Genomic DNA, 72,089 nt, shown 5'->3' on the forward strand with positions numbered 1-72,089 from the left:
TAATTAACCTTAAAAATGGAAAAATAAATTTAAAATGCAATGCATGGTATTTTTGGCAATTTCATAATTTTTAAAAAGTAAAATAAAAATAAACATGCACAGAAATGCAAACAATTAGCACAAATTTCCAGTAAATCCTATAAAATTGTAAAAAATGGAAAATATTTTTTTTCTTGTATTTTATGGGAGTAATTCCTATAGGACAAAAATCACGTGCTCACAGCTGCCCCTCTTTGCTTGGAAACACGAAGAGTTTTCGTGCAAAGATAAAGTGAGTGGATACGAGTAATTTTTGCCCGTTTGAATACTCCGTGGGAAGCATTTTTGAAAGATTTGTCTGCACCTTGCTTCCGAGGTTGCCTATATATCCTTGGCTATAAAGGAATCAGGTCAGTGTAGTTCGGGAAGTTTTGGTAGCTGGGACTACCGGGAAGTTATGATTTCATTGTTGCTACTACTACTGCTCGCTGAACTCCTTATTACACCAAGACAAAATAAAAGAAGCTAGCCTAAACTATAATCTATGAATTACAAGAATCCTATCTACACATCTTCAAACTTGATCCTGCAGTTTCTGCTGCTCTGCTGACTTGTGCTCTCCAGGTGAGCTTCCTTTGTTGCTGACTTGAATTGCATTCTGAAGTGAATTCCCTTATTCTCCAGGTGGCACCTGATTGCCAACATTTGAATTGTATTCCCTTGTTCTCCAGGCGGGCGCCTGATTACCAAAACTTGGATTATATTCCCTTTGTTACCTTAAACTGTTTTCTCTTGAAACCTGTGCTGTCTTCCTTTAAAACTTGAACTGCTTTCCTTGTTCTCCAGGTGGACGCCTGATTGCCAAAATTTTAATTGCTATTCCCTTGCTCTTCAGGTGGGTGCCTGATTGTCAAAACTTTAACTGCATTCCCTTGCTCTCCAGGTGGGCGCCTGATTGCCAAAACTTTAACTGCATTCCCTTGCTCTCCAGGTGGGCGCCTGATTGCCAAAACTTTAACTGCATTCCCTTGCTCTCCAGGCGGGCGCCTGATTGCCAAAACTTTAACTGCATTCCCTTGCTCTCCAGGCGGGCGCCTGATTGCCAAAACTTTAACTGCATTCCCTTGCTCTCCAGGCGGGCGTCTGATTGCCAAAACTTTAACTATATTCCCTTGAAACTTGACTTGTTTTCCCTTGTTCTCCAGGTGGGCTCTTGATTGCTGAACTTGAACCGTCTTCCTTTGAACATTACTGCTTTCCCTTTGTTCTCCAGGTGGGTGCCTGATTATCAACATTTGAATTGTATTCCTTTCCTCTGAAACTTGAATTGTCTTTCCTTGTTTTCCAGGCGAGCGCCTGATTGCTGAACTTGAACCATCTTCTCTTGCTACTTGGAACTGTTTTCCCTCGAAACTTGCACCATTTTCCCTTGCTTTCCAGGTGGGCGCCTGATTGCTGAACTTGCACTGTTTTTCTTTGAAACTTAAGTTGCTTTCCCTTGTTCTCCAGGTGGGCGCCTGATTGCTGAACTTGAACTGTCCTCTTCTTGAAACTGCTTTCCTTTTGAACTTGTGTCGTCTTCCTTTGTTCTTCAGGTGGGCACCTTATTTCAACAAAACAGACAAAATAAAAGATATTTTTCTGCCCCAGTTTGATATTGGGAACATCTGTGAGTGTTAACCGATTCTTGTTATCCAAATGAATTCTAAACTAAATTCCTTTATCCTGAAAATTTCAGACCAAGCCTCATCCCAAAAGTGAAAAACTTAAATGCCAAATTATACTTTCCAAAATAGACCCCTCGCCATACTTTGTCATTTGCGAAGGTCTCAAAACTTACTAAATTCTCTTATCCAAGAGGATACTAGAGCTTACTGCCGAGCATGTCTGGCACTTGCTTTCCTCACGGAGGGTTTCTCCGAAACAAACGAAATTTCTTGCTCCTATTTCAATCAAAGAAAAATCTTGTCAGTTTTAAGATGCGGTGGTTAGTTTGCGGCATTCTTGCTGAGGGTAGCCTTCCCACTGCCATGCTTTGTTCTACTCAGTTGTATTTGACTAGCAAAGAGTTATTTCACCTTCTGATTGAACCTTAACCACGAAACCTTGAATGACCCGAGTGCCCTATAACCAGCCTGCTATTTTAACATGTCTGTCTCTCTCATCTGAAACTCTGTATTTCTCCTCATAATTCCACAAAACCACTTGATCACTTGAACCTCGGCTAACACCTTATTTTCCCATTTTGCATCATGCTATTTTTGGCATGTTGTGGCTGCACTTTGCTTTGTGCAATTTGGAAGTTGGTAGTAAACTTTGCAATCCTTTCTTTTGCTTATCAAGTCTAACATTGAAAAAGTTTAGAGGAAAGACCCAAAAGGAAATTAAATGCAATGACTTCGAGAGTTATGAATAGAGAAGAAAAATCATCAAAACAGAAGGACTATTTGAGGACGAAAAGGAAAAGTGACTTATCTGGGTGAGGCTGCTGGCATCAATGGTCATGACATGCACTTTAGATTAATCAGCCTAGTCCATTCAGTCAATCCTATTTCAATCTTCACACTTTATGCCTGAGGTTCCCATAATCTGATTCCTTTGCAAAGTCAACAACCTTATTTGTCTTGCGGTGCCCTGAAGGGTTTTCACCAGCGAGCCTCTCTCATTTACTCATCTCTCAACTCACTGTCGCCTTACGGTGCCCGTGAGGGTTTTCACCAATAAGACTCTCTCATTTTTTAATTTCTCTCGTCTTTCCATCACCTTATGGTTCCAGTGAGGGTTTTCACTAATAAGACTCTCTTATTTTTTAATTTCTCTCGGCTTTCCATCGCCTTACGGTGCCCGTGAGGGTTTTCACCAATAAGACTCTCTCATTTTGCATTTTCCTGCTCAGAACGGAGTGTTGCCTCTGATATGAATCACCTCTACTTGCTCGATTTGGCATCCCTCAAAGACTGATCGGAAGGTCTTTCTTTGGACCGTAATGAGGGCTTTTGGATAGGATTAGAAAGAAAGGATATCACAAAGGCTCAAAACAGCTTGAATGGGTTCAAAATTACAACTTTTGGAATCAGATCTTTTACAAAAACCACAACTTCTGCCCCAGTTTCTTTGTTTGGGGATTTTTGAATTTTTATTTTGATGTGACCGAACCGTGAGGCTGCCTACATATCCTTAAAAGGAATCAGATTGAATGTAGTTCATGGCATAAGAATTGCTTTGTTGTTGTTACTTTTCTCTTTTCTTTTTCTTTCTCATTTTTCCTTTTCTTTCTCTTTTTTCTTTTCCTTTTCTCCCTTTTTTTTTCTTTCTTCTCTTTTTTTCTTCTTTTTCTTCACTCTTTTCATTCTTTTCCTTTTCTTTTCTCTTATCTTTTCCTCTTTTCTTTCTTTATTTACCTTTTGTGTCCGTGTTTCCGAACTTTGCTACTGATTCCAAAAGAGGGGTATGAAAGAAAATAAATAAGGCTCAAAGGGGTAACAAAGGATAAAGTGTTTAGATAGTAGAATAAAATGCCTTCGTCATTCCAATCTTCAAAATATACCAAGTACAAACAAACACAATTTAAACCAAAGAAATCAAACATATTATCTTTTGACTGCATCAGAATTAATAGCCATATCTACACATTTGCCTTCTATATCTGTTAAATATAAAGCACCATTGGAAAACACTCTTGTTACAGTGAACGGCCCCTACCAATTTGGGGCGACCTTGTCTTTCGCTTCAGCCTGATGTGGAAGGATGTGTTTCAATACTTGCTGACCCACTTTAAATTTCCGCAGATGCACCTTCTTGTTGTATGATCTTTCCATTCTCTTTTGATACAACTGGCCATGACACACTACTGCCAATCTTTTCTCATCAATCAGACTCAATTGCTCCAGACGGGTTTTTGACTCACTCATCATCATCAATCTCGACTTCAGCAACAATTTGGAGGGATGTAATTTCAACTTCCGTGGGTATCACTGCTTTAGTGCCATATACCAAGAAATAAGGAGTTGCACTTGCTGAAGTGCGAACAGTAGTGCGATAACCCAACAACGCAAAGGGCAACTTCTCATGCCATTACCTAGAACCTTGCACCATTTTCCGAAGTATATTATTTATGTTCTTGTTGGCTGCCTCGACTTCTCCATTCGCCTTGGGGTGGTATGGGGTGGAATTTCGATGCGTAATCTTAAACTGTTGGCACACTTCTTTTATCAGATGACTGTTAAGATTAGCACCATTATCTGTGATGATCACCTTTGGGATTCCGAACCAACAAATGATATTTGAATGAACAAAACCAACCACTGCCTTCTTGGTCACAGATTTGAAAGTTTTAGCTTCAACCCACTTAGTAAAGTAATCAATGGCCACCAGAATAAACCTGTGCCCATTGGATGTTGCCGGCTCAATTGGTCCGATGACATCCATACCCCAAGCAACCAAAGGCCATGGTGCAGACATTGTGTGCAATTCAGATGGAGGAGAATGAATCAAATCTCTGTGTACTTGGCATTGATGACAATTGCGCACAAAACTGATACAATCTCTCTCCACGGTGAGCCAATAATAACCTGCTCGAAGAATTTTCTTTGTCAGAACATATCCACTCATATGCGGCCCGCAAACTCTGAAATGCACTTCGGTCATAATAGTCGTGGCTTGTCTAGCATCTATGCATCTTAACAATCCAAGATCCGGAGTTCTTTTGTACAATACTCCTCCACTAAAGAAAAATCCACTTGCCAAACGTCAAATTGTTCTCTTTTGATCCCCCGTGGCTTGTACCAGGGTTTTTCCTGACTTGATGTACTCCCTAATATCGTGGAACCAAGGTTCACCGTCAAGTTCTTCCTCCACCATATGTTACAGTAAGCATGCTGATCGTGGACCTGAATATGCAAAGGGTCAATATAAGCCTTATCCGGATGATGTAACATCGACGCCAGAGTAGCCAATGCGTCAGCAACCTCATTGTGGATCCTAGGGATATGCTTGAACTCAACTTATCTGAACCACTGACAATGATCATGTGAACATTGTCGGTACAGTATAAGTTTCAAATCTCGAGTCTCCCATTCTCCCTAAATCTGGTGCACTAAAAGATCTGAATCTCCCAAAACCAGCACTTCTTGGACTCCCATGTCCACAGCTAACCTTAAACCCAAAATGCATGCTTCGTACTTGGCCATGTTGTTGGTACAATAGAAACGAAGTTGAGCAGTGACAGGGTAGTGATGCCCTGTTTTAGAAATGAGTACAGCTCCTATTCCAACGCCTTTCATTTTAGCAGCCCCATCAAAGAAGAGTTTCCAACCGGGCTTTTTATCCTTCTCGACCTCGCCAATATGCATTAGCTCTTCATCAGGAAATTAAGTCCTCAAAGGTTCATATTCTTCATCCACCAGGTTCTCGGCCAAGTGGTCGACCAAATCTTGGGTTTTTATCGCCGCCCGAGTCACATATACAATGTCAAATTATGTGAGCAAGATCTGCCACTTTGCGAGCCTTCTTGTGGGCATGGGCTTCTGAAAGATATACTTTAAAGGATCCAGGCGAGAAATGAGGTAAGTAGTGTAGGATGACAAATAATGCTTCAACTTCTGTGCTACCCAAGTTAGGGCGCAACATGTCCTCTCAAGTTGAGTATACTTAACCTCAGAAGATGTGAACTTCTTGCTGAGATAATAGATGGCTTGCTCTTTCCTGCTAGTGATGTCATGCTGACCCAATACACATCCAAATGAATTATCCAAGATTGTCAAATAAAGAATCAAAGGTCTCTCTGGTTTCGGCGGGACCAACACAGGTGGATTCGACAAGTACTCTTTGATCTTATCAAATGCTTCCTGGCACTCATCAGCCCATTTGACCGTAGCATCCTTCTTCAGCAACTTAAAGAAGGGCTCACAAGTTGTCGTGAGCTGAGCAATAAACCTGCTGATGTAGTTCAGTCTCCCTAGCAGACTCATCACCTCGGTCTTGTTCTTTGGCGGTCGTAATTCCTGGATAGCCTTGATTTTTGACGTATCCAACTCAATGCCCCACCGACTGACTATAAACCCCAACAATTTCCCAGATGGAACACCAAATGCACACTTTGTAGGGTTGAGCTTAAGATTGTACTTGCGGAGCCTATGGAAAAACTTTCTCAAGTCTCTGACGTGGTCAGACTGCTTCCTGGACTTTATGATCACATCATCCATGTAAACATCAATCTCTTTGTGTATCATGTCATGGAATATGGTAGTCATTGCCCTCATGTAAGTTGCCCCAGCATTTTTCAAACCAAATGACATGACCCGGTAGCATTATGTTCCCCACGGCGTGATGAATGCCGTCTTTTCCGCATCTTCTTCATCCATTAAAATCTGATGATACCCCGCATAGCAGTCCACAAAAGATCCAATCTCATGATTGGCACAATTATCAATCAAAATATGGATATTTGGCAGTGGGAAATTGTCCTTTGGACTTGCTTTTTGAGGTCACGATAATCAACACACACTCTGGTCTTACCATCTTTCTTTGGTATAGGCACAACATTGACTAACCACGTGGGATACCGCGTGACTCGAATGATCTTTGCATCAAGTTTCTTTGTGACTTCTTCTTTAATCTTCACACTCATATCGGTTTTGAACTTTCTCAACTTCTGCTTGACGGGAGGGAATGCTGGATCAATTGGCAATTTGTGGACCACCAAATCAGTACTCAAGCCTGGCGTATCATCATACGACCATGCAAAAATATCCTTATATTCCAACAATGCTGTAATTATTACTTCCCTGATTTGCGGTTGAAGATGGACACTTATCTTAGTTTCTCTGACATTATCTGGATCCCCTAGATTGATTGCTTCCGTTTCATTCAGATTAGGCTTGGGTTTTTCTTCAAAATGACTTAGTTCCTTACTAATTTCTTCAAAGGCCTCATCCTCATCGTATTCTGATTCATCATCACACTCTATTTATTGGATTATTATTTCAAAATTAGATTGACTTTTAAGACTTGGCTGAAGATTTCTCATGCATGTCATGTCTTTGAAACCAGCATAAAAAGAACTGTACAAAGAAGAAAAGAAAACAAAAATAAAACTATCAGGAATGATGGAAAAGGGAAATTGCATTTCATTGAAAATAAAGGATAGCAGGGTTTGTACATCAACAAGCGAAAAATAAAAAATATGGGTCACAACCCTGGAGTGACCCAGATAGAAAGGAAAACAAAACAAACTACCAAGACTCCTTTTGAGTAGGGAGAGGAGTAGCCTTTCAATTGTTAAGCTTTACATTCGGCCCGACGAAATGCACGCCTGCTTTGCTATAACCTTCTCCAACTTCTACCATGTTCACATCATCAAACAACCTCTGGAACCTTTCAATTAACTCTTCATCAATGTCAACCAAACTTGGAATTGTTGTCACTCGGTGTTTCCTGGCACCGGTCTTGACAAAAGACCAGGAGAGACGGGGGATAGGCTTTGGAAGTGCCCACGCCTTCTATTTCAACCTTCTAGCCCTTTTCACATCTGCCGCTGTGGGTTTGAATCCAAGACCGAATGTTCCCAAGTTTTTAGGGAGGGACACTGGTTGTATGATACCCTGCGAGGATGCACCCAGACCTTTACCTGGCACAAAGCCATTTTTCAACATTTCAGAGGCCACCATGACGGATGCAGAGGCTATCTTTGGAGTTGGAATACATTTCCCTTCTGGAACCTTCTCGACCGGCGCTGTTTCAAAAACTTGATAGACCCAAGGCCCTTTGTCATCTTCAGCCTCAATGAACGGGACAAAGGCATCACTATGAGCACACAAATTATCCTCACCATGCACGACGATCTCCTGTCTATCCCATTCGAACTTGACCATCTGGTGCAAAGTGGACGGGACTGCTTTGGCAGCATGAATCCAAGGTCGACCTAACAGTAAATTGTAATAGATGGCTACGTCCCGTACCTGGAACTCCATGGTGAATTCCACCAGTCCAATTGTCAATTCAAGCACTATATCACCAACCGAGTCTTTCCCTCCACCGTCAAAACCTCGAACGCATATGATGTTCTTGTGAATCCTCTCATCATCAACTTTCAACTTGTTCAGATTAGAGAGAGGGCATATATTTGCACTGGAACCATTGTCAACTAACACCCCGGTGACCACAGAATCTTCACATTTTACTGTAAGATAGAGAGCTTTGTTATGTTCAGTACCTTCCATAGGTAACTCGTCATCAGAGAAGATGACCCTGTTCACCTCAAATATTTTTTGGCGATTTTCTCTAGATGGTTCACTGAAATTTTGTCGGGGACATGAGCTTCGTTCAGAATTTTCATCAGAGCCCGATGATGCTCATCTGAGTGGATCAACAATGATAGCAAGAAAATCTGAGCGAGCGTCTTTCTCAGCTGCTCCATGATGGAATAATCTTGTACCTTCATTTTTCTCAGAAACTCCTCCGCCTCTTCTTTAGTGACTGCTTTCTTTACTAGAACTGGATTATCTCTGGATGTTTTAGCTTTCCTTAATTCTTCCGGGGCAAAGTATCTCCCCAAATAAGTTAATCACTGGGCCTCATTGACTTCTTCTTTCACTTCCTTTCCCTTATAGGTCACTATCACCCGTTCATAGTTCCATGGGATAGCCTTGGTGTTGATTACCGACAACTGGGTTACAGGCATGATGATGACAGGATCCATACGGGCACCCTCTACAATTATGATAGGCTTATTTGCCAACCCTGGCACGACCACTTTTGACCTATCCTACTTTGCTACAACATCACTTGGGGGGTCTTTTCTCAACTACCACAGATAGCTTGCCGTTTGTCATGCCCAACTTGCTCACTGATCTTGGGCTCCCCTCCTTGTATACTATCTCGATCATGTTTGTTTCCTCATGGGTTGGCAATGAGTTTTGATTGATGTTGGGTGCCTCTGGAGTTTGGACTTCAATCCAGTTTGTGTCGATGCGCTCCTGGATGGCATTTTTCAAGCACCAACACTTCTCCGTATCATGCCCCGGAGTACCAGAACAAAATTCACAGCTCAAGGAGTAATCGAGATTCTTTGGAGGAGGGTTTGGCAATTTCGACTCAATTGGCCTCAACATATCCAACTGCCTCAATCTATGGAATAAACTGGTATAAGATTCCCCCAACGGGGTGAAAGTTTTCTTCCGCTACAACCTCTTATTTTTGAATGCTGGATTGGGTTGAAAACCTTGGCCGGCAGGATTTCGGTAGGCTTGTGGGGGTTTGTAAGCATTTTGTGGAGTTGGGTAGGTGTTTTGTGGGGCTGGGGCATGCCATTATGAGTAGGCAGGAGGTTGAGTATATGTCTGGGCATAGTGGACAAAAATCTGAGGGTCTGGTGATGGGAAGTAGTGTTGGGGTGGATTATTTGGGGTTTGGGTGTAAGTTCAGTGATGGGATCGAGGCTGGGTATAATGGTGTGATGGGCCCCTCGGTCCAAACCATGATCCTGAATCAACTATCGCCATATCTTCTTTCTTTTTCTTTTCGATCACTCCTCCAGTACCATTCTGAATGGCTTGGGTAGTTGCTTTGATAGCCGAGTAACTCATGATTTTGCTTGATTTAAGCCCTTCTTCCACCATGCTACCCATCTTCACTACCTCGTTGAAATACTTTCCTATGGCCGATATCAGATGGCCAAAGTAAGTAGGCTCCAGAGCCTGCAGAAAGTACTCCACCATTTCGCTCTCCTCCATCGAGGGGTTAACTTTTGCCGCTTGTTCTCTCCAGCGAAAACCATATTCTCTGAAGCTTTCACTAGGCTTCTTCTCAATCTTAGTCAAAGACAAATGATCTAGAAAAATCTCAATGTTGTATTCAAAATGACGAGCGAATGCTTGGGCCAAATCATCCCACGTATACCATCTGCTGTGATCTTGATGCGTGTACCATTCCAATGCCGCACCACTCAGACTTTGGCTAAAGTATGCCATCAACAGCTCATCATTCTCGCCTGCTCCTCTCATTTTACTGCAGAATCCCCTCAAATGGGCCACCGGGTCTCGGTGCCTGTCATACAAATCAAACTTCAGCATCTTGAACCCCACAGGAAACTGAACATCGGTAAAGAGACACATATCTCTGTAGGCTACACTCACCTGGCCTCCCAACCCCTGCATGTTTCTGAACGATTGTTCCAAGCTTCTTACTTTCCTGAACATGTCCTCATGCTCTGGGTTTTTAGGTGGTTTCTCAGTCTCAATAGGGAGGTCGAAATGAGGAGTATAGGAGTAATGATCTGGGGCCTTGAAAGTAGGCTCTGGGGGCTAGTATTGGTTATCATGGGTCTGGAATAGGGGTTCACTGGAGGATCGATGGAGTGTAGCGGGTGGGGGTGCCACGAAAACAAGGGTGGCTGGTGGAGGGGGGTATAGGATTGGTTTAGTTGGTGGTGCTTGTGTGGTTTGGGAAGTGGTGCCTTGTTAGTGGTGGTAAATGGGGAAGCCTGGAGATGAATCAACAGTGGGAGGTTCTTGGGATTGAGCCAGTGGCGGGACGAAAGCCAGGTTGGCGGGGTATGATGGTGGTGGATGCTCTTTCATCCATACCTGGTACATCTCTGCCATTTGGTGTTTCAACTTATGTAACTCTTCTTTCAGATTAACATCAGACTCTTCCCCCTCCCTTGATGGGTCAATAACACTTGCATCCAGGTCTTGGCTAGCCATGATCAACTTATCTTTGGACCTGGTGTTGTACGGGTGAGTTGCCTGAATGCCAACAAACTGACCACCTGCCTGAACTTGATGACAACAAGCAAACTTGTTAGCGATTAGAGCTTGACAGATAGGCAACCGCACGTTGGGAATGCAATGCACCTAAGTAGTTAACCATTTCTACTATGCATTTGAACGGTTGCTTGCATCATCCCAGCTTTCACTAATTTTCATTTTGCAATTTCTTTCTCTCTCTCTTTTTTTCCTCATTCCCGCTTTTCATTGCTTGATTCTTGTCTTTATTCTTTTATTCTCTCATTTTTTCTCCTCTCTTGTTTTGCCATTTTTTCCTTCCCACAGTTTTTCTTATTTTTCTCTCCTTTTTTCGTTTCATTTCATGGTTATGATCGAATCCTATAGGGATTGCCTACGTATCATGATGCCGCATGAATCAGACCAAGCGTAGTTCTGGGACATGTGCGAAATAAAATAATAATAAAAAAAACATTTTTTGGGGGTTTTCAAATAAAATAAAACAACTTGATTAAGACAACTTCCCCTACAGAGTTAAACATAAAGACTGACAGGCTCGATGAGTGGGCCAACAACTTCAAAAGAAAACTGAAAATACAGACTCGAAAATGAACTAACAAACTGACAATATAGACTCGAAAATAAACTAACAAAATACAGACTCGAATAAACAAAGTCAAGAATACATAAGTGCCTCAACTTCTGCTCCAGTTGGCCTTTGCGCCATATCTTTTTGGAGGCGAAACAAGTCATCCATGATATGTCGGACAAAATCATAACTGGAGCAAAGAACATGGATCTGGTCATGTCTTCACACTCGTTGCACTTCATCACAATGTAGTTTGCGATTCTCCTAACCCTTTCCCTGATAATACCCTTCTCCTGTAGCAACCGTCCGATCTGCTGAGATCTAGCATCCAAAACTTGTTCAGCTGTGTGATTTTTCTCTTGAAGCTGCTGCAGGTCTTTCTCTAGTTGTGCCATCAGGGCATAGCAGTGCTCCCTTTCTGCTTTAAAGTCTCTCGCCTGCTTGGCCATTTCATTCTCAAGGACATTGACCTTTTTCTTTATACTCACCATTTTTTTGTCATACTTCTCCTTTAGTTGTCGAACAAAAATTGTCCGTCCCTCCGCATTCTTAGCTAACTTAGCTCGGGCATTTGCTAGCTCCGCTTCAGTCTTTTGCAAATCATCCTCATAATCATGTACTTTTTGCGTAAGGCAGTAGATGAGCTTTTTACCTTTTCTACTTTTGCCCGGGTTCTCTGTTGCTTTTCTCATTTTTCGAACTTGGGCTCAGAGAGCTTCATTCTCTTAGACCAACCTTCTTCTTTCACCTTCAGCTTCTTGTGCTTGGAGATCATTATTGAATTCCATGTTTTTGAGCTTCTCTTCCAAGGTGTGAATCGCGACTTGATATTTTTTCTCCTTCTCTCCCCAGGCCAACCTTTCTTGGATTTTATCACCAAAAGCTTGAATATGAGGTCTCTTGGCAAGCCTCTCGGGCTCGGGCTCGGGCTCAGGTTCTGGTTAGTTGTTTACACAAGACCTTTCTCAAACCATGCGGCATAATTTAGATCCACTTCCCCCTTTGCAACATCTGGTACCTGGGTGCCATTTTTCAGATACCGGCAGCCATTCCAATCCTGCTGAACTAAAGTCTCGGGCAATGCAGCTTCTGGATGTAGCTCAATGACTTGGGTGGTTAGATCTTCAACTTCGGGCACCACCTGATATCTTCCTAACTGCCTTAAGACCCTCTGCGGTGCATATGGCTGGATACTCCTCACACCCATCAACCTCAGGTAACCCTTGGTAGCCGTCACGTATATGGCTTCTGTCATCGGGAGCCATCCTATAGTCCACTCGACCTGACTTGCTTTGAGAGTTTCCAAGTGGGAGACCCAGGCTTCAAACCCTTCTGGCACGTTGTAGTCTTTCAACCTTTTCTCATAACTCTTAATGAAGTTATCTGTGCTCGAACCATAACTCATGAATTTGGGGTGATGGCTGAGATGCTCGATCAACCACATTTGTAGAAGAATCTTGCAACCTTCAAAGAATTGAGCCCCGGCTTTGCATAATGTCAATGCTCGAAAAATGTCTGCCAGCACTAACAGAACAAGTGTAAGATTTTCCTTGGTAGTGAGGATTTGTGCGATTCTGACCATACGAATATCTACTGTCCCTTCCGCATTTGGAAATATCATGATCCCCAAAAATGCTACAATAAAAGCGAACCGACGATGAATTTGCCAAAGGCCCTTATGTTGCTTGTTTCTCAAACCCTTTTCATGCATTTCGAACCCAACTGAGTGCCCGAACCTGAAGTACAAGAAGTGAAAAGAACAACACCCTTTGCTTACATGGGCCTTCTTCATCTGTTTACTAATATTTAGTAGGTCAAAGAACTTGTGCACCGAAGGAGCCCTTGGAAATATAAGTTGTTGTTTCCTCAAATCCCGGCCAAACTCAATATACCCAACCATCTCCTCTAGAGTAGGGGTGATCTCAAAGTTCGAGAAACGAAACACATTGTGGACAGGGTCCCAAAAAGTTACCAAAGCCTTGATTAGATCTTCCCGTGGTTTGATTTCCAAAATGTTTATAAGGGCACCCAACTATTTTTTCACCCACTTCTGACCATCTTCATCTAGATCATTCCACCACATACGCAAATGCAGCTGAGCCTGTTCTATGACCAACTCTGACGGGTTCTGGGCGGTGTTCATTTGTGACGGGTCCTGGACAGTATTCATTTGTACCTGTTGAGGGTTAAGGTTAGGTTTGACTCCGATGGACCTTTTTTGTAAAATAGGTTTTTCAATTTCTAAAAAAAATCAACGGACCATGACGCCTTCCCCTATATGCAAATTTTAGCAAAAATAATCGTTTTTGCAAACGTGGCCCCTTCCCAATTTCAAAATTTTGAGGTCGGGGCGAATTGCTTTATGGAAAACTGACACTTTACCAACAGACTTGTCCGTTCTTTATGAGAATAGCCCTTCGACAACTGAAGATACTCTAAGGCTATCCCGGCAAAAATGGCTTAAGACACTACCGAAGCTGGATCGGCTTGTTTTTGACCAAAGCCCTAAACTACATTTTGTTTGCCCTTTTGCTCTCTCTTTTTTTCTTTTCTTTTTTCGAAAAATAAGGCCGAACCTTAGTAGGTTTCCTATGTGTCCCACATCTGGTGAGAATCAGACCTGCGTAGTTCGGTCAGTTTTGACACACTTGAAAAGGACACAGTATTGACTCTTTTTGAAATGACTTTTTTTCTTCTTTTTTTTTTTTGAAAAATTTTGGCAGAGTTTCGGGATATTTCCAAATATCGGGGATTTTTCAGAACCGGGCTTTATTTTCTTTCCTACATCACTCTTGGTTTTTCTTTAGATTTATTTTTCCCTAACAGGTCAGCATGCATGCCGAAACAAATAAATGTTCATGTAGCACATAGGATGCATCAGGATGGTCTGTTATTTTGGGTACACCTACCCTACATGGACCCAACCCCTGTGTTGAGTCCCCTAAGTCAAATGCACATAATACAAACAAACGTTCCTACTAGGTATCCGACATGAGGCTGTGTTTTTCTAGATTTAAATCCTGGGGTTGTGTTCTAGACCTAGCTTACCCGAGCAGACAACTCGAGGCAGAGAGGGGGCAATGACCGGGAGCACTGAATCTACCTGGCCTTGTTGCTGGCCAGCCCCGTTCTTATTTGGTATAACTTCTACAAAAAAAATCAGGCCACGCAAACATGTGTACCATTTTCAGAAGACTCATAGGGGTGGCGTAAGATGACAATTATATTCAATTCAAACAATATCAAAGCAGCAAACAAATAACATTTAGCACAAAAAGTTCACAGAATACAATAATATTAACAATAAATGAATACAAGTAAAAATCATATTAACAAGCTCGAATTCTTGAACCCTAAACCAGATATTCTGGGTTCTTATCCCCAGCAGAGTCGCCAGAGCTATCACACCTCCTTTTTCCTACCCCTGAAATGGTATAAGGGAGTTTTTTCCAATTTAAGTGACAATCGAAACAGGATTATTTTGTTTATTCAGAGTCGCCACTTGGGATAATTTATGGTGTCCCAGTTCACTGGTCTAAATTCCGAATCGAGGAAATTTGACTCTGTTTACGGTCTGCAAACACAGAAATCCAGGTAAGGAATTCTATTAACCCGGGAGAAAGTGTTAGGCATTCCCGAGTTCCGTAGTTCTAGCAAGGTCGCTTTGATCATACTTGGCTTATTAAATTGTCTAATTACTCATTTTAGAACCAATGTGCATTTGCCTCTTTTAATTAAAAAATTATCTTGAAACGGGTCACGCGTAAGTGTACCTATTTATTTAGCGCGTCAAAAATTAGGTCACGCGAACGTGTCCAAAATTAGTGAAGCTTTATTATTTTTAAGAAAAGTTTGGCCGAAGTTGCGCAAACACATACCCCGATTTTGTTTTTAAGAGATCATAATCATGTCACGCGAACATGTCCACAACCACGATAGTATATTAAACGTGCCTAAAGCAAACTACAAATATTTGCCATTTTTATATCTAGGTTATGAAATTAATACGAGGGCCATGTATGATCAAATTGTGGATGGCACACCTCGGACTATGTGAATTAAATCAAATTAGCGGCCTATTAGCAACACTTTTATATTAAGAAAGTTTGATCGAAGTTGCGCAAATGCATACTCCGAATTAGTTTTTAGAATCGCAATTATGTCACGCAAACGTCTACACAATCACAATTGTATTTTAAATGCGCCTAAAGGCTTTTCTACGGAGAATTATTCATGATGCCTAGTTATAACATGTGAGGGCCATAGATTAATTAGGATGGCACACCTCAATCTAATTAAAAGAGTTACTTTTGCACAACTATTAACTGAAAGAAAAATGATATTTGTTCTAGGCCATCAAGTATTTGGGCCAAGTCTGCCTTGGGCTTTCACCCGCAGAAACTATTTAAAAAGGGAATCGGGCTCGAAGGTGGGCCCATGGAATGTGAAATGGCATTTCAAGCAAATGGCTCAAAAATCCAGGCCCAAAGTAAGCCGATTTTAATGAAAAGTAAATGCTGAAGGGCATGGGACTCAAGATCGAGTCCAAACAAAATGGAGGAGACATTTGAAGCTTAAGAAAATTGGCTGATCCCGTTTTACCATGGTCAACATGCAACAATATGATGTACAAAGCTCTAAATGCTACAACACCCAAATAGCCATATTACACATCTAAAAGAAACAATGTTTTGAATTTAATCGAATTAGTAACATGAGGATAAGTCTATGCAGCATTCGAATCTCAATTTAGCCCAAGCCCAATTATAAACAATTTGTATGAAATTCAAACCTCAATTTAAACCTTTCTAATACAAACAATAGTGAAAATCCTACACGATTGGAATATTTAGCACTAACAACTTATTATTCAAATTACAGCTCATCAAGAACACAAATGTTCAAAGCAGACTATAGAAAGAAATAAGCTTACGAGATTGTTATGTGACCAACCCTGAATTTGAAAATCAACATTGACTTTGAATAGATTTAAACGAAACCAAAAGAAGTTCATCATATGACCTAGATCCCTACTGCAAAAAGCCTTGAGCATTCTCTATACCCATGACAGGTTTTATCCAACTCACAATCCAATAGAATGTACTGAAATCTTAAATCAAAGCTTTACAAAGTGATACAACATTAGTAACATGAAAGAGTAAGTAGAATGCATATAAAAAGCTAGACTATTACAGAAAACTGAATGAAATTAAGGAACAGGGGAATAGGATTCAACAGGCAACTCATATTCATTAGAATTCCATATCGGATTGCATATTTACACTTCACATGCTATTCACAATCCTAGAAGTACCTGAAGGTTAAAAATAAAACAAGGAGAATGAGGATTTTAGCAACAACAGTAGATCAACACATCAACACAGCAACATTCAGCTCTTTTAAACCAATTTTTGACCCTAAACAAATCAGAGATCCCTTAAAACTTTTAAACTCTTCCAACAAGGAAAACCAAAGGAGGCAGAAACTTTGAGAGTTTTTCAGGGTGTGAGTGGCTGCTTAAAATGAAGGAAAAGGGTCTTTATATAGGCACTCCTAAGGCAGCCCTAGTCTGATTAGCTAATTCCCCCCTCTACCCCGTATATTTTTGGTCATTTTACCCCTTAAACCCCTCCAAAATATCTGAACCCTTTGTTTCTTAGCATGCAAGTCAGCCTACCCTTATCCTCTAGAAGTTTCCTATAACAGAAAATATTCCCTCACACACCCAAAACAACCCTCGACACCCCTGTATTTATATTCAGAAAATCACTCCTGGGTCAAATTAACCCAAGACCCAAACCAAACTCATGGGCTTGTGTACTAATAGCCCAAACTGAATCTCAAACCATAAAGTAATGAATTCAATCAAAAACTTAAGCAAACAACCTCTGAATTTAAAAAATGGACTTTAAAAGAAACACTCGAAAAGCAATAGTTTATTAACAAATGCAATTAAACTAATTGTTAAGCTACTAAGATGTCGATTCAAACAAAAATAAACACTGAAATTAACAGAATAATTTAAAATTGGAATTATGCAAAGCAAAAAAAATCAAAACCTAGATATGCTAAAACACGAAAAGTAGGAAAAATAGGAAAGGATATTAATTATTACCTAAACAACTGTGGAAGAAAGCTTTGACAAGCACGGACCAAACAAAAGGGGTTCGAATAACTCTAGGATGACCTGAAATGAACGCTAATCGGTTGTTCTTGCCAAGAACAATCGACTAGCATGGATCTCGAGCCAACACGAGCCTTGTAAAACCAACGAATGGTTAAAGGAGAAACAAACTCGATCTTTTCTGTTTTTGTTAGATCCGGCTCTGAGAGCATTTGATGGGGATATTAGGAAATATGGTAGTGGATTAGGAATCAGGGGTGGGTGGTGATTGTGTGGTATGAATTTGGGGTCGATTGGGTTGCGCCGCCGGCCGGTGAGGGTTTGGGGCGGCTGGGTTCGATTAGGGTTTGGTTAGAGATAGATTGAGGGGGTTCGAATGGGGTATGGGGCTAATTTCGGATAGTTAAATACCTGAGGGGTCTTATTTCCGGGCCGTTGGATCATTGAAATCCAACGGTTGCGATGAGGGGGGCAAAAACGACGTCGTCTGGTTTGAGAATGGGACTGGACTGTGTTAAATGGGATTGGGCCGGGGCGAAATAGGGGTAAGGGATTTGGGCCTCAGCTAATTTGCCCAATTAATAACAACCTTCTCTTTTGTTTTGTTTTCCTTTTCATTTTTTGCCCTTTTTCCTTTTTCTTCTTTTTTTATTTTTCTTTAATTAACAAAATTACAAATTAAATTCCTAAATTATCTAAATTGTAAATTTACCATAATTATCTAACTATAAATTTAAATTAAGAGAGAAAAATCAACAATTTACGAATTAAAGACAATAATTGTAAAAATGAGCCAATTTTTGTGATTTTCATTTTTAATAAAGCAACTAATTTACTAATTAACCTTAAAAATGTAAAAATAAATCCAAAATGCAATGCATGGTATTTTTGGCATTTTCATGATTTTTTAAAAAAAATAAAAATAAACATGCACAGAAATGCAAACAATTAACATAAATTCCCACAAAATCCTATAAAATTGTAAAAAATGGAAAAGAAATTCTTATATTTTATGGGAATAATTTCTATAGGGCAAAAATCACGTGCCCACAAGTGTATCACTGTTGTAACGTGCAGCTCGACCCAAAAGTATCCTCACAACACAGGCACTCGGCCTTACTCACTCAAAATCTCATAAGCCACTCGGGCAACAGTAAAACTTGATGCTCAACCCAAAATATTATTTAAAATATCATTTAATATGTTAAAATAGAGTAAACATGGTTGAGTTATAAAAACAGTAAAATATAGCATGACTGAGTACAAGTTTAAAGTCAAAACACTGAGGAAATATCAGTAAAAATCCCATAAGGATCTAAATAGTTGGCACTAGGCCCAAATATGACATTTAGCCCAAAACATGATGATAGCAAATAGTTTTCAATCAAATACATAGTAAAACCGTCATTCGGGATGGACTAAGTCACAATCCCCAACGGTGCACGACCCCACGCACGTCATCTAGCGTGTGCGTCACCTCAATATAGCACAACGATGTGAAATCCGGGGTTTCATACCCTCAGGACAACATTTAAAATTATTACTCACCTCGATCCGGTCCAAACTCTAGCCCGTGATGTCTTTGCTCCTCAAATCGGCCTCAACTCGTATCGAATCTATCCAAATCAGAATCAAGACGTCAAAATATGCTAAGGGAACGAAGCCCATGCGAAAATAATCAATTTATAACATCAATCCCGAAATTGCTCAAACCTGGCCCCCAGGCCCACGCTTCAAAATCCGACAAAAATCATATCAATAGAATCCTCATCCTCCCACGAGTCTATACATATCAAGAACATCAAAATCGGACCTCAAATGGCCCCTCAAATCCCCACTTAAAGGTCTCTTAATCTCAAGCCCTAATTACCCATTTTTGCATTGATATTTCCCAAAATTTCACCACTAATTAAGCCTTTAATAACATATAAACGAGTTACGAAGTCAAAAACCTTACCTCCACGAGATTATCCTTTGGTTTCCCCTTCAATTAGCTCTCCAAATCCTTCTCCCGAATGAAATATAGTGAAAACCCACTCAAAATCGCGAAGGGGACCTTTTATACTTTCTGACCCAGGAATTTTCGCACCTGCGGTCATTGTACCACTTCTGCGGTCCCGCTTCTGTGGCTATTCCACCGCATCTGCGGTTTTCATTTAAATGACCATTTCCGCTTCTGCGGTTTACACATCGCACCTGCGCTATCGCAGGTGCGCCCACTTCACCGCTTCTGCGGTTTCCGAACTGGCGAGTGAAGTGCAAAAGCTCAAAATGACCGGTCGGGTCGTTATATCCTCCCCCACTTAAACATATGTTCGTCCTCGAACGTGCCCATAGTTGTTCCAAAAGCCAATAAATCACTAAATAACTTTACCATGCAGATACACGGGGGTAATCCCATGTCACCCTATCTCATATCTGTCTGATACCACAATGTAACTGAAATTTCACAATCCAACCTAGCCCATAAACCTTAGAACCACATTTCCACTTCTGAAATCATCCACAAGATCAGAATCTCACATCTATACTCTATATAAGCCCGAACAAGCTGTAATAATCCATACCTGCAACCTCAGGTACAATTACATGATATACCACATAACTCAAATACTTGTAGCGATAACTTCTAATCACAACAGCTGCACACAACAACCGAATACCGATAGTAAACCTCTTACCAACTAAAATCTCATTCCAACACCCTCATATACTACCAATGATAAATGAAACATGTAGAAAGTCAATAACCATTTTTCAGATCAACCATTCATAAAGCCATTCCTCCTTTGGCAAGGACTCTAGCAAATTTCTGAGCGGAACATCGATATTATCCTTCCGGCATACTGAAACCAAATTCGTTTGTATTCATTTTAGATCCTGACGATCTCATGTACTCCAACACAACTACTCTGGTGACATGACACGTTAATACAATCTAAAGCCATAACTCGTGCAACCTGCGCACCAATAAGAAACAATCCGAACGTACTCAAATCATGCAAAATGACTCAAATGAGAGAGATGTACCGCAAGCTCACCAGTACCGCCACAACAAAATGCTGGGAATCCGTCACACACCGCAGAACTAGAACACTCGAATCTATCCCACAAGATCATACCTCTACATAGCTTCGCTGCAACTCGCGACCCTATCCAAACACTGGTCCTCATAAAACACCTCCAGTCACTCTGCTCAAAATCGACAACCACGGGCAATTTGATGTCTAGAACCAAAGCAAATTATCAAAACCACGGTGAAGCAAATACATAACACCACACGAACCCGAAAGGACATAATCGATACACCATCCATCGAGCAATACCCAGTACTCTTCCCGCTCGACTTCCACTATGAAACCCCAATGGAACCGCACCATATGTGCCTATAACCAACAAATCATAATGCCTCGCAACACAGAAAAGTAACTCATAGATCACCTCAGAACACTAAAAGCTCAATAACAACCAAATCAACACATCCCTCTCCTATAGCAACTCGAAGTCAACAAGGCTGTCTCTATGCAGAACACACATCTATATAAGTGTACCAATGAACCCCTTATCAAGGAGTTCCTGAAGCTACTCCTTCAACTCCTCTAACTCCGCCGGTGCCATACAATATAGTGCCCAGCACCAAATCAATACCGAAATTAACTACCATGCCCGACGACATGTCCGAGAGCACGAAACACACTCGAAAAATCCCTCACCACCGGAACTGAATCCATAGAAGAAGTCTCTGCACTGACATCCATCACGAAGGCCAAATAAGAAAGACAACCCTTCCCAGCCATCTGTTGGGTCTTCAAAAATGACACCACCCTACTGGGAACATAATCCATCGAACCTCGCCACTCAATCTGTGGCATCCCCGGCATAGCCAATATCGCCGCCTTAGCGCAATAGTCCAGAATAACATGACACGAAGACAACCAGTCTATATCCGATATTACATCAAAATCAAACATATCAAGCAGCAAAAGATGCACTCGGGTCTCCAAACTTCGATAGTCACTATATAGTGCCGATACACATGACCCACAACCACAACATAACATGTATATGAGAGCTCCCAGTCTCCAACTCCATTTAGCACATGAATCTCTATATCCGATCCCAATTCCACTGTCCGAATATATAACACACCTCTAATACCCAATCATTCCACGAGAGGTACTCTTATAATTCTTCTGTGCCACTAAGCAAACTAGAATATCAGCAGTAGATTTAACAAGAGAGTGCCGCAATACTACCGAAGTACCATCAGCTTAATCACATTGCCTTTTTCCGAAACGTATACCCTCGTCAAGTCAAACCAAATAACAATACCATTTCCTTAATCATCTAAAGCTGCCCAAGAATTTGTGACCTTCCTTTCCAAACTAAACCATGACCTTACCCATGCCAATCTCGATCCTACACCACATACCACATCTACTATACCCTCATAAGGTAATCATGAGAACTTCATATCCCTTCCGAGCTATAAACATCTACGTACTCAACTAGCCAAGAACTTCCCATTGATCCCATCAAGAATAAAATCACTACACATCCCATGCTCCCCACGCCAGTAGAAATGAACACCTCCAACCGTAGTAGAAATCGTCAAGAACCCTCCGAATCCCCTTTGCACAAAACCAAACCAACAGGACTGAATCCTTCTAACTCAACCAAGCTACGCAAGAATTTAAACCTTAGAGCATTGCCACGAAGCACCTGTAGAAACTCATTATCTCATAAACACCCAAAGAACTAATTGTATCCCTTACTATGCCGATCCGACCTACTACCAAGCTATCCTATTTATCCAAGTTCCTTCTGAATTACCTTCGAATTAATACTTTTCCTTGCCATAATACCGCAATCCTCAACCCAAACTAACCACGCGAGACCCAAGCATAACACCGCACCGTCTAAGGCTCATAAGCCGCAGGATACTCTCTTAGATATTCCCAAACGGACCACATTCCAATTGCCTACCCTGAAGTGACTTCCTGTGAATCCGAAGCCATTACTTTCCTGATACTGATATATAGAATCCCATAATTGATATCGAAATACCACAAGTCTTGACACCCTCCAAATGCAAACCTTAGTTTCTAGCCAAAAGTACAACTTGAAAATCTCCAATTATTACATGTAAATTCTTGAACACATTAGAACCATCCTCGAGATTCATTCACTCTACTCAAACTGCAATTAGCCTGATCAAACGAACCGAACAACCTGTGCCTCATTAGCATTCTGACACCGCAGAATGTAACCTCACCCTAATACAACCAAGCAACTTCCTGCTCTAGGCACCACACATCCTTTACCAATAACCACTCAGGACATTCCGTGTTTCTCATACACCTAGGAAGCATATTATAACCTTTGCCAAAATTTTCCTATACTCGAGCCATCCTTGGTCTCAATCTCCGTAAGCCATAACTGATTCACCAGCACGCCTCAAACTGGAACCAGTATAGCACAGAACTGTGCAATCAACCTATCAATAGCTGACTCCCCCGCTTGGCTCGAAGCCATAGGTCAAAACACACACACAATAACTCATAACGCATATACTCTATTACTACCATAATACCATAGTGAGATTAAACCCAATCCTTTATAAGCTCGTGAAACACAGACGATCTAGTACTTTAAATCTTCCACAAATCTCGCATTCGCAATTGAAACAGTCAAGCCCACTCTCTTAGGCGACCCAAATTCAAATTGCAACACATATATTTCAATGGGAACAGAGATCTTCCAACAAACGACATAAAAGATTACACAAATTTCAAAACAAACCGCATGAGGTAACCCACATGCTTTGCCTCAACTAACATCTTTTTATACACTTCCACCATCATAGACATTACGCAGTCACTTGATCTTCCTGAGTCTGAACTCATATCACAACGTGAAATCCACTTCACTCCCCCAACTAGAAAACATGAAAAGATTCTTCACACACCCATAACTCGGGGCTATACCTCAAATCAAGATAGAAATCAGGCATCTAATAGTTCTTCTATCCTCCAGCAGACCCTTCTCATCGCTTCCAAATTATATGAATACATCTCGCAGTCACATCATACTCATCACACCACTATCCAATCATCACTCCCACTAATAGGGACATTATCAGCAATACAAATCCAAAAGCACGTGCTCACACAATCGACGCCTCAATGCTCAAGCTGTAGGAAAAAACCCGGCCCCAAGTCCTCCAGGCTGGCCTAACATTAATGCACAAAGATCATATCTCGCCTCTCGATTAGGGAATCGTAATGCATCGATGCATATCTGATACTGAGCGCTTATACATGCATGAGAATGCGAGGAAGGAATTCAAAGAGTTATATTTCAAGCTGAATCAAGGACACACGATAAAAATTCAAGAATGTGAAGTTTTTCCTAAAGGTTCTACAGCCTCCCGAGGATAAATACAAACGTCTTTGTACCGATCCGCGAGACTCTACTAAACCTGCTCATGACTCGTAAGACCTATGTAACCTAATCTCTGATACCAACTTGTCACGACCCCAAGCCAGTCTCGGTCGTGATGGCGCCTCTCGTGAAGACGAGGCCAGCCAACACAATTCCCAAATTAAGTTTTAACAATTTTAATAAGTCAATTTAAGTCATTTATAAGAAATGAATGCCAAGATTTAGCGAAATAGAACAAGTGCGAAAATAGATACAGCCCGACATCGGGGTGTCACAAGTCATGAGCATCTACTAAGGTCAAAATACAATGGAAAGTCTGAAAATGTACTAAATACAGTCTAATGAAATCTAGAGGGAGAAAAGCAATGATGCGAACGACGGGCAGCTACCTTGCTAAACTCCAATGACTTTGTCTTTGAGCAACTAATATCCGCTACCGGGTTCAGAAATACCTGAATCTGCATACAAGGTGCAGAGAGTAATGTGATTACTCCGACTCAGTGAGTAATAATAATAAATGAAGACTGAGTAGTAAGAAATCACGTAAGGCACATCAACAGGCTATAAGGAAGCAGTATAAAGCTAGTAAAAACAATGAAACCGTGAAAACATGTAACGTCACCTTAGTTCAATTTAAGCTTCTTTAAAATGCCCTTTTAACAGTTAAGCAACTAAATGATAGGGAACTAGAAAAGGATAAACACATAAAGAACTACCCCTTGGGCACAATACCAACAGAATCAGCCCCTCGGGCAAACACATAGAACAATCAGGGCTATATCTCATATCACAATGGGTACCCGCGCTCACTGGGGGTGTGCAGACTCCTGGAGGGGCCCCTTACAACCCGAGCGCAATATCAAACCATCTCGTGGCATCATCAATAGCCTCTCGGCCTCGTATCAACAAGCTCCCTCGTGGCGTACAATCTCAGGCCCTCGGCCTCATAATCATAATCATAATCAGTGTATCAGTGCTACGGCGTGTAGCCCAACCCAAAAGTATCCTCACAACACAAGCCCTCGGCCTTACTCAGTCAAAATCGCATAAGCCACTCGGGCAATAGTAAAACATGATGCACATCCCAAAATATTATTTAAAATATTATTTAATATGTTAAAACATAGTAAACATGGCTGTGTTATGAAAATAGTAGAATATAGCATGATTGACTACAAGTTTTACTAAGGATCAGTAAAAATTCCATAAGGGTCCAAATAGTTAGCACTAGGCCCAAATATGGCATTCAGCCCAAACATGATGATAGCAAATAGTTTTCAATCAAATACGCGGTAAAACCGTCATTCGTGATGGACTAAGTCACAATCCTCAACGGCGCATGACCCCACACTCGTCATCTAGTATGTGCGTCACCTCAATATAGCACAACGATGTGCAATCCAGGGTTTCATACCCTCAAGACAATATTTAAAATTATTACGCACCTCGATCCGGTCAAAACTCTAGCTCACGATGCATTTGCTCCTCAACTCACGTCGAATCCATCCAAATCAGAATCACGATGTCAAAATATGCTAAGGGAACGGAGCCCATGCAAAAATAATCAATTTACAACATCAAACCTGTCCCCTGGGCCCACGCTTCAGAATCGGACAAAAATTACATTAATAGAATCCTCATCCTCCCACGAGTCTATACATATTAAGAACATCAAAATCGGACCTCAAATGGTCCCTCAAATCCCCACTCAAAGGTCTCTTAATCTCAAGCCCTAATTACCAATTTTTGCACTGATTTTTCCCAAAATTTCACCACTAATTAGGCCTTTAATCACATATAAACGAGTTTTGAAGTCAAAAACTTACCTCCACTAGATTATCCTTTGGTTTCCCCTTCAATTAGCTCTCCAAAGCCTTCTCCCGAATGAAATATGGTGAAAACCCACTCAAAATCGCAAAGGGAACATTTTATACTTTCTGACCCAGGAATTTTCGCACCTGCGGTCCTTTTACCGCTTCTGCGGCTATTCCACTGCATCTGTGGTTTTCATTTAAATGACCATTTCCGCATCGACGGTTTACACATCACACCTGCGCTACCGCAGGTTCGCCCACTTCACCGCTTTTGTGGTTTCCAAAGAACTACTTCTTGGCCGCATCTGCGGCTGCCTTCCACTTGTGCGAGCATCGCACCAGCGGCCTCCCAACTGCAAGTGCGGTTATGACAACAGCAATATGCTTCAGCTGTCCCAACTCAACTTCAAACCCTCCGCCAGCCATCCGAAATCACCCCGAGGCCCTTGGGACCTCAACGAAAAGCACAAACTAGTCATATACCACTACCCAAATTTATACCAATCTTCGAAACACCTCAAACAACATCGAATCCATCAAATCATATCGAATTCAAGCCTAAGGTTCCAAAATCTTTCGAATTTCGCTTTTAATCAAAAAGTCTGCCAAACCACGTCCGAATGACCTGATATTTTTCACACACATCCCAAATGACACAACAGACCAACTGCAACTCTCGGAATTCCATTCTGACCACTATATCAAAATCTCACCTAAAAATCGGAAAACGTCAAAATTCTAATTTTGCCAATTTAAGCCTAAACCTTCCACGGACCTCCAAAACACATTTAGATCATGCTTTTAAGTCCCAAATCACCTAACGGAGCTAACCAAATCATAAAAATTTTGATCCGAGATCATATACCAACAAGTCAAATCTTGGTCAAACCTTTCAAATTTTAAGCTTCAAATTGAGGACTGTTTCTTTAAAATTCATTCCGGTTATCCTGAAAACCAAAACCGACGATTTACATAAGTCATAATACATCATACGGGGTTAGTCATGCCCAAGAACTAGAGAGCGAAGTGCAAAAGCTCAAAACGACCGATCTGGTCGTTACAGCTAACTTTTTTGCTTCCGAAGGCCTTCAGAGGTTAATCCTTGACAAAGATAAACTCACCTTCGAGCGGGATCAATTGGTGGCCTGGCGGGATCAAATTGATGCTCACCTCCCGGAACTAAAAACACAAGCTGCCGAGCCCGTTGAGTTGGATGCTCGATTGCAGCAAAATGAGCAAGGGGTAGTGACCCTCAGCCAAGAGGCCGCCCTATTAAGGATACAATTTGAAGAAGCTAAGGCAAAGTGGGTTGAGGTCCAAAAGGTCGTTCTTGCTGATGCCGATTTCGAGGCTGCCTCTATTGAATGACTGAATAAATTGGAGGCAGCCTTGAACTCCAAAGCTGAAGAAGTTGTTGCTGCTGAGGAGAAGCATGCCCGGATGGAGGAGAAATATAGGAAGGTCAAGGAGCATAATAATGTTTACAACTCCACTATCCGTGACCTCGACGTCAGCCTTCAGGCCATTAGGTCTGAGAGGAATAACCTTTCAACTGAGGTTGACCGGCTTAAGGAAGAGCTTCAGTGCCGAGCGGCTTCTCACATTGTTGAAACAATACACTCTATGTATAGCATGAGGAGAAAAACCTTGTAAAAGGCCAAAGTAGGTGTTATTGACTTTGATACCGAGATCGCCATGGACCATTGTTAATACCCAATTTTTATCTATATATTTTTAATACGTATATATACTTTCCAAATAGCATATATGCATATATAAGCATGCATAAGCATTTTTTATAATTTTTCTATAATTGTAAAGGCTTCAAATTGATTTATTTCTTCTCTTTTACTCATAAAATTTCCAATAATTATCCTTCAAATTATTATTGTGGTGATTTAGCCATCTAAATTCATTATTTATGCCAAAATATTGTTTAAATATTTTAGTGCATTTTTTTTACAATTGCATTTGCATTTTTTAAGCTAATTTGCATATATTTGCAATACTAGCCCTATCAATGCATAAATTACATTGTTGATGCATAAAATGATCTTTTATATTTTTAAAATGTTAAACAACTATTTTAAATCATTTTAGTACATGAAATTATTTTTCAGCAATTATTTATTATTTCTTATAAATATATAGTGTTAAAATGGCTATTTAAAATTTAGCCTAATTTCATTTCAATTTCAGCCCCAATACCCAACCCAATTTTTGATTAAATTACCCAATCCCAATACCCGTCTAACCCTAACAAACCTACCCGACCCCGCTCTTGTTAGATCCTGGCCGTTGATCATTTTGATCAACAGTTCATATCTCCCATTACCTAAAATAAACTAACTTATACCCCCCAAACCCTAACCATTTCCCACCTTACATCGCCGCCCTAAAATCATCTCTGCTCTCAAACGCTCTCACCCTAACCCTAATCCCCAATCTCACTGACCCCCATCTATGGCTATCTCCGATAACCTTTCACCACCTCTCAAGCCTCCAATGGCCTCTCTCCTGTCATGCTTGCCATCTCTAAGGCCCTCAAGGGACCACAACTATGTCGACTTGCATCTAGGGTTCATCTCTCGCCTGTTTCAGGGCATTCCGATGTGATTTTGAGTGAGATCATCCTATATTAGCCACGATCTATGGTTTTCTAAACAGGTTTCTTTATCTCTGTATGGTTCTCTTCGAAATCCTAATTTCTTTTCTAAAAACCTCCTAGATCTGTACAGATCTAAGGTGATTTGAGTTTGTTTCCTGTGAGTTTTACAATAGCCTTGAGATTCTTTACAAGAATCGTATGATTTCAAGTGATTTTTATCTTTTTCTAAAATTAGGGTTTCTGGAATTTCTTTTTTAAAATTTTTTCGATGATTCTTTGTGTTTAAATGTCTGCTTCTCATACATTTTTTGGCTAATTTTATGAACCTGCTACAACCCTAGCCCGTTTGTACTGAAAATTCTAATTTTTTGGGGTTTTCCGTTTGATTTCTGGATATTTGTACATCTGATTGTGTTCTTGTCTTGGGTTCTTGTGTGTTCTCGTGATTTTCTTGTCCTAATATGATTTTACTGAATTTTCCTAGTTCGAACTTTCACTGATATTATGTACTTGTGTTCATACTGACCATTCGTGCCAGACTTGTATACTTCTCCTTGAATCAATGTTGTTTAACTTTTGTTTTATTGAAATTATGTATCGATTCCTGACTACTCATACTTTACCTCATTTTATATGCTAAACATGTTGATTCTTTCATGACTTTCTCTTCGACTGAACCCTTGATTATTCTGAATCCCTTAATTCCTGATTTAATTTGAACACTTTTCTTTTAACGTTTGATTCTTACCTCTTTACTCAATTTGATTGAATTTACCTGCCTTAATTGTTTTTCCCTGCCATGTTTGTATTCCGCTGATTATTTATTGATTTATTTACTTAATTAAATTGTTGTGCATTTACCCCTAATTACCTATTCTATACCTAAGCTTTACTTTATTCTTTTCCTTAAATACTTAGTTTGTTTTACCGTTGATTGTACTGTCCCTTGATTAAGGGAGGATCTAGCTGATTTACGTATGACTTCCCTGATTTACTACTTAATTGATCTTTTACCTTATGTGTCAAGCTTTTGATTATTATATAAACCTCATCTTCTTTTAAGTTCAGAGGACAAGAACAACGAACACTAGTTCAAAAACTCTCTCTTATACTTAAGCGTTCTACTCTTTTCTGTTACTTGCTACTTCTATTGAACTAGCAGGCTGTAAGCCAAGGCTAGTTATTGCACTACATTGCTCTATACTTTGTGTCTGATCTCCTTAACTGGTATGTCCCTAATTAAGTTTTGAAAATCAAACCCTATGTGTTTCATTCCTGCATTAGTCCCTCAATTGTGATTTCAATTTGTATTCCCGTTTATCTCTTTGCTCAGCATGTCTAAAGTTCTATCCTGCTCAATGTATGTTTTACATTCTGCCATCTCTCCTGCTTACTCCTTTGCTTAATATGTCTAAAATTCTGTCCTGTTCAATGAATGTTTTACACTCTGCTTACATCTTTACTTAGCATGTCCAAACAATATGCTTAAATCATGTTCAAGACAGGCCAACTATTATTTATGTTCTAAACTATTTACTAAGTCTCCAAGATCCTAAGTGTATATGCAGTTTGTGACTGTATGTTTCTACTATTCCTATCCTTGTACCCTGAAGTGATTCTTATGTGCCACAATCCTTTCATTCCCATGTGAAGCTCTGTTGTTAAGTGATCTGAATATGACCAATTGCTTGTTTGCTGCTTGATACTCTTCTCAAACTGTCTTTTACCACTAAGTTATTTCCTGTTTTCTAAAAAAAAAACTTTCCTACTTCATCTCTGTACTATTTTCAAAACAAAAATATGTCAAGCACTCTCACACTACTCCTAGATATTAGGTTCTGCCACTCTGGCATGTGTACTTCCTTGAGATCCTTGAGATTTCTTTGAACTCGGTGTCACGACCCAAACTGATGGGCCCTGACGGGTGACTGATTCCTATCTGTCAAACACCCCTAAGCATGCGTCTAAGATATGAACCTAAATAATATCTGCTACATTACAAAAATAACAGACATGAAGGAAAAATGCCATCAAGGCATATGTACGTATATATGCAGAATACAGTGGGAGAGCTGGCAAGGCTGCTATAGACAACCATACATCCAAAACTGTACGTATATAGGCAGAATACAGTGGGCGAGCCGGCAAGGCTGCTATAGACAACTATACATCAAAAACTAAAAGCCGACAAGGCCACATACAACCCAACTAGACATACTGTCTACAGACATCTAACAGAAACATAACTATACAAAGACGGGACTGAGCCACATCATACTCATATACATATATATGTACAAACGTATCGTACCAATATCGAAAGCAGCTCCATATCAAATGGAGCACGCCAACTCTCGCTGATCAGGGATCCTAAGAAGGGGGACCGTCAGCTTGCCTACCTGCACCTACGGGCATGAAACGCATGCCCCATGAAATAGGGCAAAAATGTACTGAGTATGTAAGGAATGACATTTAGTACATAAAAGACATAGATAAAACATGGAATACTGAAACACATCTTTAAATATGAATAACTTTGTAAATTCTTAAATGTTTATAACATCATGCACATGCGTAAAAATGTTGTGTGATGCATAGGTATGGGTATACATAATATCATCAAGCCACTGAGAGCATCCCATCATATCGTTTCAGCCACTGTGGGCACATCATCAACATGTACCAACTGATCAGGTAGTGGTGCGTAAATAACGCCATAACCTTTTTTCATATCCCATATACATATACATACATATATACGTGTATATAACACCGTCTTAGTCATATTTCGTCCATTGTGGGCAACATCATCATCATATACTAGCTGATCAGGTGGTGATGCGTATATAATGCTGTAACATTTTCCCCGTATCCCATATAAATATAATATACATATATACACGTATATAACACCGTCTAAGTCATATATCAGCCGTTGTGGGAAATAACATCATCATATACCAGCTGATCAGGTGGTGATACGTATATAATGCTGTAACCTTTTTCCCATATCCCATATAAATATAACATACATATATACGAGTATATATGTATAAATGGATGAAATACATGAAAAATACGTAATAATCTTAATATTCCTTCTGGATAACCTTTTTCAACTGTGTATTATTCTAAGACCCATGAACAGGAAATAATAATATTTTCCATGTGGAATCAAGAATATAGACACCTCTAATAAATCTATGAATAGAGTAATTTATGAAAATTGTGTATTTGCTCATTTCTTCAATATAATTTGGATCATGCCAAAAGAAAGAAGGGATGGCCTTAACATATCTGGAGTAGGGAAAACTCCGTATAATATTCTTGGTGAAGATTACACCGTACTCTTTTAGAACCACAAAATTTGGACGGAATTAAGCTTCTGCTCGTTGATGTACTTGAATGCGTGAGCTTCTGTCCTTGGCGTTACATTATTTGAACCAAGAAAGAAAATTCTCTTGCTTCAGGATTTTGTTGATCATTTCCTTTGGTTCTGTTTCCTTGTCCAAAAGATAAACTTAACTTTTGATCTCTAGTGTAGTTTAATGAAATGCTGAAATGTTTCATTTTCTTGCCTATTAATTCCATTAAGCTTAGGTAGTCAGCCACCTACTCCAACACGACCATGAGTCATTGTTTGGAAAGTGGTTGGCTGCCACGTGGGGGTGGTATAATATATTAGATTTTTATTCACTTATTAGTAAATTGGGTAATGTACCGTTACCCGGTAATTAATCAACTACCCGCATAATTTAAAAATTACCACAAATTATTTAAAATTATATTTATTTTTAAAATACTTCATATATACTTTATATATTATACTGCCATGGTCATATAGTACCTTGTATGGTACTAGTTCATAATTATCGGGTATTCTCGCTCGACCCGTATTTTATTCCAAATTGGCCACTTTTAACGAAACTCGTTTTCTTTAATCTGTGTACCCCCTTATCCTTCATAACACTTATTTATCGCTTGTTATAAATAGCGTAAGTACGTTAACGTCAAGATGATTTCATCCCCGAGTTTACGTCGTTAACTATAAAAGAAATTTTAACGTACGAAAACGCGAGATGTAACGCCCTTCCCCCCTTAGAAACATTCGTCCTCGAATGTTCAACTCCCCATGATCTATATAACTTTGGCAAGGTCGCCTCTGTAACAATACCACTACCAACTCTCCTTGTAGAAGCTTAATAATCCAACGACACATAGGACCATAATTATGAATAACGACAATGGCCTCTTATGACCAACGACAATAACCAACATAAGAATTTATATACATACCTTGTGATTATGAAGTCTCAGTTGGACCCTTATCAGGAGGAGAGAATAAGTAGGGATATCTAAACTTCATGTTTTCCTCGGCCTCCCAAATCATTTCTTCCACATTGTTGTTTCTCCAAAGTACTTTCACCGAGGCTACCTCCTTATTTCGCAGCTTGCAGATTTGTCGGTCTAGGATAGCAATTGGAACTTCCTCGTATGATAAGTCTTCTATAATCTGTACATCATTCGTGGGCACCACTCGTGTAGGATCGCCAATGCACTTTTGTAACATAGATACGTGAAATACCGGATGGACAAACTCTAATTCCGAGGGAAATTCTAACTCATAAGCTACTTGGCCCACTCTCCGAATGATCCTATAAGGCCCAATATACCGTTGGCTAAGTTTGCCTTTTTGCCAAATCTCATCACACCTTTCATAGGTGACACCTTTAAGAATACCTAGTCATCAACCCTGAACTCTAAATCTCGACGCCGCATGTTACAATATAACTTCTGATGTCTATGAGCTGTCAATAGTCGATCCCGAATCAACTTTACTTTCTCCATCTCTTGCTGAACCGTGTCTGGCCCATGTAATCCATATTCTCCAACGTCGAACCACCCTATAGGCGACCTACACTTTCTTCCGTAAAGAGCTTCGTATGGAGCCATCTAAATGCTGTAATGGTAGCTATTATTATATGCGAACTCAATAAGCGGCAGATGATTATCCCAGCTACCTTTGAAGTCTATTACATAAGCTCATAACATATCCTCCAGTGTTTGAATAGTACGCTCAACCTGTCCGTCTGTCTAGGGGTGAAATGTTGTACTAAGACTTACTTGAGTCCCCAATCCCTTTTGGAATGACCTCCAGAAGTTAGCTGTAAATTAAGCTCCTCTATCCGAGATAATAGATACACGGACACCATGCAGTCGTACTATCTCCTTGATATAAAGCCTCGCATAATCTTCTGAGGAATATGTAATTCTAACAGGCAGAAAATGGGCTGACTTTGTGAGCCTATCAACAATCACCTATATCGAATCGAACTTACGCTGGGAACGAGGTAACCCTACGTTGAAGTCCATATTGATTATTTCCCATTTCCAAGTCGGAATCTCCATAGCCTACAATAATCCACCGGATTTTTGATGCTCAATCTTAACCTACTGATAGTTAGGGTACTAAGAAAAATATTCTGCTATATCCTTTTTCATTTCGTCCCACCAATATATTTCCTTGATGTCATGATACATCTTTGTCGCTCCTGGATGGATAGAATAACGGGAATAGTGAGTTTCTCCCATAACCTGCCGACGCAGCCATGCAACATTAGGTACACATAATCGTCCTCGATATCTGAGGACCCCATCTTCTCTAATTTCAAACAGCGTCTTCTCCTTCTGAAGGGTGGTATCCCTATAATGAACTAACACAGGATCCTTGTACTAGCGTTTCTTTACTTCAGTTACTAAAGAGGATGTTGCCGTATCCTGAAGAGTAATTCCAATATCACCTGAGTCTAGTAACCAAACTCCAAGACTAGCTAGTTGATGAACCTCATGGGCTATTCCCCTCTTTTCTGACCGTAAATATGACAGACTACCCATAAATCTACGGCTGAGGGCGTCGGCTACTACGTTCGCCTTCCCCGGATGGTATTAAATATCAACGCCATAGTCGTTAAGTAGATCCAACCATCTCCTTTGACGAAGATTCAATTCCTTTTGCTTGAAGATGTACGGAGGCTCTTATGATCCGCATAGATATCAACATGAATGCCATAAAAGTAGTGCCTCCACATCTTTAGTGCATGAATCACCGCGACTAACTCTAAATTGTAGGTCGGGTAGTTCTTCTCGTGCTTTCTTAATTGTCTAGAAGCATAAGCCACAACCTTACCATGCTGCATCAGCATACAACCCAATCCAATGCCTGAAGCATCGCAATAGATAACATAACCATCGATCCCTTCTGGGAGCGTTAGAACCGGTGCTGAAGTTAACCTGTTCTTTAATGCCTGGAAACTCCATTCACAAGCATCAGTCCATTGAAACTTTGCTCCCTTCTGAGTCAACTTTGTTAAAGGTGCTGAAAAGAAAGAAAATTCTTCTACAAATCTCCTGTAATAACATGCCCAACCAAGAAAGTTACGAACCTCCGTCGGTATTGTGGGTCTAGGCCAGACTTTACTGCCTCAATCTTTTGGGTATCCACTCGGATGCCTTCACCCGAAATGATATTCCCAAGGAAAGTTACAGAGTTCAACCAGAATTCACACTTAGAAAATTTTGCATACAACTTCCTTTCTTGTAGAACTCTGAGCACAGTATGCAGATGACCAGCATGCTCATCCTCTGAACGAGAATATACCAATATATTATCAATAAATACAATTACAAACAGATCTAAGAAAGGCCTAAACACACGGTTCATCAAATCCATGAATACTGCTGGGGCATTTGTCAGACCGAACGACATAACTTGAAACTCAAAGTACCCATATCTAGTCCTGAATGCTGTCTTCCGAATAACTTCATCCTTAATCCTTACTTGATGGTACCCGGACCTCAAGTGTATCTTTGAAAAGCACTTGGCACCTTGCAACTGATCAAATAAGACGTCAATACTCGGGAGCGGGTACTTATTCTTGATCGCCACCTTATTCAGTTGCCTATAATCAATACACATTCGTAAAGAACCATCTTTCTGCCTCACAAACAACACAGGTTCTCCTCACGGTGACGTACTAGGTCTGATAACACCTTTTTCAAGCAAGTCCTTTAGTTGTTCTTTCAACTCTTTCAGCTCTGCGGGGGCCATTCTATAGGGAGGAATAGATATTGGGTGAGTATCTGGTAGTAGGTCAATAGAAAACTCAATTTCTTGCTCTGGCGGGAGACCTAGAAGTTCATTAGGGAAGATATCTGGAAACTAATTTACCACAGGGATGAATTGAATGGTTGCTGACTCTACTTCCATATCTTGAACCCAAACTAAGTGATAAATACAACCCTTATTGATCATCATCCTTGCCTTGAGATGGGAAATAAATCTACCCTTCGGCGATGCCGTGTTACCTTTCCACTCCAAAATAGGCTCCCCTGGAAATTGAAATCGGACTATCTTTGATCTACAATCAACGTTGGCATGGCAAGAAACCAACCAATCCATACCCATTATAACATCAAATTCTACCATATCTAACTCGATTAAGTCTGCTACGGTAGGTCGACCATGAACTATTATTATACAACCCCTATATACCTACTTAGCTATCACCGAGTCCCCAATAGGTGTAGACACCTCAAAAGGTTTAACTAATTTAGGTTTTTTTTCAAACTTACTAGCAACCAATGGAGTAACGTATGATAAGGTGGAACCTGGATCAATCAGTGCATATACATCGTAGGAGGAGACTGATAATATACCTGTAACAACATCAGGCGATAACTCTTGGTCCTGTCGTCCTGCCAACACATAAATGTGGTTATGAGGACTGCTCGAGCTAGATGCTCCGCCTATGCCTCTACCACGACTCATTGGTGCTTGGGGACCTTGCCTAGGGGGCGTACTAATGATGATGATCCAGCTACGGATCCCGCTGGTTGAGCTATGCTTGCATCACCTCTCATCGGACAATCCCTCATAAGTTGGCCCGGATAACCATAAGTATAACAAACACCTAATCCCATATGGCACTGCCCGGTAAGCTGCTTACCACATTAAGTACATCGTGGCAATGGAGGCCTCATCTGATTTGACTCACCTCTATATTGAGAACCTGAGGCCCTGAAATTCTGACCAGGCCCTGAATATGTAGAACGATCAAATCTCTTACCGCCAAATTGAGGGGGCGCACTAGCCGAGGGCTGGGATGTATATCTCGAATACTACTGCCTCTGACCACCTCGAAACTCACCAGAAGGACCCGAAAACCTCGCTCTTTTATTCTGGGCCTTATCATGCTCACCATTGGTCCTCTGTTTCTGTTTACGCTCATCTACACCCTGAGCGTATGCCTGAATACGAGAAATATCCATGTCTGGATGAAGTGAAACCGACATACAATCATTAAGCAAGTAAGGCTCTAATACCATCACGACTAGTGAACCCGATCCTCCATCTTAGATATAATAGTGGGAGCATACCTAGCCAACGAATCAAACTAAAGACTGTACTCCCAAACACTTATGTTTCCCTGCCGAAGGGTCAAGAACTTATCAACCTTAGCTCGCCTATGCTCTGGTGGCAGATAATGATGAAGAAAAGCTTCTGTAAACTCTTGCCATACCGCTGGAGGGGCATTCTCACCTCTGGACAATTCCCAAGACTCGTACCAATTAACTGCAACATCTCGGAGTCTATAGGAAGCTAGCTCAACTGACTCAGCAATGGCCTTCATTACCCGTAACGTCCTCTACACTCTATAAATAAATACCTAAGGGTGGTCCCCATTCGGGTCTGCTCCAGTGAATACCGGAGGTCTAAATTAATAAAGTCACGAACCATCGCACTCACGGACCTATCTGCGTGACCAATACCTACTTCCTGACGCCGAGTCTGTACGGCTACTAATCGGGTCAATAACTGAATAGCATCTCTCATCTCCTGACCTGGCGCATCTGATTGAGGTGTTGAATGTACGAAGGCGGGTGCTGGAGTTGGTGGCCCTCGGAGCCCTTCTGGAAAAGGCGAGGTAGGTGAAGTCTGAGATGGAACCTCACCATGAGATTCTCCCCGAGCCCTAGTAATTGGTGGCACTCGACTTGTAGTCTCAGCAACCACGGACTTTCCCTTCTGGACGACCGTACTCTTTGGAGGCATTGCTGAAAATATAACGTATCGTTAGGAACATGAATTGTTGTATCGCACTATCTGAGATAAAAAGAGAGGATGACATCCTATATGTCATGTAGCCTCCTGTCTATAAGTGTGGTGCACGACACACCCACAAATAAGACTCTACTAGACACGGTCTGTAGACAACCCTAGGACAGAATTACTCTGATACCACTTTTGTCATGACCCAAACCGATGGGCAGCGACGGGTGCCTGAGTCCTATCTATCAAACACCCCTAAGCATGCGTCTAAGATATGAACCTGAATAACATCTGCTGCATTACGAAAATAACAGACATGAAGGAAAAATGCCATCACGGCATATGTACGTATACATGCAGAATATAGTGGGTGAGCCGGCAAGGCGGCTACAGAAAACTATACATCCAAAACTGAAAGCCGACAAGGCCACATACAACCCAACTAGACATACTGTCCACAGACCTCTAACAGAAACATAACTGTACAAAGACAGGACTGAGCCATGTCATACCCATATACATACACACACACACACACACAGATATATATATATATATATATATACAAACATATCGTACCAAGATCAAAAGCAACTCCGGATCAAGTGGAGCATGCCAACTCTCGCTGATCAAGGATCCTAAAAAGGGGGACCGTCAGCTTGCCTACCTGCACCTGCGGGCATGAAACGCAGGCCCCGTGAAATAGGGCAAAAATGTGTTGAGTATGTAAGGCATGACAATTAGTACGTAAAAGACATAGATGAAACATGGAATACTAAAACACATCTTTAAATATGAATAACTTTGTAAATTCTTAAATGTTTATAACATCATGCACATGCGTAAAAATGTCGTGTCATGCATAGGTATGGGTGTACATAATATCATCAAGCCACTGAGGGCATCCCATCATATCGTCTCGGCCACTGTGGGCACATCATCAACATATACCAGCTGATCAGGTGGTGGTGCGTATATAACGCCATAACCTTTTCTCATATCCCATATACATATACATACATACATACATACATACATACATATATATATATATATATATATATATATATATATATATATATATGTCGTCTGAGTCATATTTCAGCTACTGTGGGTAACATCATCATCATATACCAGCTAATCAGGTGGTGATGCATATATAACAGCGTAACATTTTTCCCGTATCCCATATAAATATATTATACATATATACGCGTATATAACGCCATCTGTTCATGGGTCAATGCACATGTATAAATGGGTGAAATGCATGAAAAATACGTAATAATCTTAATATTCCTTTCAGATAACCATTTTCATGGGGAATCAAGAATATAGACATCCCTAATAACTCTATGAATAGAGTAATTTATGAAAACTATGTATTTGCTTATTTCTTTAATATAATTTGGATCATGCCAAAAGAAAGAAGGAATGATCTTAACATACCTGGAGTAGGGAAACTCCGTATAATATTCTTGGCGAAAATTACACCGTACTCTTTTAGAACTACAAAATTTGGACGGAATTAAGCTTCTACTCGTTGATGTATTTGAACGCGTGAGCTTCTATTCTTGGCGTTACATTATTTGAACCAAGAAAGAAAATTCTCTTGCTTTAGGATTTTGTTGATCATTTCTTTTGGTTCTGTTTCCTTATCCAAAAGATGAACTTAACTTTTGATCGCTAGTGTAGTCTAATGAAATGCTGAAACGTTTCATTTTCTTGCCTATTAATTCCATTAAGCTTAGGTAGCCAGCCACCAACTCCAACATGAGTCATTGTTTGGAAAGTGGTTGGCTGCCACGTGGGGGTGATATAATTTATTAGATTTTTATTCACTTATTAGTTAATTGGGTGATGTCCCGTTACCCGGTAATTAAACAATTATCCGCATAATTTAAAAATGACCATAAATTACTTAAAATTCTATTTATTTTTAAAATATTTCATATATACTTTATATATTATACTACCATGGTCATATGGTACCTTGCATAGTACTAGTTCATAATTATCGGGTATTATCGCTCTACCCGTATTTTATTCCAAATTGGCCACTTTCAACGAAACTCATTTTCTTTAATTTGTGTACCCCTTTATCCTTCATAACACTTATTTATCGCTTGTTATAAATAGCATAAGTACGGTAACGTCAAGATGATCTCATCCTCGAGTCTACATCGGTTAACTAAAAACAAAATTTTAACGTACGAAAACACGAGATGTAACACTCTGGCATGTCAGAGCTGGCCTTTCCACACTGCACTTAAATCAGTTCTTGTTTGAGAAAAGTCTAGGTGTGAGCACTGCCTGGGATTCTTGAGGTCCTTAGGGAACTCTAACACACCTAGACAAGATACTGTCTATGGAACCTTGGCATTTGAGGCTATTGGAGGCCTGGGGAAGTCATTTGGGCCTGCTTCAGGCTCCTTGTAGTTAACTTCTTCTTTTTCTTTATTGTTTATGTAATTTATTCAGCTGGTCTATAATAATTATTTGTAAATAATATTGGGGTGATTAGTGAAAAAGGCTGGGTAGCTACATATCTGTTGGGTAACTCGGGTAGATACCATACCTATAGGATAATGTTAATAATTTGCAATGTTTTCTTTGCTTTCGCGATATTAGAAATCATGCCTATAGGATCTAAATGGATTCAATAATAGAAACCATGTCTATAGGGTTAAAATCAACTTTATAATTAGATACCATGCCTCTAGAGTGTAAAGTGATTGAGTTCAATTTCTGCCACTGCATATATCCACATTCGTCTCACTAGAAATCATGCTTATAAGTTCGAAAATCAGCTCTTAACAATTAGATACAATGCCTATAGGAATTAAAATCAGAAATCATGCATATAGAACTTAAAAATCAATTTAGTTAAACAAATCAGTTTAATCCATGTTAGTTCTTTTTGAATTGGTTTAATCAATCGTCCGCTTCTTTAATGAGTTTTCAAACACTACCTTAATTTACTATCGCTAGAAAGCATGTCTACGGATCTCAAGTGTCCGTTTAAAACTGTTCATTGTTTTACCTAATCAATGTAGATATCATGCTCTTAGGACATCACTGTTATGCGTTTAGGCAAGCCTCTAGGGCGATTTAAATTTTGCAACTTTGAAACTGTGCTTTGTTATTTAAAATTGTTTAGGTTTAACAGGTCTAAATTAGTAGGCAAGCTAAATAGGATTTTCTACACTTTGTCCTAAGTCAATACTGTATAATCCCTGCTCACCTAGATATCATATTCTAGGATTTTCTTTTAAATACCTGACTGTTGTTTGAAGACATGCATTTACTTGTTCTATTTGTGGAGATGATTGTGAGCCTATAATCTGTTCTTTTTAAATGTAGTCCTACTTGTTCTTGATTGACGCATAGACTTTTATCCTTTAAAACCCTAGGAAGGTCTAGAACTGTCTAAACACAGAGGTCCTAAATACCTACAGGGCCACAAGGAAGGGACGGGTAGTGCACGCATAGGACATCTGTCAAGGTTATTAGAATGCTTTAGGCTATGACCAAGGGTAGGGGATTGGGTAGTAAAGATATGATGACTACACACTAATGTCACGTGTAGTCCCTCATTGAGGAGTGTTTACCGGGCATTGTGTGGGGTGATCCTGTAGGCTAACCAACCTAGGACCCCTCCTTTCCAAATTCCCATTGTTTAAACTTTACTTTTCTATATGTATGCAATTTGCTCAAGTCTTTCCTTTTGTCTCATTATTTGAGTCATATAATGTCCAAAACCTGCTCCCTTATTTGCAAATATGTATTTAAACCGTTTATTTATTAAAAGGACTAATTCATGAGTACAAGTTCGACCGGGACCCACCGTTGTGGATCGAGGGGTGTCTAACACCTTCCCCTCAAGGTTATTTCGAGCCCTTACCCTAAATCTCTGGTAATACAAACTAGTCTAAGATTTAATCACTCTAGGTGCCCTAACGCACCATAATCCGTTAGGTGGCGACTTTCAAAAACCCAAATTCCCACAAGGAAATGAGTGATTACCCCCATGAATGTCGAAACTCGGACTTCTCTCTTTCTCTCCTCGAAAGAGGGAAAAAAGGGGGCACGACAACCGTGAACTAGAGTCAACTGTTCAAAAGGGCACTTTCGATCCAACCTGATGCGATTGATTCCTTTGGTTCCATTTATGAGTTCTGGGGAACTAGAGAAGAACTTGAAGGGGATGATGATGAAGGTCAAGACCTCGGGCCGGCGGCAGATCCACCTACTTCTCCTAGAGGCGCAAATGCTTCTCTTCCCCTGGATTCTTAGGATGCAGTAGTTTAGCTTTTTGCTTTTTCTCCTTTTTTGTTTTTTACTTCATACTTTTGTAATTGTGCTGCTTGGCACGTTATTATATAGAAGTACTTTTTTGTTTAAGTATTGCGCAATTTTTTCTCTTTGTGTCGAATTATACAAGGCTTCAGGTGCATTTTCCCTGATAACATATGGATTTCGGGCATAAATTCTTCTGAAATCAACCCTTTACTATGAGGGTTTCATAAGGGAGGGCCCTCTTATGTTATGGTGCTCTTGAAGAGAAAGTCTCATGTTCATTCCAACACTAGCATTTGAAGTACTTATTTAACTTTCAAATGATAAAATTAATTCATCGTTCGGATAAGAAACAGGATAAAAATTAAAGGACTTTACTTTATTCCTTCCATTTTCAAAAGTACATAAGCATTCGGTGTGCTAAAAATAAATCTCCATTACTTGTGGCTAATTTGTACAACTTATTTTTATGGGGCTGGCCGCACAGTCCCCGGTCCTGATGATACAACTATGTTCCCGGGTTTCGTATTCCTGTCGAAGTGGCAGTCATTGTTGTCGTATCCTCATATCATTCTCCCCCTCAGTGTTCGAATGCGAAGAATGCGAATTTGAACACTAGAAGTCTTGCTCCTTTGAAGATTCCACTAGTGAATGGTTGGATAATCTTTGGTTCGATAGCAAACTTCATTTCCTGTTAGGATCTTTGCTACAAAGCCAAAGATTTCCTGTTAGTGACTTGCACTAGTGAACGGTCGGGTAACCTTTGGCTCGATAGTAAGCTTTGTTTCCCGATAGGAACTTCGCTATCGAGCAAAAGACTATCTAACCATTCTGTAGTGGCTCGTTGCTTGCATGCCTTGTCATTTAAAGGTCTTATTTCTGCTGACGAAACTTCCTTCATAGTATGCTTTCCGTTGCTCAAGATAGTCAAGATCTCATTTCTCCAGTCCCAGACCAAATTGGTCACGTTTACTTTGTAATAGCCGTCTACGTCCAACACCGAATGCATAAGCTGCACGACCGTACCAGAATCCGATCCCTTCATTTACATGGATGATCCCAGATTGGCTAGTGCGTCTGCTTCCGTGTTTTCTTCCCTAGAGATGTGGGTGATTGACCATTCCCTGAACCGTGGAAGCAGGGCCTAGACTTTCACTACATACTCTTGCATACGTTCCTCTTTGGCTACGAAGATCCCGTAGACCTGATTTACTACCAATTGGGAATCACATTTTATTTTTATGACCTCGGAGTCCAGTCCCCGGTCCAGCTTGATTCCTGCAATCAAAGCTTCATACTCGGCTTTGTTGTTAGTTAGAGGAACAATTTTTATGGCCTGCCTTAGGGTTTCTCCTGAAGGAGTGATTAGCACTACGTCGAGCTCGAACCCCTTCACATTGGAAGCTCCAACCATGAACAAGGTCCAAACTCCTAACGTTGCTTCCGACACTATCACTTCTTCTTTGGTAGCCAAAGGTAACTGCCCTGGACTGAAATCGAGCCATAAAGTTGGCCAAAACCTGTGACTTAATCGCAGTTCTAGGTTTATACTCTATGTCAAATTCACTCATTTCGACGGCCCACTTGGCCAATCGACCTGAAGTTCAGGTTTGTGAAGGATATTCCATAGGGTAAAGGTTGTCACCACAGCTATCGGATGACATTAGAAATAAGGCCCAAGCTTCCGAGTGGCGACCACAAGATCTAAGGCCGATTTTTTCAAAAGAGAGTAGCGAGTTTCTACTCCCATTAAAATTTTACTAACATAATAAATAGGAGATTGCATACCTTCATCTTCACGGACTAAAATGGCACTTACCGCTAACTCTGAGACCACTAAGTAAATCATCAATTGTTAGCCTTCCTCATGCTTTGATAATAATTGAGGGCTTGATAAATACCTTTTCAAATTCTTCAGAGCCTGCTGGAATTTCGGAGCCCATTCGAAGTTGTTTTTCTTTTTGAGAAGTGAAAATAAGTGATGACATTTTTCTGAAAATCGAGAAATAAATCTATTAAAGCGACCAGTCTTCTTGTCAACCTTTGAACTTTGTTCACATTTGATAGCTGGTCAAGGATGTCTTTGATGTATTTAATTTTATCGAGGTTGACTTCGATCCCCCTTTGCGACACCAGGAACCCCAAGAACTTACCAGAGCTGACTCCGAATGCACACTTCTCGGGGTTAAGCTTCATGTTGTGCTTTCTTAGGATGTCAAAGGTTTCTTGCGGGTGTTTAACATGATCACATGCCTTCAAAGAGTTAACCAACATATCATCCATGAAAACTTCCATGGTTTTCCCTATTTGTTTTTCAAACATTTTGTTTACAAGCCTCTGATAAGTGGCTCCGGCGTTCTATAGCCTGAAAGGCATCACATTATAACAGTATGTGCCGAAGTTTGTTATGAACGAAGTTTTTTCCTGATCCTCCGCATTCATTTTGATTGATTGTACCTGAAGTAAACACCGATGAAACTGATTAACTCATGCCCAGCCGTCACATCAATTATTTGATCAGTGTTTGGCAAATGGGAATGAGTCATTGGGGCACGCCTTATTTAGACCCTTATAATCTACGCACATGCAAAATTGATTCTTCTTCTTTGGAACTACTACTACGTTTGCTAGCCATTCATGATACCTTACCTCTCGGATTGAACCGATTTCAAGCAAATGAGTTACCTCTTCTTTGGCAAATTTTTTTCTGACCTCGACAATAGGGTGTTTTTCTACCTAACCGGCGGGATGTTAGGATCCGGCGTTAGTTTGTGCACGGCCACTTCTGGCGGGATACCTATTATATTCGCGTGCGACCAAGCAAAATAGTCAATGTTAAATTTAAGAAATTCTATGAATCCTGACCTGAGCTCGGGGTTTAGTCCTGTCCCCAAGGGGAACTTCCTCTCCAAGAACTTTTCAAACAAGGCAATTTGCTCGAGTTCTACTGTGGTTTTTGTTGCGTCCGTTTCTTTTGGTACCTAGAAATATATTGGTACCTTATAGGATTCCTACGACTCATCCCCCTGGTTGACCTCATTCGGTTAGAGAGCAAGTGTTGGTTCCTATAATTTCTATGTTGCATGCTCAATCCCTTTGCTACTGGAAATTGAGATTGTGATCATCTCCCTTGCTGCCGGTTGATCTCCTTTTATCTATTTAATTCCCTCCGAAGTTGAGAATTTTAGAAGTTGATGATATGTTGATGATGCATCCTTCATCTCTTGCAGCCATAGTCTTCCAAGAATGATATTGTAACCCAAATCTCCATCTACTACTTCAAAAAGGGTCGTCTTCATTACTCCCTCGGCATTCGTAGGCAGCAGTATTTCCCTTCGAGTTGTTATGCTTGACAAATTAAACCCGGCGAGGAGCTTTGTGGCTGAAATGATGCTTTCGGTCAGCTTGACTTGCTCCAGCACTTTTCATTGGATATTATTGGTTGAACTCCTTGGGTCCACCAAAAAAATTAATTTTAAAATCCAAGACATTAAGGGAAATTACCAGGGCATCGTTGTACGACAGGTAGTAGTCCATCCGCGTCTTCCTCTGTGAAAGTAATGTCGTCCTCAACGACTTTTCGCAGTCTCTTAATGTGGGTTACTAATACCTTCATCTTTTTTGCCATTGAAAATTCCACACCATTAATCTCGTTGCCCCTAAAAATCATGTTGATCGTCACATAAGGAGGATCTTCTCCTTCTTTCGAGGGTTCCACGTTATTACCGTTGTGGTCGTAGTTCTATTTAGGCCGGTCGCTTAAGAATTCATTGAGATGGCTGTTATTCAGCAACATCGCCAACTCTTCGCGCAAATGTCGACAGCCCCCAGTCTGGTGGTCGTTGGTCCCATGGTACTCACACTATAAATTAGGATCCATTTGACTAGGATCAGATGTCATTGGCTTGGGAGCATTCTTCCTTAATGTTCCTCATAGCGACACTAGTTCCACTACGCTGATGTTGAAATTGTATTCGGAGAGCCTAGGGTAAGAAGAGTCTCGGGAACCCGGTATCTCCTTATCCTATTATGATATGTTATTCCTGCCGCGATCAGCTCTTCTATCGGTAGCGAATCTACTCGCTGATTAAAAACCTTAGCCGCATCCTTCGGTCCTTTCATAGGGCAAAAACCGACCTCTTGAAGACCGTCCTTATTCTTCTCCCGGTCTCGACCCTTGACTGATGCCAGCAAATTGATTTGGTCTTCCTCAATTCTTATCTTGTACTCGTACGGGTTGTGAACGTCTTCCCATGTTGTTGCTTGGAACTCGAGAACACTTTCTTTCAAATTTTTGGGAAGCGTCGGAACTTCTCGAACTCAAACCTTTAGTAAATTTCAGTTGCCCATTCATCTGGTACGACATGTAGCAGCATGCTTTCTTTCTGGAATCTGGTCACGAACTTCCACAGTAATTCGGACTCTCCTTGTGAAATCCTAAATATATCAGCCTTTCGGGCATGTACCTTCCTGGCCCCGTCATGAGCCTTGGTAAAAGAATATGCGAGCATCTCGAAGGAATCTATTGAGTACTCGGGTAAAAGCAAATACCATGTCAAGACCTCCTTCATAAGGGTCTCCCCGAATTTCTTCAGTAAGACAGGCTTAGTCTCGTGCGGATCTAAGTCGTTCCCCTTCACCGCCGGTGTATAGGTGGTGATGTGTTCCTGAGGATCCGAAGTCCCATCAAATTTTGGTGTCTGGCATCTTGAACCGTTTCGAGATCAACTTTGGCGTCGCGCTTGGTTTGAATGGCAACTGGGTGTATTTCTTTGAATCTGGTCCTTTCAATAGTGGCGGTGAACCCGGAATTTGTTCCATTCGGGCGTTTATTTTCCTCATGAACTACATGAGTTCGGTTTTAAAGGGAACATTCTCATTGTTGTACCGAATCCGCTTCTGTTCCCCCCGGCCCGATCGAAGCCGACTTCGCCCCTTGGGGTGTTGTTGTCGATCATTTGCATTGTTTGGTTTGTGGGAGCTCCGGGAGGAACTAGAGACCATCCATTCGCGTTATTGGAAGCGCCCGACAATGCCTGCCTCAACTCCATCATGACCTGATCCTGTCATGAGAGGTGGCTCATAATATCCTTTTGTTGCTCCCTCAGGATCCTTACTGTTTTAGTGATGTGCTCGTCTTCACCATCATCAGGAGTTGCCTCTCGAACATGTCGTGGATATTGACCGCCATGTACTGTCGTGGCCTCATCCCCTCATTGTGGGTATCGGTTATTGAGTCTTTGTGTTGAGGCTGATTTTCTTTGTTCTCAACGTTGTGTGTGATGGTGACATCGTTATCTGCCATTTTTAGTGGTCTTTGCTAAGAACAAAGAATCAAACAGGTTAGTAACAGATGAAAGGATCAACTCAATTATATTATTGTCTAGGCCCCATGGTGGGCGCCAAACTGTTTACCCGTAAAACAATATAGTTGAATTTATACTTAATTTATAGACAAGTGAATCAATTTGATCCCAAAATGATCAATAAATTAAATAAAAATATAAGACAGCGTTGAAATCAAGATAAGACAATAGAGATCTTGATTCTGGGAGCAGAGCTTCCGAAGGCAATAATAACGACAATAATAAGCAAGAGAATAAAGTGTTATTAAGCTTTAAACATTATAAAGCATTAGTTTGTCAGGATCAAGCCCCTCTTAAATGAGATTGTTGCCCACAGACTTGATTACCATTTATAGTTGCTCCTAGGGAACAAGGTCCTAGGATCAAGCTCCTCTTAAATGACAATTATGGGGGCCATTGAAGAATGTGTAACGACTGGCTATGAATGTCATATTCTCTGTAACGGACTACGTACTTAATGTTATAGAATATTCTCCATTAAATGTTATCGGATGGCAGGTATTTATTTTGTCTTTATGAGCAATATTTCCTTCGGGAACAACCGAGATTGCTGCCCACAGACTTGATTATGTCTTGCTTTTCATCTGACTTCGGCTCCACGTGTCGCTTTATTATGCGAGCATTTAATATGAACATATTTTATATTAAATGCTCGCATAATAAAGCGACACGTGGAGCCGAAAACAATGGTAACATGAGTTATTAACATTTATCTATAAGCAATATAGGTATTTAGAAAAGAATCAATTTTTTTATTTGATTGAGTATACCAATTAAACTGTTATATTCGAATTGTACTATTTTTCTTAACATTTTTAATTCAGAAAATAAATCTAAACCATCAATATCATATTGAGTATTATGCTTTAATGAACATTCAAGATTATGGCAATATTTTTTCGAGTTTTCATCATCTAGTGATCTCAATATTTTATGTTAAGAGAAAACCAAAAATATTTTCATATGCTTCAAGTTGTTCAAATTTAATTTCAAGTGAAAAATAACCTTGTCTACTATGTGTAAAAAGTAATCAACTCTAAATGACACTTCGAGAGATTTTGAGATTTCATTATCAACATTCTCATCAAATTGTTTATTCCTATTTATCACACGTTTCTTACGAAATTCGGATTCGATATTCATTTTAAATGCAATTTTCTTGGCAGAAATCATAGATGTTGCAAATCTCGCTTCTCTATATTTGTTAAAGAAAGAAATCAAACTCTAAAGAAATCAAACTCTTTGTGACGACCCAAAGGGTCATCACCTGTTTCTAATTGAATTTTTAGGTCTCCGAGGCCTTGAAAACCTCATTTAGGGTTGTTTTGATTTGCGTGCGCAGTCCGGGCACGTAGCCGAAAAACTTAAATATGAAATTCTGTAAAAAATGCAAAGTTTTGATATTAAAATGAGTAAATTTGACTTCGGTCAACTTTTTCGGTAAACGGACCCGGACCTATGATTCGACGGTCCCGAAGGGTCCGTAGGAAAATATGGGGCGTAGGCGTACGCCCGGATTCTAATTCCGAGGTCCCACGCACTAGTTTAAAGTGAAATGGTTTTCTGAAAATGTTTAAAGAAAATTGAAATGAAATCTGATGTGAAAGTAATGGTATCGGGCCTGTATTTTGGTTTCGGCGCCGGTACAAGTCTTATATATGTTTTGAATCACTCCTGTAAAGTTTGGTTAAAAACGGATGTCATTTGACGGGATCCGGGCCCTAATTGGGAAATTGATGTTTAAAAGGAAATCTGAGGAATTTCATTGATTTCGAGGCTTAATTCGATGTTCATGATGTTATATTGATGATTTGATCACACAGATATGTTCGTAGGGTGTTTTTGAGGTAGTGTGCATACTGGGTTTAGAGTTCCGAGGGCTCGGGTGAGTTCCGAGTAGGTTCTGGATTGTTGTAGGCTTGAAAGATCAGGTGTTGCAGGTTCAGGAAAATATTGCAGGTCTCTGAACCCTCTTGTGCGGCCCGCAAGGAATCGTGTATGGCCGCGGAGGGGACAGGGCGACCGCGGTCGCCTTTGCGCGGTCCGCGGTGGGTGTTGCGCGGCCGCGATCGGTCTAGCGCGGTCCGTGCGGGGCATAGATCCGCAGGCCTTCAGGAAGCCTGTGCGGCCGCGGTCCTTCTTGCGCGGTCCGCGGTGTGGACTTAGGAGGGGTATAAATACACGTGAATTTCAGTTATTTTACACTTTTCAAAACCCCAAAACATAATAGGCGATTTTGCAAACAACATTTCTTCTCCAAAACGATTGGTAAGTGATTTCTAACTTATTCTTTTCACTTCTTAACATCTTTTAACATGATTTCAACTTCAAATCAAAGATTTTCATGGGGAAATTGGGTGATTTGGGTAGAATCTAGGTTTCTCAAAAAAATTGGGGATTCGGACCTCAGTTTGACGTCCGATTTCAAAACAAACTATTTATTTGAATTTGTGGGGGGAATGGGTAATCGGATTTTGGTCCAAACCTCGAGTTTCGACCACGTGGGCCCGGGGGTCATTTTTGACTTTTGGGTAAGACTTTTGAAAACTCATTTTCATGCATTGGGGTTGATTCATTTAGCATTTATTAATGTGATTAAGTAACTTATGACTAGATTCGAGCAGATTGGTGGTGGGATCAAGAGGTAAAGCTATAATTGAGACTTGAGTGGTGTTCAAGTCATCGAGGTAAGTGTTTGGTGTAACCCTAGCTTGAGGGATTAGGAGTTGGGTAATAATTGCTACTTGCTTCTTGTTGAGTACGACGTATAGGCATGGTGACGAGTATCTATACGTTGGTGTCAAGCATGACCGTGGGTCTTAATTTGAAAATTGTTGTGTTTTTGAATGACACCTTGTATACCTTAATTAATGATCCTCTATGATTAAGTATTTCGTTTAATTGAACTGAGTACTAGCAAAGTGAGATTGGTTATAGCTGTTTCTCCCTTGCCGGAATGATTGTTTCGATATCTTTGTTCCCTTTCCGGGAAACTATTATATTGCTTTTGTTCCCTCGCCAGGAGGTTATTATATCGCTTATGTTCCCTTGCCGGGATTTCTTGTAATTGTGTGATGAAATGGGAGCGGGTGGTACGCCTACCACAAGATATTATGAAATGGGAGCGGGTGGTACGCCTACCACAAGATATTATGAAATGGGAGCGGGTGGTACGCCTACCACAAGATATTATGAAATGGGAGCGGGTGGTACGCCTACCACAAGATATTATGAAATGGGAGCGGGTGGTACGCCTACCACAAGATATTATGAAATGGGAGCGGGTGGTACGCCTACCACAAGATATTATGAAATGGGAGCGGGTGGTACGCCTACCACGAGATAGAATGAAATGGGAGCAGGTGGTACGCCTACCACGAGATATGAGAAATGGGATCGGGTTGCACACCTGCAACAAAAAGGAAACTGAAAGTGAAAGTTGCCTTTATTTTCTTCATTTGTGATAGAAGATATAGTGCTAGCTTCCTTATTATTCCCTGTTATTCCTTTTAACTGCTATCCCCGAAGCATGTTCCCATTCCCTAGCTTTAACTACTTATTACTTGTTTACTTTTCCGCCATATATTATATGATTGTACGGGTTTATCTGGAGTCTGGTCCTAGCCTCGTCACTACCTCGTCGGGGTTAGGCCAGACACTTACCAGCACATGGGGCTAGTTGTGCTAATACTACGCTCTGTGCTCTTTTGCACAGATCCAGGTCTTGGACAGCAGCAGTAGTGCGGGAGCCAGCCTTCAGTTCAGTGAGACACCGAGGTAGCCTTGCAGGCGTCCGCATGCCTGACGTCTCCTCTATCTTTTATTTCAGTCTGTTGTCCCATGTATTCGAGACAAACAGTTTATATTTCGTTTAAACAGTTGTATTTAGCACTCTTAGAAGTTCGTGAGTAATGTGACACCAGTTCTTGGGTAAAGGCTTATGTTGATTTCCGCATTATCGTTCAGTTTCTTTAATTTAAGTCTTCCACTTATTTATTTAATTCTGCTGTTTTCATGCTATTACTGATAAAGGTTAAAAGAAGTAATTTGTTAATGAAGTAAGCAATTAAGGATTGGCTTGCCTAGCTCTCATTAGTAGGCGCCATCACGACTCCCGAGAGTTAGAAATCCGGGTCATGACAAGTTGGTATCAGAGCACTAGGTTACATAGGCATCACAACTCACGGACAAGCTCAGTAGAATCTGAGGGATCGATACAGAGACGTTTGTATTTATCCCCTAGAGGCTACCGAGTTAGGAAAACTTCACTTTTGTTCTTTTTTGTCGTGCGGATTTGTTCCTCAAATGCTATTGAACTTCTACTCTATTTTTTGTAGATGGCAAGAACACGCGCTTCCTCATCTACCGCTCAGCAGCCCGAACCCCCTGCAGTAGCTTCCACTAGGGGCAGAGGGCGAGGCCGAGGCCGTACTAGAGGCCGAGGTAGGGGCAGATCTCAGCCCCGAGCAGCGGCACCAGTGGCGGAGCCTCAGGTTGATTTTGAGGAGGAGGTTCCAGCTCCAACAGTTCCGGTGGGCCCAGCTCAGGTCCTAGAGGGGTTTATCGCTACCCCAATTCTTCAGGACGCTCTAGTTCGATTGGTGGGGCTTATGGAGAGTGTCACCCGAGAAGGTTTGCTTCCAGTAGCACCAGCCACTTCTCAGGCTGGAGGAGGGGCTCAGACTCCCGCTACTCGCACTCCGGAGCAGGTAGCTCCCCAGATTCAAGTTCCAGCGGTTCAGCCAGTGGTAGCAGTTCATCCGGGTGTAAGGGCTCAGACCGACAATGGAGCGGTTATGTCCGTCGATGCTTTGTGAAGACTGGACAGATTCACCAAGCTCTTCACTACTACTTTCGGCGGAGCTCCTTCTGAGGATCCCCAGGATTTCCTACACAGCTGCCATGAGGTTTTCAGGAACATGGGCATTGTTGAGACTAATGGGGTCAATTTTGTTGTATTTCGCTTATCTGGATCCGCCAAGACTTGGTGGAGGGATTATTGCTTAGCGAGACCAGTCGGATCGCCATCCTTGACATGGGAGCATTTTTCAGTGTTGTTTCTAGAGAAGTTTCTCCCCGTGACGCAGAGAGAAGCCTATTGGAGGCAGTTTGAGCGCCTTCAGCAGGGTTCCATGACGGTCACTCAGTATGAGACCAGGTTCATCGATCTAGCTCGCCATGCTCTTGTCATACTTCCCACCGAGGGAGAGAGGGTGGGAAGGTTTATTGATGGTCTTATTCAGCCAATTCGTCTTCAAATGGCCAAGGAGGCCGGGAGTGAGATTACATTTTAGGAGGCGGCCAATGTGGCCCGCAAAGTTGAGATGGTTCTGTCATAGGGATATGGTCATGGGTCGGATAAGAGGCCCCGTCATTCAGGTAGATTCAGTGGTACCTCGTCTGGAGGTAGAGATTCATATGGTAGAGGCCATCCTCCTAGGCCCTTTCAGTCAGCTCTTCAAGTCTCCCATGGTACATCAGGTGGTCGTGGTTCTCAGACGCACTATTCTGTTCAGCAGCCTTACAGTGTGCCACCAGCACCTATCAGTGCACCACCGCTTCAGAGTTTCCAGGGTCGTCAGCCCCAGCAACCGAGGGCTTGTTTTACTTGTGGCGACACACGGCACATTGCTAGGTATTGCCCTTGAGCTTCGAGCAGTTCTCCGCATCAGGGTTCCTGTGTTATGGTATAGGCACCGGATGTCCCACAACCTGCCCAGCCAGCGAGAGGTAGGGGCAGAGGTGTTAGAGGTGGAGGTAGAGGTCCTAGAGGTGGAGCTCAAGCCGCCAGAGGTGGAGGCCAACCAGCAGCAGGCCGTCCCAGAGAGGCAGTTCAGGGTGGTGGGGCCCATCCCTGATGTTATGCACTTCCAGCCAGGCCCGAGGCTGAGTCTTCAGATGCAGTCATTACAGGTACTATATTGGTTTGTGATAGAGATGCTTCAGTGCTATTTGATCCAAGGTCTAAGTATTCGTACGTGTCATCTTATTTTGCCCCGTACATGGTCATGCCTAGTGATTCATTGAGTATTCTTGTTTATGTGTCTACACCGGTGGGTGATTCTATTGTGGTCGACCGAGTTTATCGTTCTTGTATTGTAGTGTTTGGGGGTCTTGAGACCCGTGTCGATTTGTTGATTTTAGACATGGTCAATTTTGATGTTATATTGGGAATGGATTGGTTATCCCCGTACCATGCTATCTTGGATTGTCATGCCAAGACCGTGACCTTAGTCTTGCCGGGTTTGCCACGTTTAGAGTGGAGAAAGACCCCTGGTCATTCTACCCGTAGTGTTATCTCTTATGTGAAGGCTCGGCGTATGGTCGAGAAGGGGTGTTTGGCCTATTTGGCTTATGTTCGCGATTCTAGTGTGGAGGTTCCTTCTATTGATTCAGTACCCATTGTTCGGGAGTTTCCTGAGGTTTTTCCTTTAGACCTGCCAGGTATGCCGCCCGACAGGGATATCGACTTTTGCATTGATTTGACTCTGGGCACCCAGCCCATTTCTATCCCGCCGTATCGTATGTCCCCGCCGTAGTTGAAAGATTTAAAGGAACAGTTGCAGGATTTGCTTGAGAAGGGTTTCATTAGACCTAGTGTTTCGCCTTGGGGTGCGCCGGTGTTGTTTGTGAAGAAAAAGGATGGTCGATGAGAATGTGCATTGATTACCGGCAATTGAACAAGGTTACGATCAAGAATAAGTATCCACTACCGAGGATTGATGATTTGTTCCATCAACTTCAGGGTGCCAAGGTATTTTCAAAGATTGACTTGAGATCTGGCTACTATCCTTTGTCTTTTATTTTGTTTCTTTTATCTTTCTCCTTTCATAGAAAAAAATTCCCCAATAGAGTCTGTCGGGCCAGAACAAGTATGAAATGACTTCAAATATGCCATCAGCTTTTCAAGATGAGATCTGACTAGTACATCCAAATGGTATAGTCAGCAAGGAACAAGCGCGAGGCCAGTGCCAATAAAGATATCCCCAGCAAAAGGGAATTGACCAAAGGATTGACGAGCGTCAAGAGAGATATCCTTGCCAAAACCAAGGTTATAAACCTCAAAGGCCAAGGCCCATGAACAGAGCAAGGAGAGCAGTGAGCATGATTTGGCGAAATCCACACTAGACTAAAAGGTCGGGAAAATGCCAGTTTCCTAGCTATGCCACAAAAGAAGAGGGATATCTCCAGCAGGAAGGGATTATCCCCAGCACATAATATCATCCTCAGCAAGTTGTGGAACACAGAGCAAGGAGGGACAAAGGGAGAACCACCCCAGCAGGAGTATCACAGCCAACCACCATGTTTTAAACTAACAAATTTTGTTTGATTTGAAATAGGTAAAGGAAAAGGCATTGATGCAGAAGCGCATGCCACAAGGGATATTATCAAACTGGGGCAGAGAATTTTCCTTCCATTTAGAAAATTTTCTGGAAGTCAGGTACCCCCAGCTGATAACATTTTACCCCCAACAGGTAAGTAAATAATTCCTCAACAGTGTTATCCCTAGCAGTTGCGAGGGGTCCAAAACAAGGTTGGAAAGTCGGTATCCTCAGCGGTTAGACTTCAAAGGAGGAAGCTAATAATAATAATAATAATAATAATAATAATAACAATAATAAATAAATAAAAAATAATAATAATAATAATAAAAAAAAAATGAAAAATGGGGAAGGTAGAAAATGAAAATTCATCCCAATCCCCAGCAAGTATTCGAGGTAAGACATTTTTCAAGTCTTAAGGATTTGTCGGGTTCATCCGCCCTCAAATCTGTCGGGTTCATCCGCCCTCAAATAGGATCTGTCGGGTTCATCCGCCCTCAAATAGGATATGTCGGGTTCATCCGCCCTCAAATAGGATCTGTCGGGTTCATCCGCCCTCAAATAGGATCTGTGTCGGGTTCATCCGCCCTCAAATAGGATATGTCGGGTTCATCCGCCCTCAAATAGGATCTGTTGGGTTCATCCGCCCTCAAATAGGATATGTTGGGTTCATCCGCCCTCAAATAGGATCTGTTGGGTTCATCCGCCCTCAAATAGGATCTGTCGGGTTCATCCGCCCTCAAATAGGATATGTCGGGTTCATCCGCCCTCAAATAGGATATGTCGGGTTCATCCGCCCTCAAATAGGATATGTTGGGTTCATCCGCCCTCAAATAGGATATGTTGGTTTCAGTCTTTACATTTCTTGACAGGCGCCCACCTGAATAACGAGAGGAATACATTTTCTGTCTTTTCATTTCTGTTCAAGGTCACCCACCAGTATAATGCGGGCATATCATTTTTCATGTCTTTACCAGGCGCCCACCTGTATAACGAGAGGAATACTTTTATGTCTTAGTTTAAACAGGCGCCCACCTGAATAACGGGAGGAATACTTTTGTCTGTGCATTTCATATTCTAGGCACCCACCTGTATAACAAGGGAATACATTTTGTGTCTTTACCATTAGGCGCCCACCTGTATAACAAGGGAATACATTCCACGTCTTTACCCATAGGAGATGCATTTCCTCCTAGATTTGTTTAGTTTTACCCATAGGAGATGCATTTCCTCCTAGGTTTGTTTAGTTTCACCCATAGGAGATGCATTTCCTCCTAGGTTTGTTTAGTTTTACCCACAGGAGATGCATTTCCTCCTAGGTTTGTTTCAGTTTCACCCACAGGAGACGCAATTCCTCCTAGGTTTGTTTCAGTTTTACCCATAGGAGATGCATTTCCTCCTAGGTTTGTTTCAGTTTCACCCACAGGAGACGCAATTCCTCCTAGGTTTGTTTCAGTTTCACCCATAGGAGATGCATTTCCTCCTAAGTTCAGTTCTACCAATAGGAGACGCACTTCCTAAGTTTATTGCACCTAATAGGAGACACACTTCCTAAGCAATGCTTTTACCAGTAGGAGACGCACTTCCTAAGAATAGTTCACCAATAGGAGACGCACTTCCTAAAGTTTAGTTTCACCCAGTAGGAGACGCACTTCCTAAAAAATAGTTATCCCCAATAGGAGACGCACTTCCTAAGTTTATTGTACCCACAGGAAACGCACTTCCTCAAAGTTAAGTTTTACCCATAAGAGATGCATTTCCTTTTAAGTTGTTTTTGAAGAAAAAAAAAACAAGACCTAGTCTGACGAACCTTCTCCTAGGATCAAATCTTAGTCAGACGAATTTTTCTCCTAAGATAGAGACCTAGTCTGACGAACCTTCTCCTAGGATCAAAATCTTAGTCTGATGAATCTTTCTCCTAAGATAACCAAAAAACAAAAAGGGACCTAGTCTGATGAACCTTCTCCTAGGATCAAAATCTTAGTCTGATGAATCTTTCTCCTAAGATACCAAAAAGAAAAGACCTAGTCTGATGAACCTTCTCCTAGGATCCAAATCTTAGTCTGACGAATATTTCTCCTAAGATAGAGACCTAGTCTGATGAACCTTCTCCTAGGATCAAAATCTTAGTCTGATGAATCTTTCTCCTAAGATGACAAAAAATGAATGACCTAGTCTGATGAACCTTCTCCTAGGATCAAAATCTTAGTCTGATGAATCTTTCTCCTAAGATCACCAAAAAATGACCTAGTCTAACGAACCTTCTCCTAGGATCAAAATCTTAGTCTGATGAATTTTTCTCCTAAGATAGAGACCTAGTCTGACGAACCTTCTCCTAGGATCCAAATCTTAGTTTGATGAATCTTTCTCCTAAGATAACCAAAAAAAAAATGACCTAGTCTGATGAACCTTCTCCTAGGATCAAAATCTTAGTCTGACGAATTTTTCTCCTAAGATAGAGACCTAGTCTGACGAACCTTCTCCTAGGATCAAAATCTTAGTCCGATGAATCTTTCTCCTAAGATGCTAAAAAAAACATTTTGAAAAAAGAGTCATTTTCCTAAATCCAGGCACCCACCTGTATAATGAGAGGAATACATTTCAGTCTTTTTCATTACAAGTGTTGAAGTTGGGAGCCCGCCCATAGAACAGAGGAATACATTTCAGTCCTTACGTTTCAAGCATTAAAGTTAGGCGCCCACCTGTATAACAAGGGAATACATCCCAATCTAGTGTTTAGTTCACTCTCAGCACTGCATCAGTAGTATCAGTGGGCTACGATTTTGCTAACGACTCACAAACCTTCCCAGTGCAAACTGGGTTAGGAAATTTTGTTTGTTTTGTTTGTTTTGATTGTCAGGGGCCTGCCTGTAGAGCAGAAGATTGTTATATGTCAAAGATTGAAGAAGTTAGGGGTCCGCCTGTAGAACAGCGGGATCGTTCAAAGTCAGGTCGTAACCCATTGGAAGGCAGAAAGCCACAACAAAAATCCCTAGCACTCAATCCAAGATAGAAGCAACAAGAATCTCGCCCCAAGAATGCGAGTCAACAGTCTGAGAGGGTCAACAAAAGCTAGTCACAAAAACAAAAAGAAAAAAAGAAGAAAAGAAAAAGAGAAAAATGAATGAATCCGAAGCACGAATGTGGAGAACAAATGTGATCTGCTCAAGAACTAGCGCCTACAACTAGCAAGTATCAAGGTTCAAATCCAAAGTCTGTATGAAGCACCATTCAAGACTCAAGACCAAGTTTCAGAAGACTTAAAGATAGGAATCCTTGTAACTAGTAGCTGATAGGCTTAGTTAGTCTTTTTCAGTTTTCATTTTTGTTGTAATGACAGGACCGCGGACCGGAACCTCAACGGAACGGCACCTCGATCGGCTCTTCACCTCGGTACACTCTACCATCTCTCTCATTCCGAACTACACGTGGCCTGATTCCTGTATAACCAAGGATATGTAGGCAGCTCGGATACCAGGGCTCGGTCACATTCCCTCCCTTTCCTGAAGTGTAGTCCGTCCAAGTAATGGTCGGGTCAAAAACACGGCTAGTCGTTCTTTGTCGGAAAACTCTTCGTGTTTCCAGTCAAAGAGTAGAGGCTGTAAGCACGTGATTTTTGACCCTCCCCGAGAATTTTCGCATTTTTAGCGTGAATATGTGAAATTGGGTCTAATATAGCCATTTTAACTATTTTTACTTTATTTCGTTGCAAAAAGAAAAATCACAAAAATATATATATAATTTTAGTTTATGTATTTCTCATAAACTTGAAAAATACAAAAATTGTACTTTATTTTGGTACTTTATATAAACTCGAAAATTACAAAATATATATATAATTCTATTAATGTTTTGAAGTCATTTTAATACAAAAAATATTATTTCATATTTTTGTCTTTATTAAAAAAACAAAAATTACAAAAAATAGTTTTATTAATATTTTATAGTTATTTTAACTTTGAAAAATACAAAAAATATTACTTCATATTTTATCTTAATATTTACGAAAATTACAAAAATAATTTTATTAATATTTTGTAGCTATTTTAAATCCTTAAAAATATTTAAAAAGATATAGTTTTGTTAAATACTAGTCTTATTTTGGTAGTTATTTTGCTTATATAGGACTAGTTAAGCAACGTCGTTTTCTATTTCTCGGGTCCGAGCAAAAGAATAATATTCGGGTTCAAACTACCCGGTTTTAGGCCTAATTTTCGGACCTAACCCATAATAAACCGTGTCCAGGACCCGTGGGGAACCCCACCACGCGTGGGGGACATATGCCTCGAACCCCACCACGCGTGGGGCTCATTTTTATGGGCATTGTATTACAAAAACACGGACAAACACATTTTTAAAGGAGGACTTTGGAGATTTTGAAGGAGACCACTGTTCACGCTTATTCTTCAAGAAGAAGAAGAAGCAATATCCTAGCAGAACCCTACGTAAAACCACCCACGAAAACCAGCGAAAACCCTTCCAAACTTCCCTATCTTCTTCCAAGCAAAACCCTAACGAACACTGTTCATCTTCTTCTTCAAAAAGAAGAAGAAGCAAAACCCTACGGTGAAAGAAAGGGACCCCGTCACCTTCCCCGGCAGCCCCTCCCCAGCGTCGAAAGCCCACCGGCAACCTCCTCCTCCTGTCCAAACAACCACCCTCCGACACCGTCCAAACAGCCCCCCTCCGTCACCTTCACCAACGCCAAGAATACCACCAAACGACCATAACCCCGTCAACTCCCCATCGCCCATAACCACCACCCCAAACAGCTCCCTCCGTCCCTTCTGTCCCCGTCAACCTCCAAGCTAAAACCACCACCAAACAGGACCAACTCCTCCATTACCAAGCATACCACTCCATTTCCAGCTTCCCTGTCGCGACCAGCCCTCATCCTCTTAGGTTCATCTTGCACCCCGTCGTCAACTTCCAGAACCAGTCCGCCATTTTCAGCCCAACGTCGTCAACCTCAAGAACCAGTCCGCCATTTTCAGTCCAACGTCGTCAACCTCCAAGAAGTCGTAGCTGCGTTTCCGAGCAACGGTGGGTTGCTTCGATCCTGCTTGGCCGAGTTTTCTGTTTTCCGTAGAGGTCGACTTTGGTTCGTCGAGGTCCGGTACGTCGAGGTCCGGTACGTCGAGGTGCTGTCCGAGGTTCCGTCGTTGTTCTTCGGTTAGAGAGGTCCGGCTTGAGTTCCGTCGGAATCGTGTTTGTCGTTCTGAGTTTGTCGAGGTGCAAAGGTTAGTAAACCTCGATGTATTAGATAAATAAACTTTACGTTGAATGTTTGAGATGCAATATAAAAATTGGTATGGAAATTTTTTGCCTAGGTTTCATTGTCTGCATTTTGGTTCATTTTCATGTTATGTTATTCTTGTTTATTTGATGTCGTTTAATTAAATTGGACTAGTCGTTCTATGACACAAGTTTGACGTTAATCTGTTCGTCCTTTCCTTCGGTTAGGTCATTCGAAAAAAAATAGTATTAGTGCATGCTGTTACTACTACCGAAACACTCATTTACTAAACTCCTTTTATTAAACTTCTAACAAGTCATGGGATTTTAGTTGTAAAGAGGCCGTAAGTTTTAGTATTGTTAAAGACATAAAAATGGCATCCAAAAAGAATAATAATAATAATAATAATAATAATAATAATAATAATAATAATAATAAAGAATAAAATGAGATGAGCCTCGCCAAATAAAAGGGACAAATTGCGGGGCCCTCTAAGTGTATATATTAAATACTTAGATTCCGGGACGGGTCGTTTAGCAAATTTCACGGCCCTCCCCAAAAATAATAGTGCGCTAGTTGCTTTAGGCGCGCCTTTAATAACGTTATCTCCCTAAACTCGGGTGCACATTTATGTGACCCAAATCCAAATCTCAACGAAATCGAAATGTGCCTCTAATCACGGGTACATTGACTGTGACGTGGTATGAGATGCATTTCCATGACGTTGCAAATTCCTTTTAAAAAATAAGCATGAGATGAGCCTCGCCGAATAACAACACAAATCGTGGGGCCCTCAATAAATACTTGTTTAAAATTACTTAGAATTCAGGAGGGTCGTTTAGCGAATTTCACGGCCTCCGCAAAATAATAATGCGCTAGTTGCTTTAGGCGCGTCTTTAATAATTTAATTTTCTTAAACTCGGGTGTGCATTTCATGCGACCCAAATCCAAATCCTAAAACATCAAATAAAATATGTTTCGGATTGTGGGTGCATTTCATGTGACACAGTCCAAAGATATATTTTAAGCGATGTTCACATTCTTGTAAAAATAATAATAATAAAGCGGTTAAAAGTTAGAATTTGCACATAAGGTCATACTTGTATAAAATCAGATAATCAAGCCGAATATAACAGTTGAGTGACCGTGCTAGAACCACGGAACTCGGGAATGCCTAACACCTTCTCCCGGGTTAACAGAATTCCTTATCTAGATTTCTGGTACGCAGACTGTAATATAGAGTCATTCATTTCCTCGATTCGGGATTAAAATTGGTGACTTGGGACACCCTAAATCTCCCAAGTGGCGACTCTGAAATAAACAAATAAATCCCGTTTCGATTGTCCTTTAATTGGAAAAAACTCCCCTGCGCCCCTCGGGTGCGGAAAAAGGAGGTGTGACAGCTCTGGCGACTCTGCTGGGGAGTAGACCCAGAACCACTGGTTCAGGGTTAAGAATTCGAGCTTAGAATAATTGTTATTATTTGGCTTTATTTATTATCTGATTTTATTACATGTTTTGAGCCTAATGTGCTAAATGCTACTTTTACTGCTTTGATATTGTTGGAACTGTACATATAAACTGTGCTGAAACCCTTCTCTTCTCTCTTGAGGAGCGCACGCTGGTCGTGGCTTCTTTCTGTTAGTGTCATATGCCCAAAATAGAACGAGGATTCGGAGGAGTTGCAAAATCGGATGGCCTTTTGGTTACCGGTACACAGCTCCCATCCTTGGCTCGAGTTGTCCGCTCGGGTAAGCCAGGTCTAGAACAAACACCTAGGTTTTAAAACTTAGTATAACAAAGCCTCATGCCGGATCCCTAGTAGGAACGTTTATTTGCATCATGTGCATTTGACTTAGGGGACTCAACACAGGGGTTGGGTCCGTCTAGGACAAGCAACCTGAAAATAATAGATCTTCGGCATCTTATGTGCTACATGTTGTATTTAGTCAAGGGCGTATGGGTCATTTGGTCATTTCCAGCATGATGTTATTTTAATCAAAGCATGGGGAACATTTGTGGAATCCAAGAAGCCTTGGAATTCCCTATGTCCCCCACGCTTGCTTTTTGGGAAAGCACATGGGGAACATTTGTGGAATCCAAGAAGTCTTGGAATTCCCATATGTCCCCCACGCTTCATATGTTGGGAAAAGCGCATGGGGAGCATTTGCGGAATCCAAGAAGTCTTGGAAATCGTTATGTCTCTCATGCCACATTTTTGAAAGAAATAATAAATATAAAAAATAAAATTACAAATAAAACAAAGCATGAAAATTCAAAAAAAGATTTTGCATGTTTTCATTATTTTCCACAGGTTAAAAAAAAGAGTCGTGAAAAAGAGGAGAAAAAAAATGACAGTGTAGAGATATAACTACTTATTTTTAGAGAAAAATCAATGTCCGAGTAGTATCGAAACTCTGCCGAAATTTTGAGAAAATGAAAAAAGGTCTTATTAGTTTGTTATATTAAAAGCAAATAAAAATAGAAGAAAAAAAAAATCATCATTGTTCTGTCTTGTTTTTAAAAATAAAAAATAAAAAAAAAACGGTTGGTGTTGCCATTAAATGAAAATGAAAAGTCTGGTTTTTTTAAAAATATTTCTTTTTATTTTAGTTTGCTTGTCTATGAAAATGATAAAAATACAAAAAAATAAAAAATATAAAAAGAGTCGGGCGTTGAACGTGATTTTATTATTTGTTCCAAAATAAATATATATATAATCCAAAAAAAAAGGTTCAAAAGAAAATCCGAAAATATTTTGATTCTTCTTTCAAAATTGAAAAGAAAATTCAAAATTCAAAAAAATATTTTTTTAGAAGCATTTCTTTTATTAAAAGTAAAATTCCCAATATATTTTCTTTTTCTTTAGAATAAAAAAAACAAATGAAAATTCAGGAAAACATATCCTCCTTTTACTTTTGAAATTCTCAAAGTGAAAATCAATAGAAAAGGAATTTTTACAAGTCTTTCTTTCAAAAAGAAATCAATCAAAATATATATATATACTTCCTTTCTTCTTTTGAAGCAGTTCTTTCACAAATTCCAATTAAAAAAAAATGTTGTTCATTTACTTATTCACGAGACCCGAACTACGCGGGTTTGATTCTCACCGGATGTGAGATACGTAGGCAACCCTCATCGGGTCTAACCCCACCTTTTGCTAAAAAAAAAAGCCAAAAACAAATTTTAAAAAAAACATGTCAAGATTTTTAATTTTGTCATAAATAAGTCGGGTGATGTCCAACTTCCCCTTTTACAAAAAAATAGCAAAAATATATATGTCAAATTTCTAAATAGTCGGGTGACGTTGTTTTATCAAGACATAGCCGAATGTTCCCGAAAGGGACGCCGGAAGGCTGACTTTGCATAAACAGCCACTTTTTGGGACATGTTTAGGATTTTTTGTCCAGTTGACCCACACAGCCTTAAAAAATCTTCGTCCCCGAGACGTTGAAAGGCCGTGTTTGCAGTATTGAGTTTTCTAATTTGAAAATCGATAAAAAGAGTCATAAATAAGTCAGGTGATGTTGTTTTGTCATAAATAGCCGAATGTTCCCGAAAGGGACGTCGGAAGGCTGACTTTGCATAAACAGCCACCTTCGGGTCATTTTTTTAAAGATTTGGTCCAGTTGACCCACACAGCCTTAAATATCTTCGTTCCCGAGGCTCTGAAGGGCCGTGTTTGCAACACCAGGTTTTTTTTGTAATTTTGAAAAGAAAAAAACAAAGAGTCAGCGGTCAGGTGAATACCGTTTGAATTTTGTCATAATAAGCGGAGCCAGCTTAGGCCGCGTCTTAAACCGTTCTTGCCGAAATAGCCTTAGAGTATCTTTCAGTTGTCGAAAGGTTATTTTCGTAAAAGAATGGACAAGTTTGTAAAGTATCAAAATAATCCTCCCCGGCCTCAAAATTCATGTGAAGTTTGCCAGGGGCCACATTTGCAAAAATAACCGTTTGGTTGCATTTGTCAAACGGAGAAAGGAAGCTGGCCTTTTGTTTTGAGTTTATAATATTTTTAGAGTATGCGGGTTATTTGATTTTCGAGACCTTTTGTTGTCTTTTGTCAAAATCTGTTAGTATTGTTAGTTTTTAAACTTTTGTAATCAAGTTTGTTTTATTATGAAATTGAAAATTCAAAAAATATTTTATTATTATTTATCGTTTATTTGCCGAACTACGCAAGGTCTGATTCATGCGGGGTCATGATACGTAGGCAATCTCCATAAGATTCGACCACAACAAAAGGAAAAAGGTGGAAAAAGAAAAGGAAAAAGCAAAATGAAAAAAAAAGCAAAAAAAAAAAGAGAGAATGAAAAAGAAAAAAAAAAGAAAAAAAGAAAAATGAAAAAAGACAGAAAAATGAAAAAAAAAAGACAAGAAAAACATCAAAAAGAGAAAAGAAAAAGATGTTGTTAATAATGAGGACCGACTGAGTCCATTCTAACCTGTTTGTTTCGCAAATAAAGTTAAGGTGGTTGGTTTGTGGTAAGCCGAACAATGACACTCAGAGTCCTTCACTTGCATCTCATGATACACACTCTGCGGGGATTGGGCTGATAGCAGAAGCACTCAAATCCTATCGAGAACTTGTTGACAGAGGGTGACGATGTTGAAGCGGGTAATGGTCTTGGCAGTATTGATGCAAAGCTCAGTGGCTAAGATGCCAATTTTTTGGGGAGAACGCTTCGTTCCTTGGTCAGCAAGAGAGAAGTTGGTGGCGGCTTATGTTGTGGTCATTTCTGTTGTTCGGATTATTAAGGTTGTAATTGGGATTTTGTCATGTGTCAAACCTTCTTATCTTTCCATTTTGTCATAACAGTTTGTTTAAATTTTGTCCAGTTTGTGTTAGGATTTTATTCTGGTTATTTTGTTTGTTTTATTATTCAAACCATTTTGCCGGTGGTCTAATACAAAGTCGGTCTTTTGTTAGTTCCAGTCGTCTTTTGTTTAGTCCTTTTTATCATTTCATTCAATGCCGATTCTAGGGACATGACATGCGCACTCACTATTGGGCCTAGTCTTTAAAGTTAATCCTAAAACCCTGGAAAGGCGATCAGACCATTTAAAGAAAATAAGGACGGTTTGAGATTATTCAGAGCTCGAGTCATGTGGAACTGGGGCAAGTTAAGCACAAAGAAAACCGTTAAAAGCAAGATTCGCCAAATTGGCATGAGGGTCGGTCATGATAATGAGAGTGGCGCCCAACGGTGTTTTAGAAGTGACAAATGAACAAACAGAGGTTAAATATGATTGTCAAGTCCGGCACCATCGGAAAAGACTATAAATCTATTGTTTAATTGTGCTGTTTGCACTTGGCATGTGTTGAAGACTGGAATGACGAAGGCATTTTGTTCTGCTACCCAAACACTTTATCCTTCGTTAGCCCTTTGAGCCTTATTTATTTTCTTTCATACCCCTCGTTCGGAATTAGTAGCAGCGAATAAAATACGCAAGCATGGCAGGTAAGAGAAAACAAAGAAAAGAAAACAACAAAATGGAAAAAGAAGAATAAAAGAAAAAGAGAAAAAAAAATGACAAAAAGAAAGGAGAAATGAGAAAGGAAAAGAGAAAAGAAAAGAAAAGTGATAACAAAAAAAATAAAAAAAAATAAAAATAAAAAAAAAAGAAAATCAAATGAAAAAGAGGAATTGGGAACTACGTTTGACCTGATTCCTCAAAGAGGATACGTAGGCGCTTCACGACTCGGTCATAGTTTTGAAAAATGAAAAAAAATCAATTAAAATATCCCCAAGCAAGAAACTGGGGCAAAAGTTGCGTTTGTTGTAAATAAGTCTAATTCCGAAGGTTGTAATTAATAACCCAAAATTAATGCATTTTTGAGCTTTTTATACCTTTTCTTTCTAGCCTATCCAAAACCCACGTTACGGTCCAAAGAAAGACCTTTTGATCAGTCTTTAAAAAATGCCAAGTCGGGCAAATGAAGAGTCTTACCGGCGAACATAACATTCTGTTCCACAGCAGAAAGGACTCTAATCCCCAACAGAAGGAGTCATACCGGCAACACTCCAAATCCACAGCTGGAAAGTGATACAAATGAGAGAGTCTTATCGGTGAAAACCTTCACAGGCACCATAAGGCGATGAAAGCTGAGAGAAAAGCCAAAAATGAGAGAGACTTGATAGTGAAAACCCTTCGGGCACTACAAGTCGAATAAGATTGAGAATCAGAGGGGGAATCGCCAATTGAAGATCTTAAAAGATGATTGACGGCAGAGGATAGGCCACATACGCATGTCATGGCCATTAGAGTCGGTATCTGCGTTTGATAGATTTTTGCTTATAGTTTCTTTTGTAAAAGAGTCATTCGTTTCCTTTGTCTTTTATTTTGTTTCTTTTATCTTTCTCCTTTCATAGAAAAAAATTCCCCAATAGAGTCTGTCGGGCCAGAACAAGTATGAAATGACTTCAAATATGCCATCAGCTTTTCAAGATGAGATCTGACTAGTACATCCAAATGGTATAGTCAGCAAGGAACAAGCGCGAGGCCAGTGCCAATAAAGATATCCCCAGCAAAAGGGAATTGACCAAAGGATTGACGAGCGTCAAGAGAGATATCCTTGCCAAAACCAAGGTTATAAACCTCAAAGGCCAAGGCCCATGAACAGAGCAAGGAGAGCAGTGAGCATGATTTGGCGAAATCCATACTAGACTAAAAGGTCGGGAAAATGCCAGTTTCCTAGCTATGCCACAAAAGAAGAGGGATATCTCCAGCAGGAAGGGATTATCCCCAGCACATAATATCATCCTCAGCAAGTTGTGGAACACAGAGCAAGGAGGGACAAAGGGAGAACCACCCCAGCAGGAGTATCACAGCCAACCACCATGTTTTAAACTAACAAATTTTGTTTGATTTGAAACAGGTAAAGGAAAAGGCATTGATGCAGAAGCGCATGCCACAAGGGATATTATCAAACTGGGGCAGAGAATTTTCCTTCCATTTAGAAAATTTTCTGGAAGTCAGGTACCCCCAGCTGATAACATTTTACCCCCAACAGGTAAGTAAATAATTCCTCAACAGTGTTATCCCTAGCAGTTGCGAGGGGTCCAAAACAAGGTTGGAAAGTCGGTATCCTCAGCGGTTAGACTTCAAAGGAGGAAGCTAATAATAATAATAATAATAATAATAATAATAACAATAATAAATAAATAAAAAATAATAATAATAATAATAAAAAAAAAATGGGGAAGGTAGAAAATGAAAATTCATCCCAATCCCCAGCAAGTATTCGAGGTAAGACATTTTTCAAATAGGATATGTCGGGTTCATCCGCCCTCAAATAGGATATGTCGGGTTCATCCGCCCTCAAATAGGATCTGTCGGGTTCATCCGCCCTCAAATAGGATATGTCGGGTTCATCCGCCCTCAAATAGGATCTGTCGGGTTCATCCGCCCTCAAATAGGATATGTCGGGTTCATCCGCCCTCAAATAGGATCTGTTGGGTTCATCCGCCCTCAAATAGGATCTGTTGGGTTCATCCGCCCTCAAATAGGATCTGTTGGGTTCATCCGCCCTCAAATAGGATCTGTCGGGTTCATCCGCCCTCAAATAGGATATGTCGGGTTCATCCGCCCTCAAATAGGATATGTCGGGTTCATCCGCCCTCAAATAGGATATGTTGGGTTCATCCGCCCTCAAATAGGATATGTTGGTTTCAGTCTTTACATTTCTTGACAGGCGCCCACCTGAATAACGAGAGGAATACATTTTCTTTCTTTTCATTTCTGTTCAAGGTCACCCACCAGTATAATGCGGGCATATCATTTTTCATGTCTTTACCAGGCGCTCACCTGTATAACGAGAGGAATACTTTTATGTCTTAGTTTAAACAGGCGCCCACCTGAATAACGGGAGGAATACTTTTGTCTGTGCATTTCATATTCTAGGCACCCACCTGTATAACAAGGGAATACATTTTGTGTCTTTACCATTAGGCGCCCACCTGTATAATAAGGGAATACATTCTACGTCTTTACCCATAGGAGATGCATTTCCTCCTAGATTTGTTTAGTTTTACTCATAGGAGATGCATTTCCTCCTAGGTTTGTTTAGTTTCACCCATAGGAGATGCATTTCCTCCTAGGTTTATTTAGTTTTACCCATAGGAGATGCATTTCCTCCTAGGTTTGTTTCAGTTTCACCCACAAGAGACGCAATTCCTCCTAGGTTTGTTTCAGTTTTACCCATAGGAGATGCATTTCCTCCTAGGTTTGTTTCAGTTTCACCCACAGGAGACGCAATTCCTCCTAGGTTTGTTTCAGTTTCACCCATATGAGATGCATTTCCTCCTAAGTTCAGTTCTACCAATAGGAGACGCACTTCCTAAGTTTATTGCACCTAATAGGAGACGCACTTCCTAAGCAATGCTTTTACTAGTAGGAGACGCACTTCCTAAGAATAGTTCACCAATAGGAGACGCACTTCCTAAAGTTTAGTTTCACCCAGTAGGAGACGCACTTCCTAAAAATATAGTTATCCCCAATAGGAGACGCACTTCCTAAGTTTATTGTACCCACAGGAAACACACTTCCTCAAAGTTAAGTTTTACCCATAGGAGATGCATTTCCTTTTAAGTTGTTTTTGAAGAAAAAAAAAACAAGACCTAGTCTGACGAACCTTCTCCTAGGATCAAATCTTAGTCAGACGAATTTTTCTCCTAAGATAGAGACCTAGTCTGACGAACCTTCTCCTAGGATCAAAATCTTAGTCTGATGAATCTTTCTCCTAAGATAACCAAAAAACAAAAAGTGACCTAGTCTGATGAACCTTCTCCTAGGATCAAAATCATAGTCTGATGAATCTTTCTCCTAAGATACCAAAAAGAAAAGACCTAGTCTGATGAACCTTCTCCTAGGATCCAAATCTTAGTCTGACGAATTTTTCTCCTAAGATAGAGACCTAGTCTGATGAACCTTCTCCTAGGATCAAAATCTTAGTCTGATGAATCTTTCTCCTAAGATGCCAAAAAATGAATGACCTAGTCTGATGAACCTTCTCCTAGGATCAAAATCTTAGTCTGATGAATCTTTCTCCTAAGATCACCAAAAAATGACCTAGTCTGACGAACCTTCTCCTAGGATCAAAATCTTAGTCTGATGAATTTTTCTCCTAAGATAGAGACCTAGTCTGACGAACCTTCTCCTAGGATCCAAATCTTAGTTTGATGAATCTTTCTCCTAAGATAACCAAAAAAAATGACCTAGTCTGATGAACCTTCTCCTAGGATCAAAATCTTAGTCTGACGAATTTTTCTCCTAAGATAGAGACCTAGTCTGACGAACCTTCTCCTAGGATCAAAATCTTAGTCCGATGAATCTTTCTCCTAAGATGCTAAAAAAAACATTTTGAAAAAAGAGTCATTTTCCTAAATCCAGGCACCCACCTGTATAATGAGAGGAATACATTTCAGTCTTTTTCATTACAAGTGATGAAGTTGGGAGCCCGCCCATAGAACAGAGGAATACATTTCAGTCCTTACGTTTCAAGCATTAAAGTTAGGCGCCCACCTGTATAACAAGGGAATACATCCCAATCTAGTGTTTAGTTCACTCTCAGCACTGCATCAGTAGTATCAGTGGGCTACGATTTTGCTAACGACTCACAAACCTTCCCAGTGCAAACTGGGTTAGGAAATTTTGTTTGTTTTGTTTGTTTTGATTGTCAGGGGCCTGCATGTAGAGCAGAAGATTGTTATATGTCAAAGATTGAAGAAGTTAGGGGTCCGCCTGTAGAACAGCGGGATCGTTCAAAGTCAGGCCGTAACCCATTGGAAGGCAGAAAGCCACAACAAAAATCCCCAGCACTCAATCCAAGATAGAAGCAACAAGAATCTCGCCCCAAGAATGCGAGTCAACAGTCTGAGAGGGTCAACAAAAGCTAGTCACAAAAACAAAAAGAAAAAAAGAAGAAAAGAAAAAGAGAAAAATGAATGAATCCGAAGCACGGATGTGGAGAACAAATGTGATCTGCTCAAGAACTAGCGCCTACAACTAGCAAGTATCAAGGTTCAAATCCAAAGTCTGTATGAAGCACCATTCAAGACTCAAGACCAAGTTTCAGAAGACTTAAAGATAGGAATCCTTGTAACTAGTAGCTGATAGGCTTAGTTAGTCTTTTTCAGTTTTCATTTTTGTTGTAATGACAGGACCGCGGACCGGAACCTCAACGGAACGGCACCTCGATCGGCTCTTCACCTCGGTACACTCTACCATCTCTCTCATTCCGAACTACACGTGGTCTGATTCCTGTATAACCAAGGATATGTAGGCAGCTCGGATACCAGGGCTCGGTCACATTCCCTCCCTTTCCTGAAGTGTAGTCCATCCAAGTAATGGTCGGGTCAAAAACACGGCTAGTCGTTCTTTGTCGGAAAACTCTTCGTGTTTCCAGTCAAAGAGGGGCAGCTGTAAGCACGTGATTTTTGACCCTCCCCGAGAATTTTCACATTTTTAGCGTGAATATGTGAAATTGGGTCTAGTATAGCCATTTTATCTATTTTTACTTTATTTCGTTGCAAAAAGAAAAATCACAAAAATATATATATAATTTTAGTTTATGTATTTCTCATAAACTTGAAAAATACAAAAATTGTACTTTATTTTGGTACTTTATATAAACTCGAAAATTACAAAATATATATATAATTCTATTAATGTTTTGAAGTCATTTTAATACAAAAAATATTATTTCATATTTTTGTCTTTATTAAAAAAACGAAAATTACAAAAAATAGTTTTATTAATATTTTATAGTTATTTTAACTTTGAAAAATACAAAAAATATTACTACATATTTTATCTTAATATTTACGAAAATTACAAAAATAGTTTTATTAATATTTTGTAGCTATTTTAAATCCTTAAAAAATATTTAAAAAGATATATTTTTGTTAAATACTAGTCTTATTTTGGTAGTTATTTTGCTTATATAGGACTAGTTAAGCAACGTCGTTTTCTATTTCTCGGGTCCAAGCAAAAGAATAATATTCGGGTTCAAACTACCCGGTTTTAGGCCTAATTTTCGGACCTAACCCATAATAAACCGTGTCCAGGACCCGTGGGGAACCCCACCACGCGTGGGGGACATATGCCTCGAACCCCACCACACGTGGGGCTCATTTTCATGGGCATTGTATTACAAAAACACGGACAAACACATTTTTAAAGGAGGACTTTGGAGATTTTGAAGGAGACCACTATTCACGCTTCTTCTTCAAGAAGAAGAAGAAGCAATATCCTAGCAGAACCCTACGTAAAACCACCCACGAAAACCAGCGAAAACCCTTCCAAACTTCCCTATCTTCTTCCAAGCAAAACCCTAACGAACACTGTTCATCTTCTTCTTCAAAAAGAAGAAGAAGCAAAACCCTACGGTGAAAGAAAGGGACCCCGTCACCTTCCCCGGCAGCCCCTCCCCAGCGTCGAAAGCCCACCGGCAACCTCCTCCTCCTGTCCAAACAACCACCCTCCGACACCGTCCAAACAGCCCCCCTCCGTCACCTTCACCAACGCCAAGAATACCACCAAACGACCATAACCCCGTCAACTCCCCATCGCCCATAACCACCACCCCAAACAGCTCCCTCCGTCCCTTCTGTCCCCGTCAACCTCCCAGCTAAAACCACCACCAAACAGGACCAACTCCTCCATTACCAAGCATACCACTCCATTTCCAACTTCCCTGTCGCGACCAGCCCTCATCCTCTTAAGTTCATCTTGCACCCCGTCGTCAACCTCTAGAACCAGTCCGCCATTTTCAGCCCAACGTCGTCAACCTCCAGAACCAGTCCGCCATTTTCAGTCCAACGTCGTCAACCTCCAAGCAGTCGTAGCTGCATTTCCGAGCAACGGTAGGTTGCTTCGATCCTGCTTGGCCGAGTTTTCTGTTTTCCGTAGAGGTCGACTTTGGTTCGTCGAGGTCCGGTACGTCGAGGTGCTGTCCGAGGTTCCGTCGTTGTTCTTCGGTCAGAGAGGTCCGGCTTGAGTTCCGTCGGAATCGTGTTTGTCGTTCTGAGTTTGTCGAGGTGCAAAGGTTAGTAAACCTCGATGTATTAGATAAATAAACTTTACGTTGAATGTTTGAGATGCAATATAAAAATTGGTATGGAAATTTTTTGCCTAGATTTCATTGTCTGCATTTTGGTTCATTTTCATGTTATGTTATTCTTGTTTATTTGATGTCGTTTAATTAAATTGGACTAGTCGTTCTATGACACAAGTTTGACGTTAATCTGTTCGTCCTTTCCTTCGGTTAGGTCATTCAAAAAAAATAGTATTAGTGCATGCTGTTACTACTACCGAAATACTCATTTACTAAACTCCTTTTATTAAACTTCTAACAAGTCATGGGATTTTAGTTGTAAAGAGGCCGTAAGTTTTAGTATTGTTAAAGACATAAAAATGGCATCCAAAAAGAATAATAATAATAATAATAATAATAATAATAATAATAATAATA

The sequence above is a fragment of the Nicotiana tabacum genome, chromosome 8 (genome assembly GCF_000715075.1).
Source record: "Nicotiana tabacum cultivar K326 chromosome 8, ASM71507v2, whole genome shotgun sequence".
Taxonomy (NCBI): Eukaryota; Viridiplantae; Streptophyta; class Magnoliopsida; order Solanales; family Solanaceae; genus Nicotiana; species Nicotiana tabacum.